The sequence below is a fragment of the Colossoma macropomum genome, unplaced genomic scaffold (assembly GCF_904425465.1).
Source record: "Colossoma macropomum unplaced genomic scaffold, Colossoma_macropomum, whole genome shotgun sequence".
In the NCBI taxonomy this organism is placed as follows: domain Eukaryota; kingdom Metazoa; phylum Chordata; class Actinopteri; order Characiformes; family Serrasalmidae; genus Colossoma; species Colossoma macropomum.
Genome location: NW_023494786.1, coordinates 35,613,752 through 35,685,840, shown reverse-complemented (window position 1 = coordinate 35,685,840; position 72,089 = coordinate 35,613,752). Strand labels below are relative to the sequence as shown.

General features: G+C 37.9%; 4 protein-coding genes across 4 annotated transcripts; 3 read left to right on the top strand and 1 right to left on the bottom strand.

The window, feature by feature from the left end:
* Nucleotides 1-1,301: 1,301 nt before the first annotated feature.
* On the bottom strand, nucleotides 1,302-10,156 carry LOC118826882. The gene is made up of 11 exons (XM_036597927.1): nucleotides 10,150-10,156; nucleotides 9,740-10,072; nucleotides 6,345-6,554; nucleotides 5,972-6,141; nucleotides 5,825-5,869; nucleotides 5,661-5,738; nucleotides 5,501-5,578; nucleotides 5,335-5,412; nucleotides 2,787-2,864; nucleotides 2,569-2,682; nucleotides 1,302-1,373 (listed from the first exon to the last, which is right to left on the bottom strand). The coding sequence occupies exons 2-11, from the start codon at nucleotides 9,843-9,845 to the stop codon at nucleotides 1,302-1,304; spliced, it is 1,029 nt and encodes a 342-aa protein (XP_036453820.1). The 5' UTR covers nucleotides 9,846-10,072; nucleotides 10,150-10,156.
* A 16,727-nt stretch (nucleotides 10,157-26,883) lies between these two features.
* On the top strand, nucleotides 26,884-30,125 carry LOC118826868. The gene is made up of 4 exons (XM_036597903.1): nucleotides 26,884-26,974; nucleotides 27,376-27,440; nucleotides 29,393-29,755; nucleotides 29,854-30,125. Exons 2-4 carry the CDS (start codon nucleotides 27,389-27,391, stop codon nucleotides 30,123-30,125), a joined length of 687 nt encoding a protein of 228 aa, XP_036453796.1. The 5' UTR covers nucleotides 26,884-26,974; nucleotides 27,376-27,388.
* LOC118804797 lies at nucleotides 29,977-35,771 on the top strand. Its single transcript, XM_036565448.1, has 7 exons — nucleotides 29,977-30,081; nucleotides 30,160-30,492; nucleotides 30,596-30,805; nucleotides 31,118-31,208; nucleotides 31,297-31,351; nucleotides 34,247-34,482; nucleotides 35,478-35,771. The coding sequence occupies exons 2-7, from the start codon at nucleotides 30,384-30,386 to the stop codon at nucleotides 35,560-35,562; spliced, it is 786 nt and encodes a 261-aa protein (XP_036421341.1). The 5' UTR covers nucleotides 29,977-30,081; nucleotides 30,160-30,383; the 3' UTR covers nucleotides 35,563-35,771.
* A 2,126-nt stretch (nucleotides 35,772-37,897) lies between these two features.
* On the top strand, nucleotides 37,898-64,575 carry LOC118826860. Its single transcript, XM_036597892.1, has 9 exons — nucleotides 37,898-38,003; nucleotides 40,024-40,088; nucleotides 60,433-60,795; nucleotides 60,906-61,133; nucleotides 61,213-61,557; nucleotides 61,658-61,867; nucleotides 62,155-62,245; nucleotides 62,342-62,396; nucleotides 64,336-64,575. Coding segments are annotated over exons 1-9 (1,599 nt in total). The 5' UTR covers nucleotides 37,898-38,001.
* The last annotated feature ends 7,514 nt before the right edge of the window (nucleotides 64,576-72,089 follow it).

Sequence of the window (72,089 nt, the reverse complement as noted above, 5' to 3'; positions counted from 1 at the left end):
TGAAACTGACCAATGGACACTCAGGAAATCACTAAGGACTGACCATCACGCCGGAAACCCTTCATTCTTCATTCAGTCCACATCAGAGACTCATGTGAAATGGCCTGCAGAGAGTTTACAGCTGCTGAAGCTGCTGCAGCGGTTTTGAAAAATAGTGATGAAGATAACGGAGCATTTAGATATGAAACATATGAGGATCATGATATATGAAGAGCCTTTAAAGGAGAGTGTATCTCAGCCCCTCTTCATAGGCTCATAACTCCGGATGTGAGTCTTGTACGATCTCGTGATGAGATGTAATCTTAAGAAATCGTATTTCTGTGCTGGATCATCACAAAGACACACACACAGATATACAGACATCAAATTAGACACAGGGAAAGGGTTCTTTGAGTGTTCATAGTTCTATATAGGACCTTTTTTATTAAGGGACCTTTTTTATACCTCTTTATTAAAGAACCCTTGAATGACCACCTTTTAAAGAGTGATGATGGACATTGAATTTTTTTATTCTTTAAAAAACCTTTTAAATTGGGTTCCACTTTTGTTACAAGTCAAAAAACTGTTTTTGGGTGCTAAATAGAAAGATTTTTGTTGACTGTACCCTTAGTGCAGGCTGGTTGTAATTACTCTCCAGCCTTTCTCCACATCAAAGATCTATCATCAATTTGATGTTGAAATGTCTCAGAAAATAAATATTATCATGTTACACATTTTACAAAGTAATCTAAAGATCTTTATTAAAGTTTACCAGTGGTAAAAAAGTTAACAGGTCCCACTTTTTAAGGCCACGGTATCCCTCACCACAGTTACATTCCTAAATAAAGTAAACATATCCACAGAAATGGTTTTTTTTTCCACAATGCTCTCTGGAATGAATACTTGGCCTGGGCTGATTAACTGGAAACAATTCTCTATAAAATTGCTCGATCCATGAACAAAACAAGAATACACTGGAAGAAGCGAGTGACTCCAGCTCAGCCAAAATCTGCTCCTAATGTGTTGAGCGTGAGCCCAGAATCCTGAAGGCAGTTTGAAGTCCTCTTTATTTCCATTCTGTGTCTCCACTACATCACATTATGGGATTTTGCTAGCGGCTTCACGGCCGATAAGATTAGACATGCATTTTTCTCTTCGTTTTTCTCCAGCCAAACGGGATTATCTGAATTTACACTGTCTAAAAACTTTAAACGGGACGTTTTGATCTCTTCTGACTTCAAATCCTAAATCTTCGATTTCATATTTGAGCTCATAAAACATGAAAGGATGTAAACGCATGCCGTCCATCAGACAGAGAGGTGTCAGATGTGATTGTTCAGCCGACGACGGATGCCTTTGATTTGAGGTGAAGACGTCACTGTGGTGTCTCTGCGCTGGTGGAGAACACCAAAAGGTCCCAAAGGAGAAACCACAGAAACACTGTGAAGAGAGCTTGGAGAGAACAAGTAGCACATTCATATGGTCTCCTATTGGAACATTGTGTTTAAGACTGAATTCTGACATTTTCACAAAAGAAGAAAAAAGATACCCCATGAAAATAACATCATGGTTAAATGATCACACATGATGTTCACCTGTCCACTCTCCATATGTAAGCAATAGAACATGAGAGGGAGTGTGTTATTGCGAAATAGCTGTAGATCATCACAGCTGTGATATTATTTGTGATAACACACAACCTATTGCTGTTTTATTGCTTTTATACAACAGTTTAATAAATAAAGTAATAAATTAATAAACTGGGCCGTGAACGTTGTTGTTTTAATGTTCGCAGTTCCTTCACCAAATTATAGTTCCTTAATGAGCAGCTTGTTGCTACGTCAGAGTAACGAGCTCCGCCCACTCGCCGCACAGCCGGCAGTTCGTTCTCCAGCTCCTCACACTAAACTCCCAAACTGTCATCACCACTGAGACAGAAGATCAGCTAAACATCCTGGAATCAGCCAGAAATGAACCCAATACCCTTCGCCAAACATGTAGTCTGATCTTCAGAGTCTGACCAAATCGGACTGAGCCATAAAACTGCCGCAATATCAAGTTTAGCTCAGTTTTGTCAGTTTTTGCCAGATCAGTATTAATGTTGTTTTGTTCCAGCCAGTCTGTAAAGCATCTTACAGCCCATTTAGTTTGGCGAATGGTGTTGGGTTCATTTCTGGCTGATTCCAGGTTGTTCAGCTGTTCTTCTGTCTCAGCTGCCGACTGAAAAGCTGCTCAGTGGTGATGACAGTTTGGGAATTTAGTGTCGTCTCATCTTCAGAGTCTGACCAAATCGGCTGTCGGTCAAATGTGATCTTAAAAGTGTCCATTTTCTGTTTGTGGCAAAGTAAGAAGTAAAAACATTAAAATGGCTTGAGCGTCTCCTACAGCTGTCAGAGTCGCTGCTTAGCAACGCCGTCTCAGTGGAGTGATACAGTGTTTGTGAAAAACCTGTGATGTTACGGCAAAATAACAGCACAACCAACCAGCTTGCGTGGCCAGAACTGACTGTTGTATAAAATATGATATATATTTGTATGTGTAATGTAATATATTATAATTTCTATATTAGATTTGACGCTGCATCTGCACCAACAGCCAGAAGAAGTTGGTGCAGCCCAGAAAGTGTTGGATAGCAGGCAGACAGAACTGTGGCACGGCCTGTCCATAATAGCCGTGACCTTGGCTGAGTCCACACTCAGCTGTCTGTTGGAAACCACAGCAAAGTGACCAACTGGGTGTGGAAAACTCAAAGAGCCAAATACACTCACCAGGAGAACTCTTAAAAAAAACTCAGAGTGCAGACTTACTGTCAGAGTGTCGTAATCAGACATCATGGTTGCAGAGTTCAGGGATGAGTACATCTCACTGGAAGAGCTTCTAACATGCTGGAGATAAAAACCCAGGAGAATCTTACACAACTAAACCCAAAACTCAAAACTTAAAAGCTATGTCCACTAGGGGGCAACTGAGTGCTGAAAGGTGCCTGGCTGGCACAGGAAAACCCTCCTTGATTCCAGATTCAGATCTTGCGAAACACTGTCGATAATAAACAATAAACAGTGACAGTGGAGGGGGCACTCTTACTGCTTATCTTGAGAAAACGGCAGAAACAGAGTTTAGTTTATTGTCTGCTTCTGACATCAGAGAACAGAAAGTGTTCAGTGTTCGTCTTAAATAATCATAATAATTCTAATGAATAATAACCATATAAAAGAAAAACAAACCTTGCAACAATATTTTATAAACAATATGCTTTTTGTACCAAGGAAGTGTCTTCAGATTTGTTCATGATGCTTAGGCTCTTTATTTATCCCAAAACCAGCTGTTTTACAACATGTATGACAATGCATCACTGCAATAGAGAGGCTTTGCTTTGTTTTCATAATGAATATAAATGACTAAAAATTCAAATGTATTGATAAAAGTCCTTAGACCACCCTAAGGTAAAGATATAGAATAAAAAGTTAAGGTATAGAAAACAAACAGAATATTTTATGCTTTTATGCAGTTGAATGCATTAAAATATAATAAACATAATAAAAAGCACACTTTAATTTACTGGCTGTAAAGGAAAACAATAATGATTAAAAGGCTAAATATACAGGCAATTACACATTGTAATCAAAAAATTTCTCTGATTTAATGCTAAAATGAGAAAATCAATCAGCAAGTATGCACAATAATGTCTGGTCCCACTTTACTATTAGACTATCGTTATAACGAGTTTATGAATGGTTTAAATCAGTTTATTAATGGTTAATAATTAGGTTATTAACACTATAAAATCAGAACAGTGACAACATATTCATGCAAAGGGAAACAGTGACCTGTTGATTGCCAAATAGTGAGCTCATGTCCATCTATGAAGATCAGCTTGTAATTCTGATGAAAATACTTTTCATTTTGTGTTTGTGTCCATCATCACATTTCCTTCTCTTTTCTTCTCATTGTCTATTTCAAAGCTAATCACATCGCATCAAAGGAAACATCTGAAGTCAGGTGTCAGATCCAAACTCTGTGATGGTTGGTATAGTGTAATGGGTAACATCTCTGCTTTCTATGCTGTAGACTGGGGTTCAACCCCACCTAGGTAAGCACTCTTATACTACCCCAATAAGAGTCCTTGGGCAATATTCCTAACACTACCTTTGCCTACCTGTGTAGAATGATCAAATTGCAAGTCGCTCTGGATAAAAGCGTCTGCCAAATGTGTTTTTTTTAGTGTTAGCAACTCCTCACCTGGCCACCAGAGGTCTCCTTCCTCTCCACAAACACAGCACACTACTCCACATATCCTTTGTGTCTGTTTAATGAGCATTTCTACTATTTTTGTCTACTGTCACACATATCTACTGTTGTGAGGTTGGACAGGGTTACAGAACACTGCTAAATATCCCATTCAACCTAATGAGAAACTGTAGAACAGACTCAGTTTATATCACAATACCTACATTTAGAGTCAGTTATTCATTCAGCCTAATGAGAAACTGTAGAACAGACTCAGTTTATATCACAATACCTACATTTAGAGTCAGTTATTCATTCAGCCTAATGAGAAACTGTAGAACAGACTCAGTTTATATCACAATACCTACATTTAGAGTCGGTTATTCATTCAGCCTAATGAGAAACTGTAAAACAGACTCAGTTTATATCACAATACCTACATTTAGAGTCAGTTATTCATTCAGCCTAATGAGAAACTGTAGAACAGACTCGGTTTATATCACAATACCTACATTTAGAGTCGGTTATTCATTCAACCTAATGAGAAACCGTAGAACAGACTCAGTTTATATCACAATACCTACATTTAGAGTCGGTTATTCATTCAACCTAATGAGAAACCATAGAGCAGAAGTTATTTGTTTCACTCAAAGGGAAATTCAGTTTTTTAATGAAGTCCAGCTTGGTAGCATTTTAAACTGGAAACATAATGACTCTAAACTTTATTCTTTGCTGTCAATGTAAAGCTTGTCCAAACTCACAGCAGGAAATATAAAAACACACATTTGTTTGTGGAGCATGGGATGGTTAATTTTAGCTGCTCTGCTTATCTGCTTCTCTGTTGAGCTATTAATCATAGAGGTTAACATGGACATTTAGTAAGAAAGAGGAAAAGTTAATGAACAGAATGGATGATGGGATGATTCATATGGCCTTTTGGAATGCAGGGTGATACAGGATCTGTGGTGAGAGACCCTCAGAATCTCATAATCACAACACAGGATTCAAGGCATTGTGTTCTTAGGAGAGCCAGTATCATTCTGGAAAATAAAAGAACATTAGAAAAACTTACAGAACCAAAAACACTCACACCAGGAGAATGCTTAAAAACACAGAGTGCAGACTTACTGTCAGAGTGTCATAATCAGACATCATGGTTGCAGCGTTCAGGGATGAGTACATCTCACTGGAAGAGCTTCTAACATCCTGGAGATAAAAAAAACAGGAGAATCTTACTCAACTAAACTCACTCTGCAGGGTAACATTCACTCAGTCATAAGGATTGTAGACTTACTGTCAGAGTGTCATAATCTGAGGACATGGTGGTGGGATTTAGAGTTGTGTAGGCATCCCTGGGAGAGTCTCTGTGATGCTGGAAGAAAGAAGAGCATTAAAAACATAAAACTAAATAGACTAACCAGGAGAACACTTAAACAATCACACAGCAGACTTACTGTCAGAATGTTGTAATACGAGGACATGGTGGTGGGCTTTAGAACTGTGTAGGAGTCATTGGGAAAGTCTCTAACATGCTGGAACAAACAAGAATAATTAAAAAACATCTAAATCTAAGTACGCTAACCAGGAGAACACTCAGTCATTCACACAGTAGACTTACTGTCAGAGTATTGTAATCTGAGGACATAGTGGTGGGATTTGGAGTCTTTTAGAGAGAGATCAAGAGAACACAATTTCAGTTTTTAATTCAGTTGCAGTTTTGTAAAAATTGTTCATGAACAGAGAAAGTAGAAACACCTCTCGGTACCTGAACATCTGCTTCGTTTTCTGCTCCTCCCTTTCTTCTGATCATATTCCACCGCCACATCCATCCTGTGGTGATGATTAAAGCCAGAAAGACTGATGATCCCACCATGACAAATTTTAACACTGAGCTCTCCTCTACATCTTCAGGAGCTTCAGAACCTTTGGCAGATTCTGGATCATCAGAAATAAACAATGGACCACATGATCAGTTATGGCAGGCAACTCTGAGAAACTACTTCTATTGTGACAAATAATGCCAAAGACACTTCAGAAACAACAGGTGTTAATCTGAAAAGGCCAGAATTTCTCATATGTTATGTGGTAAAGTGCTATTTAGAAAGACAGAACTTGTCAATCCAATAAAGAACTGTTACCTCCTAAAGCACAAGAATACTGGAGAACATCCTCAGTGCTTGCTGACTCCAGATAGAGCTTGTTGTATCTGGTGGGTTTGTTAGTTACAGGCTGTCCGTTCTTGTACCAGATGTAAGTGGGGTTGTTGGGCAGAGTGCAGGTGGAGATGCAGCTCAGTGCTACTATCTGTCCTTCTGATGGAGTGGAGGGACTCATCATCACCTGAAGATCTGAACATGCAAAGAATCGGAAAATTTATCTACGTAAATCTACATGTCAGCCTTACTTAACTAACTAAAGCCTACAGTAGCTCTGATATGTTCATCAGAACACAGATGACAGGATGCTGAGTAATGTTTCTTTACTTTATGTGCTGTAAAATCAGTAAACACAGCAATGCTAATCAATTTGGGATACAGCCTCCATATTGGTTCACACATATGCAGTCTTATACAAAAGTTTGAAGATACACCATATGAGCTATATGAGCTTCTTGGAAATTCCATTTCAAAACCATGGACATTAATATGGAGTTGCCCCGCTTGACCCACTGGGGCTATAACAGCCCCCCTTTTTCTTGAGTGTATGTGCTGGAATTTGTGCCTAATTAGTCAAAAGAGCATTTGTGAGGTCAGGCACCGATGTTGGATGAGAGAGTCTGGCTCACAATATCCATTCTATTTCATCCCAAAGGTGTTCAGTGGGGTCAAGGTCAGGGCTCTGTGCAGGCCACTGGAGTTCCTCCACACCAAACTGGTTAAACCATGTCTTTATGGAGCTTACTTTGTGCACAGGGGCTCAGTCATGCTGGAACAGGAAAAGGTTTTTTTCCTAACTGCTGCCACAAAGCTGGAGGCATATAATTGTGTAAAATGTCTTTGTGCTGTAGCATCAACATCACCCTTCACTGGAACTCAAAATAGCCCCAGCTCATTATCCCTCCTCCACCAAACTTTACTGTTGACACTATGGATTCCAGTAGGTAACGTCCTCCTGGCATCCACCAAACCCAGATTCATCCATCAGACTGCCAGATAGAGAAGCGTGATTCATCACTCCAAAGAACATGTTTCCACTGCTGCATACTTTACACCACTCCAGTTGGCACTTGGCATTGGGGCTTGTGTGTTGCTTCTTGGCCATGGGAACCCATTCTTTTGGCCATATAGTGTAAAGTAATGTGTTAACATAAAATGAGTAAAAATGTGCAGGGGTGTGTGGAATGCCACCAGACTTTTGCATATGACTGTACTTGTGGTATGTCATTATGTATACAGTAAAATAAATACAGTAACACTTTACCGTAGGGCAGTGTTTATAAGGTTACATAAGATTGCCCTGAAAACTGACCTAAACCTATATAAACATTTTTAAGGTTTTTTGAATAGGTGTCATCTGCTTTTGTCAACTTTGACATCAAATTGACATAACACCTCAAATGACATCAATTTCTCTGACATTTTTGGTATGGAATTATATAGTATATTGTGACACCTGACTCTACAGTTTGAATAATGATGTCAATTTTATAAATGGTAAAATAAAACATTTTATATAACAAAGAACAAGTATTTATAAACAACTATGCATGTCTATTTAATGTCTCAAGTAGATTATGTAAGTGTTGTGTAGCCTTATGAACACTGATAAACAATACAGGTTTACCAAGTATAGAATTCACATAGAGTACATTTGTGAGTTTGGACCATGCCTTCAGCATTTGGTGGTAGTATGAGGGAAGACTGATTGAGGGAGGGGAGAGAACTCTGGGGTAAGTTGCTATTAAGGTTGTAAGATGAGAAGCAAGGTGGAGCAGATAAAATTGATTCAGTTTCATAGCTTGATGGAGACATGACTCCTATCTTAACAGACAGCCGTGTCTGAATCATTGATGAGCAAGCCAAGGGCAACAGTGGCAAGGAAAAACTCCCAGGGGCATAAGTATGGAACCTTGAGAAGAACCAGGACTCAACAGGGAAACCTATCCTCCTCTGTATTTGTGAAGATTATGGTGAAGATGACTGGTAAAGGGTCAGATTACAGTATAGCAGATTATATTACTTTCTGAAGGGAATGGACGTGGAGCAGGCATGGGTGTTAGAAGCTAGCGGCTGCATATGGGAATTGGTGATGGATGTGATGATAGATAGAGGCAGCTGGATGATGCTCTGGTCATTGCCGGAGGTAGTTCAGTATGGAGTATCTTATTGGCAACAGAATGGTTGTTCAGTTATGAAGGTAGATGAAGATCAATTGCTTGAAATTAAAACCTCCAAAAGGCTAGTTATAGTAACAGGTTCCTGTGTGAAGGAAGACATTCTGAAGGGGGTTCCTCTGTGATGAGATGCAATGGTGACTCAGGGGAGATGGAGTGGGTGTCGTTAAAAGAGAGAGGAAGTCAAGCATAGCCAAGCTGTTGCACAGGAGAAACCTGAGAAGCAATGTCATCTAGAAGTATGGTGAATCATCAGATGTGAGGGAGCGAGAGGTGGAGCCAGCAAGGAGGGTGGACAGTCCAGAGTGAGGTAGCAGAAAGGGGTGTATGGTGCCTGAGAAGGTAATGAAATAGTTCCAGATTCTTGTAGCACCAGTAGAAGTGGGCGGAGGCTGAATGGTTACTTTAGAGTAGCTCAACTCCTCTTCATCCCTAGTTGGATGTGCACTGCTGAGGGCTGAGAATGTGCAGTGATGATTGCTGTCTAGGAAGGAAGTTAGGTCAAATGATTTTACAGTAGACACATTATTGACGCACTTTAGAGAGTGAGGTTTGCTGGTGTCAAAAATGAGGAAGTGATGAAGCCAGTAGAAGGTTAGGGAATGGAGAAGATGCCTTGTGCCTTGAGGATTTGCAGGTGAACGTGAGAGGAGATGTGAAGCATCAGGACTTGGTAGGTAAGGTTCCAAGGGGTGCAGTTGTGAGGAACTGGAGGGGGCATGGGGAGTCAAGCAGTGATAAGTGGGGCATCCAGAGGAGAGGGGTACCCGAGGAGGTACAATGGATTGAGGGGAGGTTGGGGGCAGAATGAGGAATTAAAATGGGGGGTTTAAGGTCATACGAAGAGTATAGAGGAAAGAAGAAGAAGAAGAAAGGGGATGAAGGGAGGATGAATGAAGAGGAAGGGATGAGGCATGAGGGATAAAAAGAGGGATGAAAGGAGAGAGAAAGAGAGAGTGGGATGTGGAAAGAAAGGGATGAAGAAAAAACTGATTTGGAATTCTTGTAACACTACAGAACTATCCTGTTAGATCACTATAAAAACTGTTAGCAACAGGCAATAAACAAATAAGCTGCATTTTAGAACATGCTAATGAGCCACTGAATACTGAAAACTACTCAGTTTACCAGTAGGTGGCAACTTCCCCCCTCCTAACTAGGGTATTTGAATCAGACACAACATTTGATGTGTACACGTACCTGTAACGCTCAGAATAACTCCAGGTTTACCAGTGAATTCTTCAGCAGTGTTAGTGATGAACTGAAAGTGATATTTTCGAGAGTCACTCTTTCTAACATTTCTCATTCTCAGAGTGCAGCTTCTCTCTTTATCTCCAAGAACATCCACTCGACCAGCAAACCGCTCGTCCACACTCACATCATTTTTAGGCCAATAGTAATACCAGAATGTTTCAGTAACTGTCTGATCTCTGGGATATGAGTAAGTGCAGGGAAAGTCCACTGATGACCCCTCCAAAGCACAGACTCTTCTGTCTGAGTAGGTCACACTCCAGCAGTTCTCACCAAAAACACCTGTAAAAGTAAAGGATTATCACCTTCTGAAATGATTGGTTCATAAATTATTATTTATAAACAGCTTTCATACTAACACACTGCATTGGATCGGATGTGATCATGATCTTCAATGGAGCAGGAGTAGCTGCCAGGACCAGGATGTCTATATAAACTGAAAAGGTTCATTAGTCCAGCCCACTCGCTTCCCATTTTTGTACCAGCTGTAACGAGCAGGTTGAGAGGTCAAACTGCAGGAAGGGCTACAGATCAGTGTCTGTTCTGTCTGCTGTTCACCGTAAGAGGTCATCATGATCTGTAGGTCTGAGTGAAAATGAAGTTACAAATATTGTGCACACATTTGAACATCACAAAGTGGTTAAATGACTCAGATAGCTGTAGTTGAGCTGTATTACCTGAAACTGTTAGAGTAACTGCTGTTGAGGTGGAATATTTCTGTCCTGTTTCTGTAATGATCATGAGGTGATATTCTCCTGAGTCTCTCTCTCTCAGGTCTGATATTGTAAGAGTTGAGCTGAAGATTGTGGTCTCAGTGTACGTCACTCGTCCTGCGTAGTCTGAGTCTAGAGCTAAATCCTCTGGATCTTCCTCGTTCCTCCATTTAGCTTTTTGTTTGGGGCTGAACCAGAAGCTGTACTGAGGTCTGATGTTGGTGTTTGAGTGAGAGCACTGCAGGGTCACTGTTGATTCCCGCAGAGCACAGATAGTCTGAGGACTGCAGGTCACTCTCAGAGTCTCACCCAAAGAACCTGAAACTGAAACAGCGTGAATCACAGAGTGTGAAAGAATCACAGAAATCAAAAACAGGCCTGGGATGTTTCTCTCATAGCCTTATAGAATTAAACATATTCACAGTTTGCTTTGTTGATAACGTTTCACTGAAATTATAATACTGAGATTTGTGTGATGTGTAAGCTAAACTACACATAATATTGTCATTTTTACTGAGAAAACAATGTGGTTCTGAATAGGTCACATCTCAGTCCAGGTGGGTCACAGCATTGCAGATCTCAGCTTTCTGCCTCATTAACCCATCTGATTTAACTCATTAGGTAATAAGCATGCCATCAGTACAGGATTAAGGGTGGATTACTTTGTATAGTAAATTAGAAAGGTATAATTGATGGGGTACAATGCCCCCATGACTCCACCCACCCCTCACCCCCCAGTGGTGCCAGGCCTGCACTGTCCTGTAGACACTGTCCTGAGCAGGTACATTTTTGATCATTAAGATCACACTGCAAAAAATGATGGCAGTGTAAACATCTTAAATGTAGTAAATATATCTACTATTCCTCACTATGAGACTGTTGTAAGATTTTTATAACATTATTTAACTGTTTTATTTTATAAAAATGTCTTATTCCTTTGGCGGATCATTTTACTTGTTTTAAGCATCATTTCTTGATATGAGCAAAATTATCTTCATTATTTCTCAAAACAAGTACAACAATCTGCTAATGGAATGAGACACTTTCACCAGATAAAATCACTTAAAATAACTGAAGATGTACAAAAACAGGTGGAATAATGTTATAATATTCTTACAACCGTCTCATAATGAGGTGTGTCTACCTTATTCTTTCTTCCTCATGTATTTGTACCATTTCATAACTGACTGATTTAAAACAGCACAACAAAATAAAAAGGATGGAGTCAAGGCAGGATGTCTAGAGTCAATACAATTTGAAAATAACTGCAGTGGATTATGTTATAATTATGTTCCCTGACTAAAAGTACTGAAGAGGTGCGTGACCCCAGTAACAGTTTAGTATCATGTTTTTCTTCTGAAAGTGTAAACTAGTTGCAGCAGTTCAGTAGAATCAGAATAATCCTACCCGGAATATTCAGTAGGATGATCACTGACAGGATACCACATTTGAAGCTCATGGTTCCACCTGGGATGACCTTTTGAAAGAGATACAGCATAAACGTATAATTAATCAAAAACAGAAAACAATCGAAACAGAAACAAAAACAGGTAATGCTGAACAAACTTTCTTCATTCTGACCTACACATTCATCTCAGTAGTGTTCTGACTTGTGCAAAAGAGGATAAAGCTGTAAACAACTGTCTGGTCAATTATTGCACAGTTTCAACAGTTAGAAATGTATGCAAAAAATACAAGTTTAAATTGAAGAACTGAAGTCAATGCCTGACCTAGAAGACAAAAGTTACCTCTAAAAATAATTATGCTGTTGTTCTCCAATGAATATTACTTCAAATATTGCTTTGTATGTTCACTGAACGTCATACAATCTCACTTAAGTGCATGTATAGGTTCAAAATATGTGTAGCCATCAAATATTTCTCATCTATTTTGCACGGTCTGGTACACATAATGGTAGTTCCTGCAACAGTCCTAGGAAAAATAATTACCAATACCCACCTAGAACATTCCCAGTATGTTGATTCAGACCCCCGAGCACTGCAGACCAGAGCGGTCTATCCTGAGAAACCAAAGACACAGACACTACGAATGAGACTAATACAGAGAGACTTATGAGAAATGAACTGTTCTGTGTGGGAAGGTCCTCACAAAGGTTTTTTTTTTAAACGTCTTGCCTTTTTTCTGGTTGTGATTACGCAGTGGAAACTGCTGAGAGACTGTATCTTGCTGACCTCAGCTCAGAAGTTAACAGATACAGACATACAGACAAAAAAAGGTAGTAAACTGTCTCTGGGGCAGTAGCTCTCTGGTCACTGGGGTGGGACCCTCAAGGGTCCATCTCAGTACCTTTAGTCAGGGAACATAACTGAACCATAATCCACTGAATGATATTCTCTAAGCTGTACTGACTCCACACACCCCGTCTCGTCTCCAGGCTTTTATTTTACTGTTCTGTTTAAAACATTCGGTTATGAAAAGGTACAAATACGAACTTTTCACCTGGAGAAACTTATTTAAGGTTCACAATCGGACCTTAAAACCACTGTTGGAGCTTTGAGGGAACATTTACACTGTTTGTACCTTGATGAACTAAAAATGTACCTGAACAGAACCTTAATTTATAACAGTGTATATGTAAAAAACAAACTCCACAGAGCAGTTCTGCTAAAAACATTTGACTTATCTTTGGTTGAGACTTTTTACTCTTTTCTCATTCAAAATCAAAGTGAGCTGGGAAGAGTATGTAAACATGACGTGTGTGAAGGAGTGAAGTATGAGTTTGCTCTAATTTCCTTCCCTTTTCTGTGTCAGAGTTACAGTAACAAATTATTAATAACTGCCGCCAACTTACGATCTAAACTTGCAGTAAATTCCCCTCCCTGTTGTGTTAAGTATCGGATCTTGCCTTTCTGCCCTTCTGCCTTTACACTGTACAAGTCCCCTGTTGGTCAGTGTGTATAATACTTGTTTTTTTACATGCCCATTTCTATAGACACAGGAATAGAGCTAATGGGTCAGCTTGGGTTCCACAAGCTTCATCACTGTTGAGCGCCCCCTTCTGGTGCAGTAATAAGATGTGAATCTGAGCCTAAATCAGCACTCCTACTCTAAGGCTACATTCACACTGTGGATAAAAGTGGCCCAAATCTGATTTTCTCACCAAATCTGATTTTTTCTTTTAAATGTGATCTGTATGCTGCATCAGTCTGAACAGATCAGCTCCTAAACTCACCCACATGCGCAAAAGAGCAATGCTTCACGCGGCTCATCTGGAGGTAAACAATCATGACCATCAACGAACGCCAGTCACTCCCAGAGGATCAGCTTCATCTTCACCAGCATCACAGGAGCCATCATGAAGCTTCACTGACTGACAGCTGGGCTCATCACCCAGAATGTGTTTGAGCCGTACAAAGGGCGCGGTCACTTCTTTGGTTCGTGTCTGCAGCTTCTTTAAACTTTGCTTTTAGACCTTTAACTGTTCGGACATTTCTTTCAAACTCTGGTTTTGGATAAGTCTTCTAATTGTTTGGGTACAGAAACATCAGCCTAACTGTTTATGAGATCTCAGTAGCACAAAATTATGATGAATGTGGAGTTGGAGTGACATAAAAGTCACATGAATTCTGATCTGGCTGTTCAGACTGAGTCGCACTGCTGCAAATCGGATACGTATCGGATTTCAGTACCACATATGAAAGTGTCTCAAACTGGAACCGAAAATGTCAGACTCAGTGTGTTTTTGCTGTTCACACTGACACACAGACACACATCTGTGCCACATAGGAAGAAAAAGATCAGATTTGGGCCACTTTTACCTGCTGTGTGAACAAAGTCCAAGAACCTTCATGAATGTGAGCCCTGGTTTTGAAAGTCGGAGGAAAAATTAACACCATACTAGTTGCTGTGAGCTGCACAAATGTTGCTAATTTGAGTGGATTATGCAATCAGCCACATCGGTGATATCGCCACCCACTTACTGTATGATCATAACACATTTTGCTCAGCCCTCCAAAAAAAGCACACTTTGGCTTTTGTCATATGCATAAACTGCATGTTTAGGCTCACGCACTGGTCCTGTAGATAATACTTGGTCAATATTATAAGATTTGCAGCTGAAACTGGAAGAAAATGCTCAGTATGTCAAGCCCAGATAGTCTGTGAATGTACACGACATAATGACTGAACTGACAGTGAAGGATGTGAAAGTGACTGACTCTGAGGTTTGAAACTTCAGATTTAAAACATCACGTGGAGAGTGAATATCAGCTCATCTGGAATTTAATTTACAATAATCATTAACGTAAACGTAGCTCCACCTGCAGTCTCAGTGAAAACCTTCAGTACACCTGAATATTTGCAAAATTTTATTCACATGAAAAAGTATTTCAAAATATGTGGCACTAGTTCTTTTTATGCCTCTAGAATATATTTGCTTCTCACTCCAAGTAATAATCGTTTGTATGTTTCAACTGTTTCTGCAGATTTAAACCAGAACAGCTGCTGAAGTGTGACTTACATTCCTCACACTAGCTGTGCTCTGATCAGTGGACAAACTGGGCCAGTTTCCCAGACAGGGATTAAGCCTAGTCCTGGACTACACAGGATTTAGGATTAGGTTTTGGGTAAGGTTGGGTAAGGTTACGTTCGCATAATGGAAGTAACATATTAAGTCTACTTTATGTAACACATCAACAATACATCTACTTAATGTCATTGTACATTAAGTACAAGTATCTCCATTTTTTTTGTGATTTTTTAGTTGTTTGCATAATTTGAGCAACTTCTCTTTTAATTTTTGTAAATCATGACTGTTGGACCAATAAAAATGCTCTAAAATTGCTTCAAAAAAATGTTCTGGTTACACTTTCTATGAATGTCATGTTTGTAAGCATCTATAAACACATTTATAACATGTTATAATGCATTCATAAGGCATTATATACATGGTTATAAATATTTGTAAAAATGAATTACACTGAATTACACTTTATAGCCATGTTTATTATACATTATGAATTGTTAATGTAATGTATTATAAGTAGTGTTAATAACATGTTATACTGTCAGTGCCAAAGCAGTCAGTCCCAGCTTGGAGAGTTTAAAGACAAATACAGAGTTTATTTAAGATGAGATACTGAGATTTCCAGTATTTTACTCCTCAGTGCTGGTGCTGTTAGAGCTGCATCTTCAGGGCTTCAGTCCTGAATATTCAGATGCTCCAAACAGGCTGTCCAGCCTAGAATCACTGCTACAGTGAGCTTTTCTTACCCAGCGTCTCACTTTAAACACTACATTACATCACAGCAAACCAAGTACCCATCAGCCCCTCCCCTGAACCCCCTCTGACATCACACTGAGCGTGAAGTCACTGTGGAGTGAAGGCCTGGAGAGAGAGAGGGGAGATAGTAGAGCGCTGTCATTGTAATTTGTTCCCACACTGGTTCTAACAATGAGCGCTAGAACCCTTCACTCTGTAACATCCCTACACTACAGTACAGTAATGCTAATTTCTGCTAGCATTCTATTGGATATGCAGTGTTAAGTTAGTGCCTAGCTAACGGTGGTGTACATTATCTTTCCCACATTGGGTAAAACACTGATGCAGCTCTAGTTTAAACTCTGACATTTGAAGCTTTATGGTGTATGTTTTAGTGTTTCAGTAAATACTCCAGTGTTAAGAGTGAGGCTTTAGTACAGTACGCTTCACGTTACTTAGAGTGGACAAACACAACTTATGAGCTCTTATAATTTGTTATGAACAGTACTTATAATGCATTATGTTAACAATTCATAATGCATAATTAGCCTGGCTATAATGTGTAATGCACTTTTATAAATATTTATAGCCATGTTTATGATTCCTTATGAATGTATTATAACATGTTATGAATGTGTTTATAGATGCTTACAAATGTGACATTCATAGAAAGTGTTACCAAATTTCTTTATATAAACATACAGTTAAAGTGAATAATGTGTATATATATATATATATATATATATATGAGATTTGAGATGTTTTCAACTGCCACAATATAAGTTTTGCATTGTATGAATTCAAGGTTATGGTAAAAGGGTTTGGTTGAAGGAGATCTCCAAATTTCCGAGTCTAAAAACTGGACCAACCAGAAATTAGTGAAAAGTGAATTTTATCAATGCAAGGCATGGCTAGACGGCCACAAGGTTGACAAAGATTTAGCAAGAAAGAGAAATTAGGAAAACTATACATAATCACCAAAAGGTTGGAAAAGCGACGCAGCAGTCGGTCATAGCAGAGAGAAAAACAGAGGTTCTTCTCCTCATGACACCCTCGCAGGGCGGTTTTACACCCGAATCTTAAAGACTGGCCTATCATGTCTCGGCTCATCATTTACCAGGTTTTTTTTATTAGGCAATCAAATCGTATTCTTACTGGATGAGTCAGTGTGTAACTTTCTCCAGACAACTACGTAATTTTTAAGGGTACATGCTTACCACAGCAGTGATTAAGGGGTTATTTTAAAGTGTAAAAAGAGAAATGAAACCAGACAGTGATGAAGATGGAGGATCACCCAGTGTTCCTTACTGTCTTCACTCAACCTTTTCACAAAACAAACTACACCAGAGCTAAAGGCTTGTAATAGAATCATTACTCAAAGTTATTCATGTATCTAGAAATAATTAACACATTTCAGTATTTATAGACTCAATGTGCTCTTAGTTTAAGAATGAAGCTATGTGTGTGTGTGTGAGAGTGTGAGTGTGTGTGTGTGTGTGTCTGTGTAAGTGTGTGTGTGTGTGTGTGTGTGTGTGTGTGTGTGTGTGTGTGAGAGTGTGAGTGTGTGTGTGTGTGTGTGTGTGTGTGTGTGAGAGTGTGAGTGTGTGTGTGTGTGTGTGTGTGTGTGTGTGTGTCTGTGTAAGTGTGTGTGTGTGTGTGTGTGTGTGTGTGTGTGTGAGAGTGTGAGTGTGTGTGTGTGTGTGTGTGTGTGTGTCTGTGTGTGTGTGTGTGTGTGTGTGTGTCTGTGTAAGTGTGTGTGTGTGTGTGTGTGTGTGAGAGTGTGAGTGTGTGTGTGTGTGTGTGTGTGTCTGTGTAAGTGTGTGTGTGTGTGTGTGTGTGTCTGTGTAAGTGTGTGTGTGTGTGTGTGTGTCTGTGTAAGTGTGTGTGTGTGTGTGTGAGAGTGTGTGTGTGTGTGTGTCTGTGTAAGTGTGTGTGTGTGTGTGTGTGTGTGTGTGTGTGTGTGTCTGTGTAAGTGTGTGTGTGTGTGTGTGTGTGTGTGTGTGTGTGTGTGTGTGTTGTCAGCAAATCCTAAAAGAAGAACTTGCCAGTAAGACACTGAACCTTAAAAATAACTTCCAAGCAGCAAAGTAAGCAGAAAGCAGAAATACACTAAATACTCAATCAGATTAAACTATAATGTTACATCCACATATAATCAGTAAGGCCTGCTTCTCATCTTAATACCTGACTACCTGACTGGTGATTTCGCTTGCACCAGGGTTTGAGGTCAGAAGTTAGGGGTAGGCAATAGGGATTAGGGGATAAGGATTAGGGGTGAGGGGCTATCTGATATCTAATCTGATAACTGCAGAAAATCAGAAAGTCAGTAATCCGATCAACGTGTTTGCATGCCCTTGAGTAACCAGATAATGGGGAAACTCTGGGTCTACATGAATCAGACAGTAATGAGATTTCTGCTCTACAATCAGCCAATAAACTCACAGAATCAGACATGACATAACGTCACATGCTGTGGCTTTTTAAAAAAAAACTGTGCCACTTTTCCTGAAAATATGAACAAACATCATCTAAAAAATAAAGAATATTTAATTTCCTCATTTCGTCAAGCATAAAGTCGGTTTCATTGTCGCTTCAATCTCGCGGTGACGCTACTCGCTTATTTCCGATCTGTTTTCACACATGGACAGACTGAGAAATCTGAAAGAAATCAGAGTAAGAGTTTACATGCACTGAGAAATCTGATCACTGAGCTGAAATCCAGCTCTCTTTATTGGATTTCTTAATCGGATTTCTAGATCGGAGAATGGTGTTTATATGACCATTAGAATAATCAGATAACTGCAGAAATCTGAATATGATTGGATTATTGAATGTGTGTAAACACTCACTGTACCATGATGAGTACCCGTCTGAGGGGAACAGCCTCCTTGACACTCATCAGTCTGGATTCAAGTCTGGACACTCAACAGAAGCTGCCAGAGAACTGACCATCCTCTTTCGTATTCCTCCCTGACCTTTTACTGTCTTTGCTGCTAAAACATCAGATGCTTAATTCATTAATTTACTCCAATCATCTCCCAAATCTCAAAGAAGATATCTGACAGCCTGATGATACCTGGGTCATTCTCTGTTTGGAGTGTGAATTCAGGTGGATACATTTTTTAAAAAATCAATTTCTTTCATCCCAAAACTAAATAATCTTAATATGTCCATGAACATCTCCTATTATCATAAATGCAGAAAGGAGAGCTTATTTCAAACATATTTTATAGTCACTGGTGTTGTATGAATATGGTGTAACACCAGTGACGGTGACTCCAGTGACATTCTGGTTAAATATGAGGATTCTGTAAATGGGCTGACTCGTTGGTGGTCAGGTGACCTTGTGCAACTATTTAAAATCAGTAATAAAAAAGATAAAATGGCATTATTTTGACTAAATTTTAATTACCCAGCCATTTAAGCACATAACACCAGTGACATAGAAGTTATGAGCTGCCTGATAAACAAAATTATTAATAAATTAATGAAATATAGTGAGCAGGCGCTTCCTCTCTGATGAGCCTCGACCCAAAGAAGCAGTTATATAATAGAGCTGAAAATACTGTGTTAAAATGTAAAATAAGAGCCCTGATAACACCAGTGACCAAAATCTCTGTGACAAATGAATTTTTTTAAATAAAATACATATTTTTAAAATGTAGTATAACGTTAATAATATAAAATGTAAATATGAATCTCTTTTATACAAATTCCTAAGTTAAACCTCTTAAAAATATTGTTTTATATTAAAAATGGTTCCTCACATGTTGAAAATGCTTTTTGTGATGAGCAGTTTCACAGATGAAGAGCAACTATGAAACAGGATAAAAAAAAATCAGAGAATCAAAAGGGAAAAGTATTATTTAATCTCAGGTCAACTGTGTAAATGTACATACTGACTTTTGGAGCTGTGCCTGATACATACAAAAAGATTCATTCAATTTCAAAGCACCATATTTTTACAACCGTGAGGCACCTAGGAACCAATCACAATCCAATTGAAAGAGGGGTCATAGAGTTTCTGACTGTCAGTGGAAGACGGCTCCCTTCAGTCTGAGAGGAGATGAGACCCCTGAGCAGAAAGCGTTCTGCGTTCTCCACTTTAATAAGAGTGAATCAGTCATAACTGTGCAGTGTGATTTTCGTGGGCAGTGAAGCTCCAACAGCTCAGAGCGTTTGTCGTTGGTTCCACAACACTGGATGATCTCCGAAATCGCACTGAAAGAGCCGTGAGTGCAGCGACACCCGACATGCTCAATCCAGTATGGGATGAGTTTGACTATGGTGTTGATGTTGTCTGTACAGCTGGAGGAGGTTCAAACTGAGACCTTGTACAATTACATAATAAACTTTATGCTCATTTAAACCATTTACAGTTTACTGCATTGTTCTGTAATGATTTACAAGTGAAATTAATCATTTTGAAATTGGATGAATCTTTTTGAGTCACCCTGTATTTTAAGCATCTTTTTAAGCCCTGCAACCTTTGTGACATGGTTTCCCCACTCTAAACGGAGAATGACCCATCTTTGATATCTATTTCTGGATGGTCAACCATCTGAAAGTGAATCTCTACAGTATGGAACTGAGCACTCTTCAACACTTGATCACTCTGATTACTGAAATAACCCTGTATGCTGGTCTTCCCTCATTTGTCATTTTTTTCTACGTGATCCGCAGAACTTCTGCACATTTGTCCAGAACTTCTTATCCAAACTCTAACAGATCTTCAACTTCTGGGTGCTTAAAATATCCTCTCCTAAGAGCTAATCATGCTTATAAGTTAAGGTCTCGCTACTTTAGCACATTTGTCCCCCATTAGTGGAATTAAATTCCCTCTGAACTCCACATTATCACATTTCTTTCCTAGTGGAATGAAAGTATACCTCTTCAGTTAATACCTAAGTTAAGACTAATGTTCACTCATTTTCACTTTATTTGCAAGCACAGCTCTTCTGCACTTCGCATTTGTGTTTAAAGCTTGATTAGTACGGCTCTTAGACTCTTCGAGTTCTGGGTGATCTGCTGTGATGTGATCATCAGTGGGTCAATCATGGAAAGACAATGTCTGAATAAACAATTCCGCACTCATAAATGATCAAAATTGAAGCAGTAAAGCTCCAGAAGCTTTTGGTACATTTTTCTGAAACATATTTGAAATTTCTTTGGTGGGGCTCCTAAAAAATGAACATTTCTTCTGTAATTCAATGGCAAATTGTTTTGCGTAGCAACCGAACCAAAGACCTTTTGCATCAGAACTAGACACAACACTAAGGGTGTAACACATGAACCTCCAAACTTCCTGTTTCAGCAAAGCATTTTGGGTTGTGCAATCTTTGCTTACTATTACGCTGTTAAAAAGTAGGGCCGTGTTAACGTCAACTAAAAATGTTAAAGCAACTTTTTTTTAGTTAACTGAACTTAAGGGCACTGATGAATTCCTATTGACTTAAGGTAAAATTTTATGATGATCCAGCTTTGCTTAGACATTGTTTATTGCTTCATTAGACATATATCTTCCATGTAATGTTTGTACATTACATCTAGAACCTTTCTAGTCTATACCTATCTATAAATTAACAATGTTTAAGTATAAAGTATTTAGGAAAGACCTTCTACTTCTACTTTCCACTTTAAATCTGAACACACAGGAAAGTGAAGGAAGTTGGAGCTGGACTGCAGCAGCTCATATTCACACCAGACACAAATAACATCCACACACTACTCACAGCTCAGTTCAAGTCAAGTAGAAAATAGTGAAAAGTCTTCATTACAGAATGTAAGTAACATTTTCTTGACTTGACTTTACGAAAATTGTTCTGTAAACTGTAAAAACTGTGAGGAATATAATTGTCCAGATACAGTTAAGTGTAAAAGTGTGGGTGCTGTGGTTAGTGTGGTTAGTGTGTGTGTGTGGTTAGTGTGTGTGTGTGGTTAGTGTGTGTGTGTGGTTAGTGTGTGTGTGTGTGTGTCAGTTCACTTTCTGAACCTGATCTGAGCTCAGCAAGATTAAAAATATATGGTCTTATGATCTGGCAGTCTAGGGTCAGGCCATAAAAGAGTGTTGTGGTGTGAAATGTATGCTTTATGAATGTGTGTGAAGTAATGAGTAAAGAAAAATGGCTAAAAGGTTTTAACAGCAAATCTGAAGTGTGCTATAGAACTGTACAGTGCAAACACAAGTTTTCTTCAGGTTTGGCCAAAATAACAAACAGAACCCACACTAACTCAGAAATACTAACAAACCTTAACCAAAACAAAAGGATAAACAAAAGACAAACAGCTTACCTGACTGGCTGACTGGCACGAAACACAGACAAAACCCAAAACTTATACAACTACTGTGCTTGTTCCACACGGACGTGCTCAGAAAAGCATATTGTGATATGTTGTATGATGTATAATGATAATATACCATATTGCCCTCCCTAGTTGTCAATCACAATTTTATTAGCAATCAAATAATCCAACTATTATTTCACAGTTCCTCAAGATATACGCCTTTCTGAAAGCCAAAAATAGACCTTACTGAACAGTAAAAAACTATGCATCAGTTTTCAGAAAATCCAAAATACTTTACTGGAAAAGAGAGAATTAGGAAGGCTTAAAATATAATTGTGAAAATATAGCAGCTGTTCATATTATTAAACAGTATTAAATGTTTTTGGACAAAATGTCCACTTTATAAGTGGTTTTTACTCATTTACCACATGAGTCACGTTCGCAATATGAGCTAAGGACGATAACTGGCCATCCAGAATCACACCAAGACTTCTAGCATTTTTTGATGGAATGACCAAAGGGTTCTCAAATGAAATATCAAGATCATGGTAAGGACCTGTAATTACAGGGATGAATAGCAGCTCAGTCTTGCTAGGATTGTGCTTCAGGTGGTGAGCTGCCATCCATGAAGAGAAACCTGAGTGTCAGTTGGTGGAAAGGAAAGCATTACTTGGGGGTCAACAGCATAGCAGTGGTAGGACAAGCCATGAGAGGATATTACATCTTCAAGAGAAGGAGTATACAGTAAAAAGAGAAGAGGACCCAGCACTGAGCTTTGTGGGACACCAGCGGAGAGTCTGCATGGAGTGGATGTGGACCGTCTCTATGTTGCCTGATAAGAGTGACCCTCCAGAGAGGACTCAAATCACTTCCGTTTGGCTGGTCTTTTTGCCAGGAGCTTCTCAGTCATTGCTATGAGGGCAGTTTCTATCGAGTGTGCCAGTTTGAAGCCAGATTGATTGGTGTCCTGGAACTGGTTCTGAGTAAGAAAGTAGGAGACAGAGACAATTAATTATAGACTGCATGTTTGAAAATTTGGTAGCTGTTGACACCGTTGGAACCGTCAAGCACGAGCTTCATCAGGATGGGAACCACCCTGGCAGTCTTGAATGCTGATGGACCATTTCCTCATGACAAGGAGCTGTTTATAATGAATGTGATGAAGGGTCATGCAGATCGACTGGAGCAGCGTGGATGTCCAGTGGGCAAAGACAAAGATTTGCCACGACAATGGTGGGGTTCTCTAGATCTGTAGGATGTGCATATAGGTATTGAAAAACATGTTGGAAGTGCAAAAAATGCAGCAATTAGAGGTGAAGAAATAAATGAAGAATACTGAATTATACTTAGCCAAGACTGAAGGGTCCCTTCTTTGTGGTTGATAATGAATGGAAAAGCTACAGGGTTAGTGTTGCTAATTAAAAGTGTAAGTCAATAGTTTCCCAATTTTTGTTCTGTAAGTAAATACCCAAAACGTCTCTTAACTGCACCCAGGTCTTCATTAAGATTGCACAGACTTGGTGGTGTGGTTTACGACACAGTATAACGGTGTAATGCATTGCAATGCACAGTGTGACAGTGCATAGTGGAGAAGGTTGTTTTGTTGATTAAGCCATGTAATAACTCTGCATTGTTTCATTAGATGCCATAATTGTTTGTACCAAAACTCACCAATGTCCAACATCAGTCAACAACCCACTCCAGCAGGTTCATGTCAACAGTACCACCTTTGTGTCTAGTCTGCATTACCACCTGCAGCATTATGTCAATACCTGTGACCAATAGAAACCAAACAACAAACAAAACTAAAAATGCCTGCTAACAAAAGTTGTAATTAAGAATACATTTTCAGTTCAATAGGCTAACACAGCTTAGTAAACTCTCAGTGTGTGCTTTGTTTTAATGTCCAGCCCCAGTCCAGGTTCTAAGAGCTGCTGTTATAGAACTCCAAATCCAGTTAAAATCCAGGTGTAATACAGTCTATGTAGTTCAACAAAGACTGTGCTCCAATTGTAAAGACGTCATATTAGCTAAACACATAAAAGCATTTAAAATGTGACTTAAATCCAGCAATTTTTAGAGTGCATGAGACGCTCCCACCTAGTCTTATCCATTATCTCTGGGGGGGGTCGATCAGCCAATCAGCTGGCCAGTATATTGGGCTAATATTCATATTTTTGGAGGGTACTGGAATTAGCTAGTAAGACAATCACATCGCACTTTTCAGATACAACAGGGTCTTACAGTACAGAAATTATGTGTATGATGTAGAGTGTCTCTAAACTAAATTACACCCAGCAGCCAAATACAGAAAAAAGAAAGTTTTTCTGTGGTTCTGTTTAACAAATATGCCTACAGCTCCTGCTAACTTGGCACTTAGATCACAAATCTGTTACTGGTGTGAGGGTAACTGGATAAATAAAAGCTGCAACCACCATAAAAGTGATAGAGGGCATAGTTTCTGCATTAACACTTAGAACCCAAAGCCTGCGTTTTGCAGGAAACATGCATAGCTGCTTCTAGCCTTCACAACCTCATAACATTTTAAGCAACAGACATGGCTCACATATCAGATCACTCAGCAGACCCGGTCCTCACTAGCCAGTATGAGATCACTGAGCAGTGACATCAGCATCAGCGAGTAATCCGCCTCAAAAAACATCTAAAATCCTCATATTAGCAGTCTGCATTTAGCCTTTATACTGCAACAGATGATTAAAACAGTGGCATGATTTACACATCACAGCACCCAGCAGACCATGCAGTCACTAACTAGTATGCCAGCCTTCAGATATCCAGCTTCAAAATCACCCAGAATCCACTCACTACCATCATTTTAGCTTTCTGCTTTGGGCCATTTACATTATAACAGTCTTTGTACCCTGTGAAGTATCCAAACCCACCACCAACCAGGGAACAGCTGGACTGATGTCATGCATAGGCTGGGTCTAATCTTGGCAAGTGATAGGTGTGACAGACATGACCAGGTAGGGATAGACAAAACATAGGGGGATTTCTCTGCTGTTAAACATAGCGGTGGGTCATTTTTGACAGTTAAGACAACACAAGGTGTGTGTGTGTGTGTGTGTGTGTGTGTGTGTGTGTGTGTTCGTGTGTGCGTGTGCACACATTCTGCTGTAGGTCCGCTGGTGCAATATGGCTGCTACTTTACATCGTTTTTCCTTAGTTTTGTATTGTTTGTGTGTTTGTTTTGATGTTTGGCTGAGAAGTTTGCCATCATATCTACTGAGATAGTGGCCAAGAGTGACTTTCCCACTGTGGCTCAGAGGCTTATTGGACTGGCTGTTTGGGTGACACTACATCTCAGCTATGATGCAGCCTGGACCGGGCACCTGAGTATCACGGCTACAGGGCTTTTTTGGACTGGGGACCTGATCGACGTGACATTGCTCCCTGGGCCGGCCGCTTGGTTGATGCTGCACTGCAGCTGTGGGGCTGCCTGGACTGGTAGTGTTCGGCTGCATGAGCAGCGCTACACCGCAGCTACGAGGCCTGAGTGATGATGATGACGAGGGTTAACTGCACTGTTCCTTGGGCTCTCATTCTCTGAAATCAGGTCTTACTCTTCCTGCACACCTCATCTTGGTTATACACGACACTACTCACAGCAGTTCAGTAAAACCAGAATAATCCTACCTGGAGTATTAAGCAGGATGATCAGTGATAGGATTCCACATTTGATATCCCTGGTTTCCACTAGAAACCTTCCCAGTTTTCCCAGTCAATGCAGACCAGAGTGGTCTGTCCTGAGAAGACAAAGACACAGAGACTAAAACTAATACAGTGACTATGACTAACAGAGAGTAAGACTAAGACTAATACAGAGAGATACAGTTCTATGTGTAAATCCTGTGGATAGCGACTGGTGGAGCTACCATCAGCGTTGCCGTTTTGGGTACCAGACTAAAGCCTTACCTGGAAACAGACATCCTGGTGGGAGAGAAACCAGTGAGTAACACAAGTATCAGATTTTTTTGCTTTCAGCATCCATTGTAGCAGAACAGGGTCAGTCATTACAGAAAAAGTTCTACTTAAGCGATGACATCTCATTTCATCTGCGGCCGATTTTACGGCCAAGACCTCCTGCTTGACTTTCTGGGTAATGAACAGGATTATGTGTTTCTCCTTTTTGAAATCCTGGCTGGGGACTTCCACTACTCTCACATTGGAGGAATCAGTCTGGATGATGAAAAGGCTGAAGTCAGGGTTTCTGAGGATCTATGAGGAAGTGAGAATGCCCTGCAGTCACTGGCAAGTCTCTTCGGTGACAGCAGTTCATGGCACTTTCTCCCGCTGACCTTGTCAAGTCAATTCTGATAGAGGATAGGCTATTGAGGAGAAGTTAGGAACAAAGAACCTGCAATGTCGCACCAACCCCCCCAAAAAAAGCACTTACTTGGGTCTTTGTGTTGGTTCTGGGACAGCATTGCATGGCAGCGACCAGTTTCTCCTGTGAGCCATGAACTCCATGGCTGATTTACATTTACACAGATATTGAGCTTCTGAGAGTCCAAGGAGGCATGTTTTGAGTTAGTGATGACAGGTTTCAGAATGGATGATCTCATACAGAACTCTGAAGGATATTTCTAACATGGTCCATCAGCCACTGGAAAGGGGCCGGTGCTCTATAGAGGCTGCACAGCAGAACCCAGTAATCCCACCAACTTAAGCATTTCCCACTATAATATAGTTTATTTTCCTGTGTTAGCAAAGTATTATGGATTGTGGTTTTGTTTATTGTTGATTAAGTATAAAACAACAGTAAATGAGGGGAAAGATTTTCTGTTTTCACTTTAACTCTGAGCACAGAAAAAGGAAGGAAGTTAGAGTGGAACTGCAGTAGCTCATATTCACGCATGACAAAAACACACTCACACACTCCTCACAGCTCAGTTCAAGTCAACTTGAGAGGAGTGAAAGAGTGAAAAGTCTTCGAAATAGATTGTAAGTAACATTAACATTTTCTTTACTGGAACCGTTCTATGTGCAAGTTATTATATAACCATAAGTAATATATTTTTTTAAATACTGTTAAGTGTGAAGGTTTGGGCACTGTGGTTAGTGTTAGCGTCAGTTTACTTCTGAACCTGATCTGAGCTCAGCCAGATAGAACAATTATTGTGGGCTATTTCTGCAATTTCTAATTTTTAATCGGAATCACCATGACTAAGTGACAAGATGCTTGACAGAACAACACTTTGAGAAGGGAGTCTAACACAGACCTGTCTTTTTCTTTCTATTTGCATTTACCTGTGTTTGATGTAGGTATAAAATATTAAGAATTACTCAAAACTGCAGATAGTCTTGTTCAAAGTGCACTCATTTCCTCTTTCTGCTGACATCAGATGAGGTGAAACCATGAGTTTCAAATGTGGAATCCTATCACTGATCATCCTGATGAATATTACAGGTAGGGTTATTCTGATTTTGCTGTTGTGTTTAGTCTAGTTTGTACAGTTTATAACCAAGATTAGAGCCCAAAAGAAAATGTAAAAAAGGCTCTTTAAAGAAAAGGATTATATCTTAAGTAGACATGTGCCTCTATTCAATAATTCTTTATGCTTTAAAGTAGATTGTTACACATATCAGCTCTGGTTTCACAATCTCCCACCATGTTTTCACACTCTGATCATGTGTTATGCTCCTTACTCTGAGTGGATCAGAGAGCTGCTAAACAAGCACAGTGATCACAGTGTAAACAAGTGCTCTGAAAATATGATAAAAATTGGTTGTTTATTATTATAAATATTGTTTGTATTTGTATATAAATTTTGTATAGAAATTTTGCAGGATATCTGCTGCTAATAGTTTCATACAATACTAACAAGCTAATACAATCAAAGACAGGCTTTCAAACCTGAACTAAAGCACTCTGTGTAAACCTCAAAGAAAAACATGCCACTTGAATGCTACTAGCTTCAAATGACTATTTTTAAATTAGAACAGCCACAAAACATGAACATATACAAAAGTCAGCTTTGTGCTAAGATTACATTCAGAACCTCATAGGTATTCCAGCAAGAATTAGCATTATGTTAGCAGTGGAAATCTCATAATAACTGCTACTTAAAAAAATAAATCACTATATTTGACTCTCAGGAAAAACAAAATTAAAAAGTCAGTCAGGTGAGTGCAGTAATGTATTTTACTGCATCTTCCTAATAGTGGTTAGCTCTAGTGTTAGCTCTATTGTTAGCTTTAGCCTGAGCTAAGCTGAATGTGCAGTCTTTGTCACTCAAATCTCCCCCTTGTCAGATGATGACCTGTGTTTGCATATTGGAAAACAATAACCTCTTAGATTTTAGGACACCTTGCCTCACACTTGCTTTTCATGTCTTCAAAACAAATTCATATTTTCCAAAAAGGGTTTCAGCTCCTCCTTATCTCTTAAACAGATGCAGGAAATCCACTAAAGTGACAAATTTTCCAACTTTGACCAATTTGTGCATAAATATGGAACTGAAATCCACTATGCTGACAATTTTTACACTGACCGAAAAATGAAAAATGCCTAGAACATACACTGATGAAGAAACCATGGAATACACCCTGAAAAATGCAAAGATCAGTGGTTCATAGTCCTGGTCCCGTAGATCCCAGAGTTCCCTGCTTTAACTCACACAGTTCACCTCAGAAAGAGCTTGTTAATTATTTCACTAGTTGCTTCAGGTGAAACTCTAAAATGTGCAGGGCAGTGGTACTCCATGAGCAGGAATGAGATCCATTGGAACAGATAATAGACAAATAAGACATTGCAAAGCTACAAAGAGTATAGGAACTATATAGACAGAGGCATTGTGACACCAAGGCACAGGTAAACATGATAGTACAGGATGGAAAAGGTTACATACATAAGTAAAAATCTCAAAAAGAGAAGAACATAGATGTACAAACATCAGCTCCTATGCTGATACATGCTTCATGTACTACAATGTCTCACTGCAGTTTTGTAGGATACTCAGTACTCAAGTTGATAAAATTACTAGTGGTGAAATACAATGTTACTAATGTTGCATACAATATCTTGTAAACTGTCAATGACCAGAGTGCATCTAAAAACTGACAGGCCACAGGGAAACTTCCCAGGCCTGTTCACATGCAATCGAGAGGGAAGCATTCTAATTTAATACACCTGATCCAGGTGATGAAGGTCTTCAGGGGCCTCTGAATATTAGAGTCAGATGTGTTGGAACCAGGATGGTAGATCTCCAGGACCAGGACTGAGGAAACCTGTACTAAGGGGTTTTGCTGCAAGTGGTAGAAATAAACTGATAAAAATCAAAATGCTATTCAGTAAAATTCTGTAAGGCTGTGAGATGTTTTGTCCTGCAGACTCAGTGATTCACACTGTTTCAGTTTCAGGTTCTTTGGGTGAGACTCTGAGAGTGACCTGCAGTCCTCAGACTAATTGTGCTCTGCGGGAATCAACAGTGACCCTGCAGTGCTCTCACTCAAACACCAACATCAGACCTCAGGACAGCTTCTGGTTCAGCCCCAAACAAAAAGCTAAATGGAGGAACGAGGAAGATCCAGAGGATTTAGCTTTAGACTCAGACTACGCAGGACGAGTGAGATACAAGACCAATAGATACAGATACAGCTCAACTCAATACATTACAATATCAGACCTGAGAGCGAGAGACTCAGGAGAATATCACCTCATGGTCATTACAGAAACAGGAGAGAATTATTCCAGCTCAACAGCAGTTACTCTAACAGTTTCAGGTAATACAGCTCTGCTCAGTCAGTTCAACTGACTTTGTGATGCAGACATATATGTACATGATATTTGCTGGAATGTTTTTACATTTATTTCCACTCAGATCTGCAGATGAAGATGACTTCTAAAACTGAACAGCAGATGGAGCTGACCTGTAGCTCTTCATGCAGTCTGACCTCTAAACCTTCTTATTACTACTGGTACAAAAATGGACAATATCAGCTCTCAACAAATGAACATCAGAAGGTTTTGAGTTCATATAGTGGTGCTAATCCTGGCAGCTACACCTGCTCTGTTAGCAGCCATGCTGAAATCCGATCCAATCCAGTGTGTGAGTATGAAAGCTGTTCGTATCTAATTGTTCAGTACCATTAAAAACAAAAACAGTGACAATCTTTTACTTTTACAGGTGTTTTTGATAAGAACTGCTGGAGTGTGACCTACTCAGACAGAAGAGTCTGTGCTTTGGAGGGTTCATCAGTGGACTTTCCCTGCACTTACTCATATCCCAGAGATCAGACAGTTACTAAAACATTCTGGCATAACTTTGGGTTAACAGATCTGAGTGTGGATGAGCAGTTTGCTGGTCGAGTGGAGTTTCTTGGAGATAAAGAGAGAAACTGTGCTCTGAGAATGAACAATCTGACTAAGAGTGACTCTGGAGAATATCACTTTAGATTCATCACTGATACTGCAGGAGGGAGTTTCTCTGGTTATCCTGGAGTCATTCTGAGTGTTACAGGTATCTGTCCACACCCAACTGTAACTAAGGTTCTTCCTACTTACTGTGCTGTATGTTTCAGAATATAAAAAATGCTACACTTCCTGTTTATTTGCATGTTCAGATCTTCAGGTGAAAGTGAGTCCCACCACTCCTTTAGAAGGACAGACAGTAACACTGACCTGTATCTCCACCTGCACTCTGCCCAACAACACCACTTACATCTGGTACAAGAATGGACAGCCTGTAACTAACAAACCCACCAGATACAACAAGCTCTACCTGGAGTCAGCAAGCACTGAGGATGTTCTCCAGTACTCCTGTGCTTTAGGAGGTAACAGTTCTATGTAGGCCTGATATGATTTGTGAACTTTCTGTAAAACTCTTCCAATTTCACAACTGTAGCTACATAAGAATGCATCTGTAAGCAAAGCATGGATAGTTTTATTATAGCATTGAATTATAATCCAAGTACAATCCATTTTAAAGGAACACTTTATCTATCATCCTTTATAATTCAATAATTTCAATGTATCATGTGCTGGTTTATCATAACTATAAAGTCAAGCCTCAGAAGTAACATTTCTCCGATTCTGCTACTGTGACTGATCATGTAGCTGATGGTTTATTTGTGATGGTTTTGAAGGTCCAGAGGACAGCGCAGTGTTGATGCTCATCACAGTGGGCGTGGCACTCTTTCTGATTCTATTGCTCATCGTAGGATGGATGTGGATACGGTTTGTGAACTGTCAACATAATTTTGAACATCACTGACAATTTAATGCAGGTTTAATCTTATTTGAGTGCTCATTGTTTATTTCTCAGGAGAAGGAACTCTAGCCCAGGTAAAGGACTTAGGAGTGCTGAAGAGAGTGGACAGGTGAGAACATAATAGGACAAAACAGTGCTATGTCGCTACAACAATGAACTTACTTCTGGATTGATAACACTGGTAGCGCTGCAATAGGACAACAGAATTTTATACCAATACTGATATTTATTTGGCAGTTATTAAAACAGAGCTTTTCTCTACATATTTGTTATTAAATACTGGTAAAATCTATGCTCCTCATGTAGCCACTTTTGAGACTGATAAACCTGTGTGCTACTAAAGCTGTTCTATTACAGTTAAGTTCTATTTTAAACTGATCTTCTCACTCCAAGAATGTCACCATTTGACTGGACTGCAGGGTTTAATGCAAAAAAACAACAACAATAATTATAAGTAGCCTTTTATTTTATCTGCTATGATAATGCTAATAGTTGTTAAGTTAGCCCCAAGCTAATCATGCATCCACTAGGTTTTAAACCTGAACCAGTATGTTGTTGGGCATCTGCATTAGCTGGTTCTCTGATCCTGTTTCCTGGCCAGAAATGGGGATGAGGGGAACTTTTACTCTAAGAAATCTCAGAGGCAGGGCTAGCTGCTCTGAGGTGATACTCAGTCATGTCAGCATGCTTTCACTGCAGTAAAATCATACTGAGAAAAATCATAAGCAAGGTGGAACAAAAATGGCAGCATTTATTATTTATTAGGTTTCAAATTAAACTTAACATTAAATAATGAGATTTGGTAAGCAAATTGTAGTTTTACCAACAGATTTTTTGTTGCACCTTTTCACTTCTTAAAGGCATATGGACCCTATTTCACCCCAAAACATCTGCAATTCCTGCCTTAAATACAAAAATAATTTAAATGATCGACCATATTTTGGTTCAGTCTGTTCCATTTGTATTTATCACCACTTAAAATGAGCTGCTTCTACTGCTGACTGGATGAGTCATCAGTATAGAAGTACAGTTTACAAATATACTGATTTGGTCTATAGAGGAGGGACTGTATTCCAGCGATATGACCAGTCAGTGAGTTGGTCTGTAGTTGCTCAAGTTGCATGTTCAAAGATTCTTAACTTGACTCAAATTTGTTGTGAGCTGACTTGCAATTATATTTGGACTCTAGATAAAAAAAATCCAGCTTGAGAAAAAAATTAATGGAGATTAAATTATGATTAACTTTGATGTAATAAATTAATAAAACTTTTCCTTTCCAATCTTTGTAAATTTGTGCAACATGATATTGCTTCAAAAATGATCCCATTTAATAAAAACCATTTAATATTTTAGTAAGTAACGGATCACATTCCCCAAAACGTACACTTTTTACAATGTAATTCCTATGGCTAATAACAATATGATACTTAACTACAGTTCACTACTAAGCATGTGATACTCACATGCATTACGTTAACTGAGAAAATAAGAATCTCTTCTGCATATACTGTAAAAATGATCTTTTGGAAAGTGAAGTAATCTTAAATGTAGGCAATACATATGCAGTTTGATGCAAAGCTTTTGCACCTCACTAAGTTACTACTTAATAACACCCTATTTGGCAGATATTACAGCTTGCAAACATCCAGCTATGAGACGTTCTATTCTTGATGTAGGAATTTTTACCAACTCCTCCTTGCAGAAAGCTTTTAATTCTGTAATATTCTATGGCTGTCTTGCATGTCCAGCATGTATCTATCCACAGATTTTCAATGATGTTCAAGTCAGAGAACTGTGAGACCCACTCCAAAAGTCCATGGTGTGTTTTGGATCACTATCCAGCCTCATTTCAGCTTCAGTTTCTTGTCACGTTTGCTTCCAGAATTTGTAGATACTTAGCAGAATCCAGTTTTCTATCTAAATTTGCAGGTTTCCAGGGCCCTCAAGCACAACCCCAAAGCATAACAAATCCACCTCCAGCTCCAGTTGGCAAGATGTTCTTTTCATCCAATGCTGCTCTTTTTTCACATCTGGTGAATGTAGCCAAAGAGTTCACTTATTACTTAATCAGTCCACAGCACTTGTTTCCAAAATGCCACTGGCTGATCTACATGTTGTTTTCCATGCTTTAGATTTTGACTTGTGTGATGAGGTTGCAGGTCAGGTTCCTTCCGATGACTCTTCCAAGCTGATCATGTTTGTGCTGCACAGTAGAACAGTTCACCACCACTCCTGTGTCAACCGTCCTGCAGGTTCTTTGCTGTCATATGGGACTTCATTTGCCTGTCTGGCCAGCAAACCAGCAGTTCTATCTATGTGTTGCCCTGGTCTTGCAAATCTCACCTTGATTTCCAAAGTTCCCCTTAAAAGTCATTTCTCAATGATGTACAGTAGAATTGAGCTAGAAGTGTTTTGATATATTTTAAAACTTTATTATACTTTGTAGGCATCAGTTAGCTTTATTTTCAGATCCTCTGCCACCTGCTTAGTGGAACCAGTTGTTGAGTATTAGCACAATGTTTGAAGAGACTTTATTACTCTCTGGAGTTGTCATTTCATAATGACAATCTTGACCTGCCTAACCAGTACTAACATGTCAATTAAGGTGTAACTGGAATGGTGTCCAAACATTTACACAATCTACAATTACTATTTTATTTTTGCTATTTTTTAAGTTTATCAAATACAAAGTAACTGTGCATCAAAATTTCCATAAAAATGACATAAAATTAGTTAAGAACTGTTAACTTCTTTTTATTTCAAAGATCAGTAAAATATATAATTTAGCAAGTGGTGCCCAATATTTGCTTGAAACTGTATATCTCATTGTTATAACCATAAAATTATTCAACCTATTTCAATAGATTGTGCAATGCATTAAGATAATTACACTTAATAAAATAATAATGTGTATAAGTACAGTCAGGTCAATAAACATTCTTATGCTGTGCTCTCTCTCTCTCTCTCTCTCTCTCTCTCTCTCTCTCTCTCTCTCTCTCCCCAGTGTGAATCTGCTGCTGTGTACAGTAACATATCAGACCTGGCCATGACCTCTGACCCGACACAGAGAAAAGGATCAGATAATCAGGATGGCGTTCACTACTCCAGCATTCAGTTCAAGCGCTCTCAGACAAAGAAAGAGGCTCCGCCCCCCGCTTCCACACTTCCTCTTTACATCATAGACGACCAGGATGTTCAGTATGCAGCTGTGAACTTCAGCAGAGACAGTGCTGCCCCCCAGTGAGGAAACCCCTTCATTACATCTACACTGATGCTCAACAATAACAATAATACTAACACAGGAATCAACCATTACCAACTCATTTCCTCAATCAAAATCAAGCTCATAGCAACATGAGAGCTCAATTAATCCTTTTCAGTCCATCAACAGCTGTACAAAAGAAAGAATAAACAAACAAAAGTTGTATTTATCTCAACAAGATGAATGTTTTTCACAGCATTATGCACACATGAACAACTGCACTTTAGTGTCAAAGATATATCCTGTTCTCTTGCAGTGTGAGTTTAAATATTCTTTAGAAATCCTTTCCATGTAGTGAATCATTGTAATAAACTTTGACGAAGAGAAGTTAGCATTGAAGAGAAATAAAATAATACAAAAAATTAAAGCCTTCTGAAATGAAACCACAACAGAGTAAAATGACAACAACAAAGTTTTGGTGCAAAATACAACATAACTGTCTGGTTGAACTCATGGTCCTCAAACAAAGTGAGAAGTGGATGTAAACAATTCCACTTGTTCTCTTATATTACCTCATTGTTTTCTTTAAGTGCGAACTCTGCTGCAGTGCAAAAAATAATATCAACAAGTGAACACTTCTTAAATGTAGTGAATAAATCTAATATTTCTCATGAGAATGTTGTAACAATATTATAAGATTATTCCACTTGTTTCTGTACATTTTTACTTGTTTTAAGAAATAATGAAGATAATTTTGCTTATTTCAAGAAATAATGCTTAAAACAAATATTTAACACACTGGAGAAAATATTATATATAAATATATATAAATATATTTTTAACTTTAAAACACAGCATATTCTCATGTGGTGCAGCTGTCTTATAGCTCGTCTGAATGTACATAACAGGTCTTCTAAGGCAGCATTATTACTGATTCCCTTCCACACATTTTATACATTACTTTAACCCAATTACTTTTTTTGAATGCCACAAACACTCGAGCACAGGGTTTAAAAAGACTTTCTGTCCACAGGCGTCTGGATACAGAAGCAGATGAAGATCCATCTCAGACCTACAGCCAGATCCAAAAACACAAATCTTCATCAAAAGCAGCATAACACACTCACTGTGGAGAGGATCTGGATTCTGGATGGAGATTTAGATATTTCATCAAAATCAGTCAGAAGAAAGACATGGAGGACTTTAAGTACTGTCTCTGAATTTAGGGGAGTGTTTTGCTTATTTATCTTTTAAATATATAACTATTATTTAAGGTTATTAGTGTGGTTCTGTATTAATTATTTGGTAACACTTTCTATGAATGTCACCTTTGTAAGCATCTATAAACACATTTATAACATGTTACAAATGCATTACAAACGTGGTTATAAATATTTATAAAAATGAATTACACTTAATTACACTTTATAGCCATGTTTATTATACATTATGAATCGTTAATATAATGCATTATAAATAGTGTTAATAACATGTTATAATGTCAGTGCCAAAGAAGTCAGTCCCAGCTTGGAGAGCGTAAAGTGAAGACAAATACCAAGCTAACGGTGGTGTACATTACCTTTCCCACATTGGGTAAAACACTGATGGCAGCTCTAGTTTAAACTCTGACATTTGAAGCCTGTAATGAGCTTTACTGTGAATGTTTTAGTGTTTCAGTAAATCCTTCAGTAAATACTTCAACTTGAAGCCTCACTCTGAACACTGGAGGAGGCTTTAGTACAGTACGCTTCACTTTACTTAGAGCGGACAAATACGACTTATGAGCTCTTATAATTTGTTATGAACAGTACTTATAATGTATTATGTTAACAATTCATAATGCATAATAAGCATGGCTATAACGTGTAATGCATTTTTATAAATATTTATAGCCATGTTTATAATGCCTTATGAATGCATTATAACATGTTATGAATGTGTTTATAGATGCTTACAAAGGTGACATTCATAGAAAGTGTTACCTTATTTTATACAGATGGGCAGACAGACAGACAGGTAGACAGACGGTGGTCATTGTATGGGCATTGTTTTGATGATGGACAGGATGAAAATGACCACACCAGGAAAAACAGCCTGCAAGTCCAGGTGGTTCCACTTATAGTGCCTGTAGTCCAGGTAGAAGTGAGGAAAATCTGATTGGGCTGGTACAGTTATTCTGCCTCAAATGTCATTTCAGATCAGACTTGATCCAATAAATATCATGTAAATAGCTGAATTGTCATAGTTATGCAGAGAGCCCAATAAATGTGCCATCATTTTCACTCTTTAATGAAGAATAAATTCTGAAAAATAATAGTCATTATTTTTGAATTTGTGGTGACACTTTATTTTAAGTGGCCCTGTTTAGATCAAACACACTCAACAGACTCTCAGAAACATGTCAAAAACATGTGAGGTTTAGGATTAGGTTTTGGGTTGAGGTTAGGATTAGAGCCTGGATGAGGGTTAGGATTAGAGCCAGGGTGAGAGTTAAGAATAAGTTTTGGGTTGAAATTAAGGTTGGGGTTAGGATTAGGGCCAGGGTGAGGGTTAGGATTAGGTTTTGGGTTAAGGTTGAGGCTGGATTAGGATTAGAGCCAGGGTAAAGGTTAGGATTAGGTTTTTGGGTGAGGTTAAGGTTAGGATTAGAGCCAAGGTGAGGGTTAGGATTAAGTTTTGGAATGAGGTTAAGGTTAGGGCTAGCTAGATAGCTTGATAAGATAAGATAGCTACAGTCATTAAGTGGAATGCAAAACATTAGCAAATTAGGTAAAATTACCTAATGACAATATGAGAGCAGATTTAAGCCACACCGACCTCAAGGCACATAAACAAAAACTGGCACCCAAAATATTTTTCAGAGATAAGCTGAGAAGGCAGCACTCTCAGCTACACTCAAAAATCATCAAATTTACAAGTGAACTTCCAAAAGCTTACTATTTTTTCTGATATTTTACAGTTGACTGACATGTTGACTGGCAGGGTGACAGAACCAAAGGCTGTTGCATCAAACCCAGACTTTACTGGTAGATGACGTAACACAATCTCCTCCCACGTCTGAGTGCCTAGTTTTGCCGTATCAGCAAAGTGTTACGGATTGTGTCGTTTTTGTAGTTTTTAATGAGTCAGATATGCAAGCTTTGCATCTTTCATGTGATGTTTTTAACTCCTCAAGTAGCCCAGACATGCTGGTGGGCCTGAACCTTTATTAAACGCTTCTGTAACTTAAAAATAACTTGAATAGGCAGTTTGATTCGCAAGCCATACTGAATAATAAGCCTTAGCATGTAATAAGCCTGGGATTTTAAGTGTATGAGGTTTATAAGTGTACAATTACTTGTACAAATAAACAGAAACTTGATTGTGTTTAAAAACATAACAGTAAATGAATGGTAAATGAAAGAAAGACCTTCTGTTTTCCCTTTAAATCTCAACACAGAAAAGGGAAGGAAGTTAAAGCTGGACTGCAGCAGCACATATTGACACAAACCGCACTCACGCTCTCCTCACAGCTCACAGCAGTGAGCTAGAAAAGAGTGAAAAGTCTTCATTAGAGAATGTAAGTAACGTTTTCTTTACTAGAGCTGTTCTATCTGTTCTAATTGTTTAAAACTGTGAGTAATCTAATTATCCAATTAAAGTTAAATGTAAAAGTTTGGGTGCTATGGTTAGTGTGGTTGGTGTGTGTATCAGTTCTGTTTCTGAACTTGAGCTCAGCAAGATTACAACATTTACTGAGGTATTCTTGTAATCATCAATGCATAATAACAACAACCAATGGCAAAATAACATGTTGAAGGAACAAAACTCTGAACAGAACTGTCCATTTCTCTCTCTGTATTAAACTCTGCTTAGTACACATTAAAGAACTTTTTTGTATTTGTAACTTTTGAAAATGGTTATGTAGAGCACCAGTTGTTACTACTGTCGCAATGTAAAGCTTGGAACAATAGGAGCTTTTTGGTGCTACATAGAACCATACACAACACATTCTCCATCAATCTGAAGGACCATTTTATCATTCAAAGAACAATTTAAGCATGGAAATTGTTATATACAGAACACATGGTTATAAACAGAACCATTGTCTTACCTACAAGGTCAGAAATAAAGGTTCTGTTCAGGTACATCTTTCGTTCATCAAGGTACAAACAGTGTAAATGTTCCCTCAAAGCTCCAACAGTGGTTTTAAGGTCTGATTGTGAACCTTAAATAAGTTTTCTCCAGGTGAAAAGTTCGTATTTGTACCTTTTCATAACCGAATGTTTTAAACAGAACAGTAAAATAAAAGCCTGGAGACGAGACGGGGTGTGTGGAGTCAGTACAGCTTAGAACATATCATTTCAGTGGATTATGGTTCAGTTATGTTCCCTGACTAAAGGTACTGAGATGGAGCCTTGAGGGTTCCACCCCAGTGACAAGAGGGGTCCTGCCCCAGTGACAGTTTAGTACCTTTACTTCTGAGAATGTAAAGAACCCTTGAAGAGCCATCTTTTTGTAAGTGTGTAGATCACTCTGGTCTGTGTCTCCCACAGTTCTATGGTGAATATTGTAGTTCTGTGAATAACTACTGAAAGACTGAATCTTGGTACTAAAATGAACAGAAAGCAGCTTTTTCTCCTTATGGAAAAATCACCGAAGTTCAGCCTTTTCTCTCTCAGAGCGACGCAGAGAAACTCGTAGCTGCATTTGTTCAGCAGAGTTGATCACTGTAATGCTCTTCTTACTGGAGAGAACAGTCCATCCTCTAGAACCCGTACAGAACGCAGCGTTCCTCACAGCACCAACACAGAGAGCTCATATTCCCCTGTTTACACGCTGCACTGACTGCCTGGATCTCTTAGAGAGAGTTTAAAGCTCTGCTGCTGGTTTTTAAAGCTCTAAATGACCTTAAAGCTCCTGAATGTTTGTCTGTTTATGATCTCAGATCTGCAGATACTCTGAAAACACTTTCCATAAAATACAGAAAACATGGAGAGACTCTGCTTCTAAACTGTGTATGCATACACACACCCTAGGGCAGCTCTTAGCCCCGCCCTCTCCAATCAGAGACCATAGCAAAATGAACCAAGTGCAATAAATGCAGGAAAACACAAAACCTAAAACTAACAAGACAAAACATTTCTGCCATCAGGCAGGATGTCCCATTTAGATGATGTTTTAGGTTTTATGACCTACACTGTAAAAAGCGGCTCGTCAGATCTTCCCTAAAAATTTATTTCATGTGGAAACAAGCAGTTGAACTAGTTTTATTCAACCTAAAATACTACATTGATTTAAAACATTTGCTCATTCAAAGTATTTATTTAGGTTGAATAAAACTAGTTAATTTATTTGTTACCACATGAAGTTATTTTTTAGGTAGATCTGATGAGCCGCGGTTTTACAGTGTAATTAAAAACTATTTAAACACTTACTTTAAATCATTTGTAAATAAATAAATGTATTTTTTTTTCTTGATCTTGTTGTAAAGTGGTATATTCTTGTAGTATATTGCAAATTAACAATTATCATACAAAATAAATGTGCAGAAAGGGCTCATTCTTAACAACTCAATTTTCTGTTTCTGCTGATATCAGGTCAGATGGAAGAATGAGCTTCAAATGTGGAATCATATCACTGATCATCCTGCTGAACATTACAGGTAGGATTATTCTGATTTTACTGAACTGCTGAGTTTATCAGAGCTTATCAGAGAGAGAGAGAGAGAGAGAGAGAGAGACAGACAGAGAGAGAGGGAGAGAGAGAGAGAGAGAAAGAGAGAGAATGGGTGGGCGAATATAAAGAGGGTGAAGTGTACAGATTGAGAGAGACGGAAAGAGAGAAAGACCGATAGAGAGAGAGAGAGAGAGAGAGAGAGAGAGAGAGAGAGAGACACTGGGTGGGTGAATACAAAAAGAGAGTAAGAATAAAAAAGCGTCTATAAAGCAGAAAGGTTATAAATCACCCAAATGAAGATTAGGTGATGGGCAGGTATTCAACACACAGACACAGTAATCTCAATATCAACACAAGAAATCAAAGAACAGCATCGGTGAATCTTTTGGTCATTCAGTTTTCCTTCCAAAACCAGTGTTGAAAATAGGAAGCAATTTTTGGTTCCCATTTTTGTTTCTGTTATTGTCAGAGTAAAAATCAAGAAGTAGCTTATAATATAGTATAGATTTACAGTCTAATCATAAAATCAAATAACAAACAAATAGAAATAGAATAAATGGTCATATTTTACTGATCAAAATTTATACCTTTCTATCACTTCAACCAGAAATAAACGTGCAGAGCGCTCGTATGGCTACATGAGCTCAGAAATCACAGAAATCAGGCCTGTTGTTTTTCCATATTAATAAAATATAGTATAACATGATAATGTAAAGAAAACAGACTCTAGTCATTTAATGGGAGGCTTTGTGCTGCTGATGCGCTCAAGTTCATGTTAAGAAGTATTTTCTCGGTGTTGTGCTGAGCTCTGACTTCTCTTTTGTATGTGCATCACACAGGTAAATGAGCACTAGATTACACTCACGATTTTGGTGGTTTCTGTGTGTAAATTATGGTTAATTCTCACTTTTCATTCACAGCAAACAGTTTAACAGCACCTAAAGCCCAACACAGTCTTACAGTGATAGTTTAATATAACGAAGATGTTGGTTGGTGCAGCACTTGGAGGATGGAATGTCGTTCAATCAAAATGATCAGTGCTGTAGTGTCTTGGGGAAAAAGAAGACAGAAAGAGGCCAAGATTCTGATATGAGGAGTGCTCGTTATTTACACCAGCAGAAAAGACACATCAGAGCAGCTCGTTAAGAGGGAAGGTCACTTTTAACCTGCATCTCTGCTTCATGGTAAAACTTAACCCAAAAAACTAAACCCACAGTTTGACACAGAATAACACAAATAATACATACGCACATTATAGACTAACAGAACAACAAAATTAACAGCATTAAACCACAACAATGTCCCTTTTTACAAGGGGTGGAGGAGCCCATGCTGCAGTTTTGCATTATCCACCCCTAAAGCTCCTTTTCCAAAACTGGAGCAGCTGCCACATTATTATAAGACCGCCATGAACACAGGATAGAGCACAGCTCACTGTTTTTCCACCTCTGACGACATGACATTACAGTATTCCTTTTTCTCCTCGTTATTGGGCAATGTGACTTTCAGTTCTCTTTTATTTCACTGTAAAATTGCAGGACTCCTCTAGGAGTGTCTCTTACCCATATCGCTTCAGTTTGTTGCTGATAGAACAGGCTGTGTCAAATAAACAAACACCTAAAAATGTCACATAGCCTCTCAAAATGTCAGAATTAGGCCTATCGTCTCAATACTCATACCACGTCTTTCTGTGTTTATAATTTTCAAACTGTAATCTGCCAGTTTTCTGAGCTTCTGTGGCTATATATGCACTCTGCATGTATATTTATGGTTGAAGTGATTGAAATGTTTAAATTTGGTTAAGTAAAATATGACCCTTTATTCTACTTCTGTTTGTTTGTTATATGCGTTTATGATTAGTTGTGAAACTGTAAAACAGAGCTATTTCTTGATTTTTCCACTGACAATAACAGAAGCAAAAATAAGAACCATCTCATTTTTCTGTTTGTCAATACTGGTTTTGAAATGAAAATCGAATGACCAAAAGATACATGAACTGAACAGGAACTAAAAAAGGAACTAGACAAGACTAGAAAACATACTAATGAATAGACCAATGAGTGCTTGCTCAGAACTGTAGAGATTACAGCCAAACAACCTTTACAAACCTGAAAACAAAGCCAGAAAAAGGGATAATATTTATTTTTGGAGGCAGTTTAACAACAGGACACAGGTCAATATTATAATGAGGAGGTGGAGAAAGGGTGGAGCCAATTTGACATACATAGAGGAGGGATTTTGTGACATATTTATTCCTTTTAGTAGAGCTAAATACAACCCCATTTCCAGAAAAGTTGGAACGCTGTGCAAAATGTAAATAAAAACAGATTGCAATGATTTGCAAATCATTTAAACCCTATACTTTAATGCAAAATAGTACAAAGACAACATATCAAATGTTGAAAATGAAAAATTATATTGCTTTTTCATATATATGCCCATTTTGAATTTGATGCCAACAGCACGTTCCAAAACAGTTGGGATGGTGGCTACAAAAGGCTGGTAAAGTGATGTTATGATAAAAAAAAAAACACCCGGTGGTTGATTGGCAACAGGTCAGTAACATGATTGGGTATAAAAGAGCATCTCAGAGAGGCTGAGTCTTTCAGAATTAAAGATGAGGAGGGGTTCACCACTCTGTGGAAGACTGCATGATCAAGTAGTGCAACAATTCAAGAATAACGTTTCTCAACATAAAACAGCAAAGAACTTTTGCTTTTCATCATCTACAGTACATAATATCATTAAAAGATTTAGAGAATCTGGAGAAATCTCTGTATGTAAGGGACGAGGCTGAAAACCAGTATTAGCTGGCCGTGATCTTTGGGCCCTCAGGCAGCACTGCATTAAAAACAGACATGATTCTGTAGTGGAAATCACTGCATGGGCTCAGAAACACTTCTGAAAAACACTGTCTGTGAGAAACAGTTCATCACTGCATCCACAAATGCAAGTTAAAACTCTAAAACACAAAGAAGAAACCAAATATAAACAGGATCCAGAAACGCTGCCACCTTCTCTGGGCCTGATCTCATTTAAAATGGACTGAGTGGGAAGTGGAAAAGTGTCCTGTGGTCCAACGAATCAACATTTGAAATTCTTTTTGGAAATCATGGACACTGTGTGCTCCGGGCTAAAGACCACTCAGCTTGTTATCAGTGCACAGTTCAAAAGCCAGTATTCGTGATGGTCTAGGGGGCATTAGTGCACATGGCATGGGTGACGTGCACATCTGTGAAGGCACCATTAATGCTGAATGATATATACATGTTTTGGCAACATATGCTGCCATCCAGACGACGTCTTTTTCAGAGAGGGCCTTGATTATTTCAGCAAGACGATGTGAAACCACATTCTGCATGTATTACAACAGCATTGCTCCATATTAAAAGAGACCGGGTGCTAAACTGACCTGCCTGCAGTCCAGACCTGTCACTACTGAAAACATTTGGCACATTATAAAATGAAAAATATGACAAACTTTCAAAACTACAGCAGTGTCTCCTCAGTTCCCAAACGCTTACAGAGTGCTGTTAAAAGAAGAGGTGATAAACTCAGCGGTAAACATGCCCCCAAATTTTTTGGAACATGTTGTTGGCATCAAATTAAAAATGGTATATTTTTAAAAAAACAAAATTTCTCAGTTTCAACATTTGATATGTTGTCTTTGTAGTATTTTCCTTTAAAAATATGGTGTATATGATTTGCACATCCTATTTATATTTACATTCTGCACAACTTCCCAACTTTTTTGGAAACGGGATTAAATAGTAATTAAATAGCTTTCTTTCTAATGCTAGTCGACAATTCTGAAAGGTTGCACTGCAGTTCTACATGAAACTTGTTACTTGAGTTGCCATAATTTATGTGATATATGGCTTAACACACAACAAACTATTGATGACCAGTGTGCTTCCCAAAAACCAACAGACAGAGGAGTTTAATCCACGTGAAGGCCTGCAGTTACTAAGTGGGTTTTGCTGTCAATGTTAAAAATAACCTACTCAAAATTAGAATTGGCATTAGTTCTATTTTATGCAAGGTTATGTTACTTTGATTTCTGGGATTCCTATATTTTCAGGTTCTTTGGCTGAGACTCTGAGAGTGACCTGCAGTCCTCAGACTATCTGTGCTCTACGGGAATCAACAGTGACCCTGCAGTGCTCTCACTCAAACACCACCATCAAACCTCAGTACAGCTTCTGGTTCAGCCCCAAACAGAGAGGTAAATGGAGGAACGAGGAAGATCCAGAGGATTTAGCTTTAGACTCAGACTACGCAGGACGAGTGAGATACACAACCAGCCGATACAGATACAGCTCCAGCACAAATCTTACAGTATCAGACCTGAGAGAGAGAGACTCAGGAGAATATCACCTCATGATCATTACAGAAACAGGACAGAAATATTCCAGCTCAACAGCAGTTACTCTAACAGTTTCAGGTAATACAGCTCAACTACAGTAATCTGATAATTTGTACATGTTTGTGTGAAATATTTGTCTAAAGTATTTGCTGTAACTTTATTTTCACTCAGATCTGCTGTTGTTAGCTGCTGACACTGACATACACACAAAACGGACACTCAACTGTAGCACTTCCTGCAGACTGACCTCTAAACCTAGTTATTACGGCTTGTACAGAAATGGAAAATATGTGGACTGGACATCTACATCTCAGAGGGCATTGAGTGTAAATAACAGGACTGCTCCTGGCAGCTACATGTGCTCTGCTAGTAGCCATACTGAAATCCATTCCAACACAGTGTGTGAGTAAGAAAGCTGATCAGAACTAATTATTTGTGAGCCAATCAAATCAGAGGGTGATAATCTTTCTCTTTTACAGGTATTAATGATGAGAACTGCTGGAGTGTGACCTACTCAGACAGAAGAGTCTGTGCTTTGGAGGGTTCATCAGTGGACTTTCTCTGCACTTACTCATATCCCAGAGATCAGACAGTTAATAAAACTTTCTGGCATTACTTTCGGACTAAAGTGGAGCCGACAGATCTGAGTGTGGAAGAGCAGTTTTCTGGTCGAGTGGAGTTTCTTGGGGATAAAGAGAGAAACTGCACTCTGAGAATGAGAAATGTGAGAAAAAGTGACTCTGGGGAATATTATTTTAGATTCATCACTGATACTGCAGGAGGGAGTTTCTCTGGTTATCCTGGAGTTATTCTGAGTGTTACAGGTACATGTCCACACCTAACTGTCTAAGTTCCTTTGTATTGTCTCTGCCATATATTTCAGAATATAAAAAATCGGTATAACATTCTATGAATACCATGTCTATACGAACGTCAGAACACAATAATAACACATTACAATGCATTCATAAGGCATCATAAACATGGCTATAAATATCTAAAAAGAGAGCACAATGTACTAATAACTCTGGGCCGGACAACTTGTTGGGGGCATCTGAATATTCAAGTTTGAAGCCCCAAAGTTGCAGCCCTAACAGCATCAGCAGTGAAAAATAAAATATTGGAAACGCCATAGAGTGAATAAACTTATTTGTCTCATTTTACTTTACATTCTGCAAGCTGGGACTGACTTTTCTGGCACTGTTAATATGTTATTAGTACTACTTATAAAGCATTATGTTAACAAATCATAATACATAGTAAGCATGGCTAAAAAGTGTAATTAATTTTAGAAAAACTTATAGCCATGTTTATGATACCTTATGAATCGATTATAACGTGTTATGAGTGCGTTTAATGATGGTAATTGACACGATATTCATAGAAAGTGTTACTGAAAAATCTACTGTAGCCTGTATTTAGTTGAGTATGACTGACATGTATATTTAAACCACAGAAATCACAGAATTCAACTAGACGTTTGCTGGGAAAAAAAAAAAAGATTTCCAGAACTGGACAAATTACAAAAGAAGCACTTTGGATACTAAACATGTCTTGTCAGACATTTTGTTTCATAGAGAAGTTGTATAAAATATTTATTTTGCTGATCGATTTCTTTAAAGATGTTAATGGAATGATTACATAACTGCAATGCCTGATGAAAAAAATAACATCTAAAGTCAAAACAGAATTATTCCTTCATTCTATAAACAAACAACAGGATAATTTGTGTTATTTGTGTTGTTCAGATCTTCAGGTCAAAGCGAGTCCCCCCACTAAATCAGACAGACAGACAGTAACACTGACCTGTATCTCCACCTGCACTCTGCCCTACAATCACACTTACATCTGGTACAAGGACGGAAACCCTGTAACTAACAAACCCACCAGATACAACAAGCTCTACCTGGAGTCAGCAAGGACTGAGGATGTTCTCCAGTATTCATGTGCTTTAGGAGGTAAGGTTAGGTTATGCATAGGTCTGACATGTTCTCCCTGAAATAACACTTTACCTACACCATTGTAATAGAAATGAAAAATGCTGACTATTTCAGAATTAACTGAATCTTAGTGATGTACAGTGTCATGAAAAAAAGTATTTTTGAATATTTGTCACATTTATTTCAGATTCTCAAGCAAAACTTAAAATGGCCTTATATTTTATTGAAAGAAAAACATTATTCAACACCAACTGGCCCTGTGTAAAAAAGTATTTGTGCCCTTAGTTACTCAACATGTTAACAGGAATTTAGTTGATAACTGTGACCAAAAAAACTGGACACAACCAGGCTTGATTTGCTCTTTAATGTAAACATCACTTAAATAGAATCTTTCTAGCAATGTGAAGTTTTCACATGGGTGATTTACATGTTGCATAACTTAAATTCTTCCAAAAAATGACATGTTAATGTAAATACTGGCATTTGTGTTTCTTTGTGTTCTCTTTTTCATATTTTGTATGAGGATATGAAACAAATCAGTGTGATTATGAAAATATGAAAAAATAAATGAAATCAGGAGAGGAGGCAAATACATTTTCTTTACATTGTACATCATGACTAAACTGGGCATTCTTCTAAACGATAAAATAAACTTTCTCATTGTTAATCTGCCATAATTGATCATATGATTCATTGTTTGTTTGTAAAGCTCTTGAAGCTCCTGGAATTCCTGTAAAGAACACAGGGTTAATGTTCATCATAGTGGGAGTATCAGTCTTCCTGGCTTTAATCCTCATCACAGGATTGATGTGGAGGTGCTTTGTGATCAAGAGGAAGGGAAGGAGCAGAGAGAAGTGCAGATGTTCAGGTACTGAGAGATGTTTCTACTTTTTTGTTCATAAACATTTTCCTATTATTTTTAAATTAATTTAGTTTTTGGAGTAATGATTATTTTCTTTTAAAATCTATCGTTTTAATTGGGTTTGAATCACGTTTTCTTTATTCTTTGACTTTGTCATAATTTGGATTAACTTTGCTATTTGTAAAGCACTTTGAATGACCATAATATATGAAAGGTGCTGTATAAATGAACTTGACTTACCATTTAAGCTGCTAAAGTTCTCCTGATGTCTCTCTAATAGACGCCAAACCCTGGAAATGACACATACACAGCCCTAAATCCCACCACCATGTCCTCAGATTATGACACTCTGACGGTAAGTCTACAGTCTCTATGACTGAGTGAATGTTACCCTGCAGAGTGAGTTTAGTTGTGTAAGATTCTTTGGTTTTTTATCTCCAGCATGTTAGAAGCTCTTCCAGTGAGATGTACTCATCCCTGAACGCTGCAACCATGATGCCTGATTATGACACTCTGACAGTAAGCCTGCTCTCTGTGTTTTTAAGGGTTCTCCTGGTTGTTGTATTTGGTTCTGTAAGTTTTTCTAATGTTCTTTTATTTTTCAGAATGTTACTAGCTCTCCTAAGAACCCAATGCTGTGAATCCTGTATTGTGGTTATGAGACTCTGAGGGTCTCTCACCACAGATCCTGCATCACCCTGCATCCCAAAAACATCAGCTTCCATCATCTTTTTCTTTCATCTTTTCTTTAGAACCTGTAAATACTTACATTTTTGCTTAAATCTCCATGTTACATGTTCCTTCATGTGGTAGAATCAGTTTAACTAATTTTATTAACCTCACATAAATATTTTAAACGAAACATTTGTCCATTCAAAGCTTTTATTTCAGTTGAATAAAACCAGTACAATTTGTTATTAACATAAGAATTTATGTTTCTTTAGGTTGAATGGAAAAAAAACATTTTTGACAGTGTATTGTGGTGAAATATTACAAGCTTTACAGAATGCTGGGAACAAAATCCCATTTAACCTAATGAGAAACTGTAGAACAGACTCAGTTTATATCACAATACCTACATTTAGAGTCAGTTATTCATTCAGCCTAATGAGAAACTGTAGAACAGACTCAGTTTATATCACAATACCTACATTTAGAGTCAGTTATTCATTCAGCCTAATGAGAAACTGTAGAACAGACTCAGTTTATATCACAATACCTACATTTAGAGTCGGTTATTCATTCAGCCTAATGAGAAACTGTAGAACAGACCCAGTTTATATCACAATACCTACATTTAGAGCCATTTAACAGTAATTTCATTTTATTTTATTCAATATTTTTTATGATTATGTCTTTATTCCATTGACACATTATTAGTGTCTTTTTTCTCTATTTTTTAAACACTTTGTTAATAAATACAATAAAAGATTCTTTTAAATCTCTTAAATTGTGCCCGGCTGCCTCCTGATTAAACAGAACCATTAGAAAATACAATTATATCTTCAAATGTGATTTTAGCAGTTTTGGATTTTCTGGTTGGATCAACTTGCAATTGCCAAAAAAACTGAATTTGATTGAGATGTCTTAGAAAGTCAGAAAGTCAAAAAGTAATATGTTCATCAGAGTTTACATTTGAGAAAAACTTAAAAAGTTAAAAATGCTCAGTATATCAAAGATTTAAATCACGTTTAATTTAAATTGTAAAGATTCATAATCTTTTTTTTGCTTTTGTTCACATTTGAGAAATTCAAGGAACATAATTTAATGAAAGTTTTTGTTGTGATTCCAGATTAATCTATTATTTGTATAAAACAGTCAGTACTATTGCAAGTTTTTGATGGGTTGCCATACATGTTGTAAAGTTCCCTGAAGAGCCTGGGAATAAATAAGGGGGCCTGAGATTCATGAACTAATCCAAATCTGAATGTTTTAATAGTTATAAACTATTGAATGGGTAAATTCTCAAACATATGAATAAGATGGTTGCCTAGTATATCCTGTGCTTATTACAAACAATATACAGCCTCTCGTTCATTCTTGTAATGTGTCCACAAAATGCCAAAGGAAACAATGTGAACAAAACCACTTCTCATTCTCTCAGCCACTTCTGCCTGTTTCTGACGTTTTCTCAGAAGAAACATTAAGGTAGCTTCCTCAATTTTAACCAGGTTTATTGATTTTATTGTGGTGCAAAAACTGAGCTGCCCCCTAGTGGAGAAATCCTTTAATCTTCCAGACTCACAAAAGATGTACAGAGTAAACAATGCTGCTTGCACTGCAGATGTGTGTGAACTCAAGTGGTGTTTAAAATTAAGCATATTGCAGCTTTTAAATACAGTTGGTAGAAAGCAGTGCTGAGGAGAGGAGGACCTGGCTTACCAACACCTTCAACCTAATTAATTAGTAATCTAGTAAATTAAAAGACCTAAGTGTAAGTTAAGAATAAATGGGGGAAAAGGAACCACTTAAATAAATCCTCAGTAGTCCTTTTCACAAAATGTGCATGTGAGCCAGTGCAATTTCCTGTATATATTCATAAGAAATCCTGGAGTCATTTTCTTTTTTACAGGTGTTGCTCTGCAATTCTATTCTGTCTTCTCCTTTTTGTCTGAGAAAATTACAGCTGAAATTATCTAAAGAGGCTTGCTTCATGTATGCTATGTAAACCATTTGCAATCGCCACACAGTCACACCTGACACCCCAGTGAATTTTAGAGTTAATACACTGGCTGTACCAAGTGAACATGTCTTTATTTTGCCAAAAGAGGAATTATACAGTTTAGGCAGTGGGAGCCAGGATTATTTTATGTACAGGTCTGCATGGGACCCCAAAGGGCAATTTCTGCTGATGAACTTTGCAAATTATGTGACTAAATACGAGTATAAATTAGGGCCAGGTGGAATAGGCAGAGACGGGAATCAGTACAACAGCAACGCTGAGCACTGGAGAGAAGAAAAACAGGAGGTGGAAAACAGGGTGTTGACGATGGCAAGTCACCAATCCATGTGAAACTGTGGCAAAAAGCAAGTTTTTATTTGTTGGGTAACTAAACTAGCATTAGCATGATTGAAAAACCCACCTACAATAACAGAGTCCAACACAGTTAGTAGCATAGCATTTTAAATGGGCATCTCAACATTATGTTTCATTCAAGTCCTACCTCAATGAATAAACTGAAATTTTGCAGGAACATGTGATGCTTGTCAGGCCTCACAATGTTAACTACGTTAACACATTTGTGGCAGAAGAATGGAAGGAACAATTTTAGGTTCCTCTACTTGTGCCCATGACTGTTAATCAAAGAACTTTACTTAGAGATTCTGCAAGTATGTATAGGTTGTGAGGAAAAAACAATAATAAAAAGAATGGATGAAAAGATGATGGAAATGGCCTTTTAGGATATAGGGTGATGCAGGATCTGTAGTGAGATACCCTTAATCACAATACAAGAACAATACTGTGTTCTTAGGAAAGCCACACAACAGGAAAAAAAAATATATATATGGAACCAAATACATTAACACAGAGTGCAGACTTACTATCAGAGTCATAATCAGGCATCGTGGTTTCAGGGTTCAGGGATGAGTACATCTCACTGGAAGAACTTCTGACATGCTGGAGATAAAAACCCAGGAGAATCTTACACAACTAAACTCACTCTGCAGGGTAACATTCACTTGGTTACACAATGGTACATTGCTACTTTTTTCTGACTTTCTGGTAATGTTTACACAGCTGCATGTTGCCACTGATTGTGTAGCCTACTCTCACTGTTTAACACCAACTCTGCAATGAGGCAATATGTCAACACAGCATTACTTTGCTCAATGAGCTAGCTTAACAGTAATGTTAGCTGTGTTAAAAAAAAAATCACTACTTTGGGAAAAAAAACTCTAACCATTTGCCAAGACATATCTTTACTTAGTGCTGTATAAGGTAGCCAATTATTCGGCCAATATATGCTGTGCTCTAATGTCAGTTGTTACAATAATAAGGCAAGTTAATATAAGGTCAGCAATTGTGTGTTGTGTTAATATTTCTCCTCTCTTGTTACAAAAGCTACAATGAAGTAAGCATGTTGGCTTGTTGGTGGTTGTTATTCTCAATATAGAAATTTCTCTGGGATATTAGGCTTCCTTCTAAGCTGTAATCAGCCCCCGCTAAAGTCAAATTCAAACTGTATCACTGTTATACACAGTCACAATGACTATAGACTTACTGTCAGCGGGTCATAATCTAAGGACATGGTGGAGGGATTTAGAGCTGAGAAGGTGTCGTCTCCAGGGTTTGGAGTCTATCAGAAAGTGATCAGGAGAACAATTAATTTTTATTAGTAGTTTTACAGGAACAAAAGACTGATACTCCCACTGTGATGAAGATGAACCTGCACTCTCCTCTGGACCTTCAGAAACAACAAACTTGATTAATTTCTGTAAGTAAGCCTTATTTCTATTATGATTATAAACAAGAATTTGGAAGTCTACACAATTGTTTTTGTCTTTGTAATATTCTAGGTTATTCCTCACCCCCTGTACTGCTCACTGTCGTCTCACCCTGTCACCACACTGCTAAACTTCTAATCATGTATTATCACCTACACCTGTCCATGAGCACTAATACCTTGTGCATAACCTATCCCATATCACTAATGATAACATTTTTCCCATGAATTAAGGTGTAGGGAAAATGTTATTTCTAAAAACAAATATATCAGGCTTTCATAGAACTGTTACATCCTAAAGCACAAGAGTACTGGAGAACATCCTCAGTGCTTGCCGACTCCAGGTAGAGCTTGTTGTATCTGGTGGGTTTGTTAGTTACAGGCTGTCTGTTCTTGTACCAGATGTAAGTGGGGTTGTTGGGCAGAGTGCAGGTGGAGATGCAGGTCAGTGTCACTGTCTGTCCTTCTGATGGAGTGGTGGAAAATGTCCATTCAATGAAACTGGACAACAGAGCAAGGAATCTGAGATCGCTCCTGAACACAGAATTTCTCCAGGTCCATCAGGTTCATAGGGCCTCTCTTCTGGGTTCTCCTCTTCATTTCAGAAACTCTCCAATGGCAGCCATGTCAAAAGCTTGGTTATGTGGCCACTGATCTATTTTAGTTTAGATTTTCATTTACACAAAAAAACGTGTTTTACATTTGTCTCATCTGAGCATAGAACCTGGTACCAGTTAAAACGTCCATTTGGGAAGCTCTAGGCACTTATGTTTGACAGCAGTTAAATGAAAATGTGCTCTTCTGGTACATCTTCCACATAGTTTGTTGTCATGGAGGTAGTAATCTTATTGCAGCCTTGGAGATTTGGTGACATCAAAACCCTGCTATCCTCTACAAATTTTCATCTGTGATCCTTGGAGAAGCTTCTGCCTCACTAACCATACTCCTCATGGTGTATGAGGGTAACATAAACATTAATCCTCTTTCAGGCAGGTTCCCTTCCTGATCTGATTGTTTTAACCTCTTCAATTTTGCCCTAACAGTGGATGTATTTTAAACCCAGTGGACAACATACTTTCATTCATATTTTTTAGTCATTTTTAGTGCACCATATTTAGCTAAATAAAGCCTCATTCTTTATACTCAGAAATGTATAGTAGTGAACAGGAGCAGATTTAGACAGTTGGGTCTGAACACATACCTGTCACTCCAGGTTTATCAGAGAAACTTCCTCCTGCAGTATCAGTGAAATGAAAGTGAGTCACTCTTTGTTCATTCTCAGAGTGCAGCTTCTCTCTTTATCTCCAAGAAACTCCACTCGACCAGCAAATTTCTCTTTTGCTCCACTTCAGACTGAAAGTAATACCAGAATGTTTTAGTAACTGTCTGATCTCTGGGATATGAGTAAGTGCAGGAAAAGTCCACTGATGAACCCTCCAAAGCACAGACTCTTCTGTCTGAGTAGGTCACATTCCAGCAGTTCTTATCAAAAAAAAACCTGTAAAAGTGAAAGATTATCACCCTCTGATTTGATGTAACTTTTTTTTTATACACAGTTTTTTGGTTCATACACAGTTACTAACAGCTTACTCACCCACACACTGTATTGGGACATATTTCATCATGGTCTCTAACAGAGCAGGAGTAGTTGGACAGGACTGTTATAAACATTAGAGATCATGTTCATCTGCAGGTCTGAGTGAAAATAAAGTTAAAATAATTCCAGCAAATATGTTGTGCTCACGATTCATTACAGATTTGTTAAAACCTGTTGTAGAAATTATAAGAGTTGTAGTTGAGCTGTTTACCTGAAACTGTTAGAGTAACTGCTGCTGAGCTGGAATATTTCTGTCCTGTTTCTGTAATGGTCATAAGTTGATATTCCTTATGTCTCTTTCTCTCATTTCTCTAATTGTAAGAGTTGAGCTGGAGGTGTATTTATTGGTCTTGTTGCTCACTCGTCCTGCGTCATCTGTGTCTTAAGCTAAATCCTCTGGATCTTCCTTGTTCCTCCATTTAGCTTTTTGTTTGTACCATGAATGTAAAACATAATTAAAAAACAAACAAAAAGAAATGTTTTGTAGTGGAAAGACATATGCAGGAGGAGTGGTGCGGTAAGGTGCTTTCAACATTTATTGGCTGCTTTCTTTTTTCAGAACTCAAGTCAGTTTTTGTTACTTTATTATGTTATTTATGTGTGCCACTTCGTGTGCCATCATAAGTTATTCTTTCAGTAAGGTTAATATAAATTAAATTAAAGCAGGTGATACCTCAGAAACTCAGATTTACACTTTAGATTTACACTAGCTTATAGAGTTTTTTGTTACTGTGGTCAAAACAACAATAACCGAAAAGCAGCAAACAAAACAAAATGCCTGTTAAGAAAGATTGTAATTAATGCAACTTTTTTAGTCTGCTAAGCTAACACATCTAGGCAAACTCTCGTTGTGTGTTCTGTTTCTATATTTTGTATACATAGTATATACATTACATACATAAAGTTGGGTTGCTGTGAAAATTGTAAACAAAAACTAAATAAATAAAAGAAATTGTTTTTTGAAAAATATTTGCTCATTTTGAATTTGATGCCAGCAACACATTCCAAAATTTGGGATGGGGGCAACAAAAGGCTGGTAAAGTTGTATAATGTTTAAAAAACACCTGGTGGTTAATTGGCAACAGGTCAGTAACATGATTGGGTATAAAAGAGCATCTCAGAGAGGCGGAGTCTTTCAGAAGTAAAGATGAGGAGGGGGTTCACCACTCTGTGAAAGACTGCACGATCAAATAGTGCAACAATTCAAGAAGAACGTTTCTCAAGATAAAATAGCAAAGAACTTTTGCTTTTCATCATCTACAGTACATAATATCATTAAAAGATTCAGAGAATCTGGAGAAATCTCTGTATGTAAGGGACAAGGCCAAAAACCAGTATTTGCTGGCCGTGATCTTTGGGCCCTCAGATGGCACTGCATTAAAAACAGACATGATCCTGCAGTGGAAATCACTGCATGGGCTCAGAAACACTTCTGAAAAACACTGTCTGTGAAAACAGTTCATCACTGCATTCACAAATGCTAATTAAAACATATATACACAGGATCCAGGAATCTAGGAAAACAACAGTATAATTATAATATAATACTGTATAATCTAAGTTGTAATAAACACTGTCTTTTCTAGTTTACCTAAAATAAATTTGGACTCATCAGTAATTTCTAAATACAGCACTAAGTAGATGATTTTAATGTCATCTTAAAGGAGCTTTTATAAGAGGAGTTTTAGTCTAGTTAGGATGTTTGTGTGATGCTGTTTTCTTATCTGGAGTTAATGATGAGATTATAAAGTCAGGAACTGTTATTCTGTAATAGCTACTATCCTAAATTCAGTCTGTACTGAAGTCATCATGGAGACTCAGATCAGAATATGGCTATGAAAATACATGTTAAGATATTTATAGCCAGAGAAAATAATCCTTGAAATGTATTTTCTCTCCGCTTATTCCACAAGATATATAATCGGAGTATCTGATTGTGGGAATCCACATTAGGGTCACCAGAATGACCTTAGAGATGAATCAGAGCTCATCCGAATTATAACATTCAACACTTTTAACACCTCCAAGTTTGTAATGTTTTAAGTAATCATTAAAAAAAATCTTAAATCTAACTCTTAAAAAACATCTGCTAATTAAAAATATAAATCAACTGAAGTATGTTGGTATATGGTAAATAAATGGTATAGTATTGCCATGTTGAATTGTACTTTTCCTTTACATGCAAGTTTAAATTTTTCTACTCTCTCTTTTGGAAGAGACATCAAAATTGAAGCATGAACCAAAAAGTTCAATAAAAAGAACTCAGTCCTGAAGACTGTGTCTATCATTAAAGTCTGATGTCAGAAAATAACTAATGTGCGCTGTCTCCAAGCAGCAGACCATTAAACTACTTTACAGTATGACAGATATAAGAAGAACCATCTTTTTCAAAATGCAGAGCCATGTACAGCAGTGTAGTCAACACTTATACCAAGCGAGAGAGAAAACTAGTCAACTCTGCTCTGTTGCTACTCACCCAAGTGAATGAGTGTTTGTATACTCGATTTAGCTGGCATCCAGCAAGGCTGGTGTTTATTTTTCAGCACCTTTGACAGTGACCAGTGGAGCTGTCATCAACGATGCCATTTTGGGTGGCGGTTCAAAGCCTTACATGAAAACAAAGGTCCTGTTGGGAGAGAAACCAGTGAGTGACCCCAGTATCTGAAGTTTTTGCTTATGACATTCATTGTAGCAGGACATGGTCAGTCATCAAAGTGAAAGTTCTACTTAAGCGATAATATGTCAGTTCATGTAGGGCCCATTTTAGGGCTGAGGTCTCCTGCTTGACTGCTGCATCCTACTGTTAAGTTTGGTTACAGGATTATGTGTTCGTCCTTCTCGAAATCGTGGCTGAGGACTTCCCCTACTCCCACACTGGAGGCATCAGTCTGGAAAATGAAAAGTCTTTGAAGTCAGGGTTTCTGCAGATGGATGAGGAACTTCAGAAAAGCCTCTCTGGTTATGTCACTTCCTGTCACTTTATAGGCTATTGAGGAGATGTTAGGAAGAAAGAACCTGTAATGTCCCACCAACCCCAAAAATCACTTACATGGATGGTGTTGTACTCTGGCCACCATTTTTGCCTGTGGTTGGAGAACTCTATGTCCAATAGTATAACACAGGTGCTGAGCTTCTCATAGTCCAAGAATTTTCTGGAGCTGGTGGAGAGTTCAGCCCCATGAATGTCCTGAAACACCACATCATCCAGAACCCTGAAACATATTTCTGACACAGTCTTAGCACGATGTCCATCAGCCACTGGAAAGTGGTGGAAAATGGCTGGTGTTCTGCACTGTTAGAAATAAAGGTTTTGTGCAGGTACATTTTTCGTTCATCAAGGTACAAACAATGTAAATGTACCTTTAAAGGTACAACAGTGGTTTTACGGTCCAAATGTGTACCCTTAAGAAGTTTTCCCAAGTGAAAAGTAAGTACCTTTTCATAACCTAATAAAATAAAAAGCCTGGAGATGAGATGGGGTGCTTGGAGTCAATACAACTTAGAAAATCCAATTTCAGTGGATTATGGTACAGTTATGCTCCCTGGCTAAAGGTACTAAGATGTAACCTTGAAGGTCCCACCCCAGTGACAGTTTAGACCCTTTATTTCTTAAAGTATACAGAGGCTGAACAGCAAAACCTGGTAATCTCAGTAGCCATTCTTTTTTTTGTGTGATATCTGGTGTGAGGGAGACCTTCCAGTAAACTTTTGTGAGGTCCGGGCTTTTCCTAGTCTGTTGACGATGGTTGATTCTGGGCAGGGGATATGAGTCGAAAGCTAAGTCTTGGCTTAGCTTTGTAAAGTCATTGCAGATATGCCAGCTGCCATCCCATTTTATAAGAATGATTAAACTGGACCAGATGCTGTCTGATGGTTTGATGATGCCCATGCTCAGCATCTTCATCATCACCTTCTCAGTACACTATTAGAAATAAAGGTTCTGTTCAGGTACATTTTTTGTTCATCAAGGTACAAACAGTGTAAATGTTCCCTCAAAGGTTCGACAGTGGTTTTAAGGTCTGATTGTGAACCTTAAATAAGTTTTTCCAGGTGAAAAGTTCGTATTTGTACTTTTTAAAACAGAACAGTAAAATAAAAGCCTGGAGACGAGACGGGGTGTGTGGAGTCAGTACAGCTTAGAACATATCATTTCAGTGGATTATGGTTCAGTTATGTTCCCTGACTAAAGGTACTTTGAGGGTCCCTAGAGGGGTACTGACCCAGTCACAGTTTAGTACCTTTTTTCTGTGAATGTACCATGGCGAAGGGTCACTGTTCCTCATACATCATGGGTATGTTTTAGAGATTGGCTTATTGGTTGGCATGGCAACAGATCGAACAATCTTTTTTCATGAAACTTAGACTGGTAGAAGATGAAACATAAGCACCTCCCAGTACTGTGTACCTCATTTTCCTGGGCCAGCAAAGCATTACGTATTGTGTAGTTTTTGCTTATTATTAGATTTTGAAGCTTTGCAACTTTCATGTAATGTTTTACATTAACATCTAGGTTCAGTTTCCTAGACAGGGATTAAGCCTAGTTATAGATTCCATTGTTTTTTTCAGTGGAGAATCTCCATTCATACTTTTGTGTAGCCCAGCGTGTGGCTCATTCCCTATCTGGAATCCAACCTAGAGTCTCAAATTACTTGAACAAAAATTGTAATGAAGTATAAAACAAGAGAAAAGAGAAAATGGCTGCTAAATGAGGGAAAAAGCCTTCTGTTTTCACTGACCACACAGAAAAGGGAAGGAAATTAGACTGCAGTGGCTCATATTCACTCAAGACACAAACCGCACCCACACACAACTAGAGAACAGTGTCTTCCTTAGAGAACGTAAGTAATATTTTATTTACTAGAGTTGTCCTGTTTGTAATTTATTGTACAGAATATATTTTTCCAAATACAGTTAAGTGTAAATGTTTGGACATGCTGACAACAGATGAGGAGAAACCATGGGCTTCAAAAGTAGAATCCTATCACTGATCATCCTGCTGAGTATTCCAGGTAGGATTATTCTGATTTTACTATGGTGTTTAGTCTGGTGTGTACAGTTTTTAACCAAGGATAGAGTCCAAAGTAGAATGTAAAAAGCATCTATTAAACCCAGGATTACCTCTTAAGTAGACATGTGCCTCTATTCAATAATTCCTACTTTAAAGTAAAAATTTTTACACATTTCAACTCTGGTTTCACAATTTTCCACCATGTTTCCACACTCTGATCACACGTCATGCTCCTTCCTTTGAGTGAATCAGAGAGCTGCTGAACAATCACAGTGAACACAGATATAACAAAGAGAATACATGTATGTTTGCCATCATAAATAGCATATAAATAAAATAAAAGGCCCAAAACTGACCTATGCCTGCCCTACATAAGAACATGGTTTTGTCTAACAACCAGCTCAGCAGACTGCAAACAAGCCAATAGGCCAGTAATATTCAAAGTTAGGCTTTAAGTAGGAATGTTTTCTGAATAATTAACCTGAAAGTCTGTTTGCAGCTTCAAATGTCTGTGTTGGCAAGAGATGAATAGTAGCTTGAAGCTAATTCAACATAGAAAAAGCCATTACAGTGCTAGATAGATAGATAGATAGAACTTTATTGATCCTGGAGGAAAATTGCAGTTTGCTAGCAGAAAATAACATTAAAATTGCAGATATGATAATACCGTCATGTCATTATAAATGTGGCTGACATATATTAATGATTATGTGATTTAAAAATTTATTTATATAATTTAAATAAATTATATACTTTATGTTGGAGCACTTTCACAGCTCTCAGTAAAAGTTAGTGCTCTGTGGGAAGGGTTCTCAATGATAGTACTACCTGCCAATAAGCCTACATGTTAACTTTACACCCAGCATCAATAAGTGGACAGTATTTTACTTTTATTTTGAATTAATAATTTATTTTACAAGTTGTATATATTTAATCACAGACACAGTTCTTGCAATGTTTAATAACAGTTGTATTGCCCTCAAAAAAAACAATGAAGTAATTTTTGCTGAAATTATGTAGTATGCAGTTTGTTTATTATATAATTTGGTTATCACCTCTTTCTTCAAATTATGCTAAATATCACTAGAAAATAACACTAACACACTAATGGAAACAAAGGCAGGCCTTCACATTTTTACTAAAAGAGTTTCAAATTACCATGTTTATATTAGAACTGCCATAAAATGTAAATGTGATTATGCTAATCTCATAAGGACATCAGCAAGAATTAGCATTATGCCAACAGTGGAAATCTTTATCTGGCTCTCAGGGAAAACAAACTAGATAGTTAATCAAATGAGTGCAATAATGTATCCTAAGCACCTTCTTAACAATGATTAGTTCTAGTGTTAGCTCTAATGTTAGCTTTAGCCTTAGTTCAGCTGAACGAGTGTCTGTTACTCAAACCTTCCCTTTGTCAGATGATGACCTGTGTTTGGAAAATGAAATGCTTTTAGATTTTATGATACTTAACATTTGCCTGTCTCATCTTCAAGCCAACACAAAATTTTTAAAATGGCTCCTGCTTGCTTCTTAAAAAAACATATAAAACTCAGAGGTAACATTTTCACACTTTGACCACTTTGGCATAAAAATAGAACAATCCTAGAACACATACTAATGGAGAAACCATGTTCCACTGCCCTGCATGTTTTAGTGTTGAATGTATCTGCTTAAACTCACTCAGTTCACTTCAGGAAGGCCTTGATAATTATTTATTTAGTCGCATCAGGGGAAACTCTAAGACGTGGTGCTCAAGGACCAGGAATGGGAACCACTGGCATAGATTACAGTCAAACAATACTTTGAAGATGAAGACGGGCATTAAATAGCCAGAGGCAGTCTAACAACAAGACCCAGGAGAACATGATAAGAGATGGAACATAAGGTTAAATTAATAATTAACTAAAAATTTAAAATAGAGAAGAATAGAGCCTTACAAACCATAGTGTTCCCATGCTGATGTTGGATGTACTAAAATATCCAGCTTGAAGTTCTTTTGGAAATGCCATAGCATTCAAGTCACCAAAATTAAGAGTGATGAAATATGATGTTACGTACAATGTGCAGGGAATCCTGCAGACTCAGTGCTGCACACTGTTTCAGTTTCAGGTTCTTTGGGTGAGACTCTGAGAGTGACCTGCAGTCCTCAGACTATCTGTGCTCTGCGGGAATCAACAGAGACCCTGCAGTGCTCTCACTCAAACACCAACATCAAACCTCAGCACAGCTTCTGGTTCAGCCCCAAACAAAAAGCTAAATGGAGGAACGAGGAAGATCCAGAGGATTTAGCTTTAGACTCAGACTACGCAGGACGAGTGAGATATGATAAGACTACAAGATACAGTTACAGCTATGATACTCTTACAATATCAGACCTGAGAGAGAGAGACTCAGGAGAATATCACCTCATGGTCATTACAGAAACAGGACAGAAATATTCCAGCTCAACAGCAGTTACTCTGACAGTTTCAGGTAATACAGCTCAACTACAGTGATCTGATCAGTCAGTTTAATGACTTTGTAATGTTGAAATATGTGTACAAGATATTTTCTGGAATGTTTTTAAATTCAATTCCACTCAGATCTGAAGATGAGGATGACCACTGACACAAAAAATCAGATGGAGCTGACCTGTAGCTCTTCATGCAGTCTGACCTCTAAACCTTCTTATTACTACTGGTACAAAAATGGACGATATCAGCACAAAACAAATGAACATCAGAAGGTTTTGAGTTCATATAGTAGTGATGATCCTGGCAGCTACTCCTGCTCTGTTAGCAGCCATCCTGAAATCCGATCCAATACAGTGTGTGAGTATGAAAGCTGTTCATGTCTAATTGTTCAGTACCAATAAAAACAAACAAAGGTCATAATCTTTTATATTTACAGGTATTAATGATGAGAACTGCTGGAGTGTGACCTACTCAGACAGAAGAGTCTGTGCTTTGGAGGGTTCATCAGTGGACTTTCCCTGCACTTACTCATATCCCAGAGATCAGAGAGTTACTAAAACATTCTGGTATTACTTTCGGCCTCAAGTGGAGCCGACAGATCTGAGTGTGGAAGAGCAGTTTGCTGGTCGAGTGGAGTTTCTTGGAGATAAAGTGAGAAACTGTGCTCTGAGAATGAACAATCTGACAAAGAGTGACTCTGGACAATATTGCTTTAGATTCATCACTGATACTGCAGGAGGGAGTTTCTCTGGTTATCCTGGAGTTATTCTGAGTGTTACAGGTATGTGTCCACATCCAACTGTAACTAAGGTTCTTCTTACTCACAATGATGTATATGTTGAAATACTAAAAATGCTACACTTTCTTTTTTTCATGTTCAGATCTTCAGGTGAAAGTGAGTCCCACCACTCCATCAGAAGGACAGACAGTGACACTGACCTGTATCTCCACCTGCACTCTGCCCAACAACCCCACTTACATCTGGTACAAGAACGGACAGCCTGTAACTAACAAACCCACCAGATACAACAAGCTCTACCTGGAGTCGGCAAGCACTGAGGATGTTCTCCAGTATTCTTGTGCTTTAGGAGGTAACAGTTCTATACAGCCCTGATATGTTTTTTTAATATTGTGTAAAGCTTGACCAGCCTTACAACACTAGGTACGTATGAATGTGGGCAGAGCATGGATAGACTCATTATAGCATTGGAGCATAATCCATCTACAATTAATTTTAGAGGAACACCTAATCTTTCATTCTTTATAACTCCTGTGTATTATAAACTGGTGCATTATAATAACAATGTGAATTCACATCTCAGATTCTGCTACTCTAATTGATTGTGTAGCTCATGGTTTATTTGTGATGGTCCTCAAGGTCCAGAGGAGAGCACAGTGTTAAAGTTTGTCACAGTGGGTGTGGCAGCCTTTCTGGCTCTATTACTCATCATAGGATGGATCTGGATGAGGTTTGTGAAATGTTAACCTAATTTATACATTTTTCAAGTGACTATCAAATGAATGCAGGTTTATTCTTATTTTAGTGCTCATTATTTTCTTCTTAGGAGAAGGAAGTCCAGCCCAGCTAAAGGTCACAATAACACTGGGGAGAATGTGCAGGTGAGGAGGAGCTGCATGTCAGAGATGGGACTTGAGTCAGCAGTTCTGTCTAAAGTAGTTCAAATTACATGTTCAAAGATTCATAACTTGGCTCAAACCTGACCTGAACTGATTCACAATTTGACTTGAACTCTAGACTACAAAATTTAAGCCTGAGGAAAAAAAAAATATATTAAATTATTATATTATGATTGCCAACCTTACTTTATCAAATTCAGTTGTGCAAAACATAACTCTGATATGGCTTCAAACAACAATCATTTTTTATAGAAAACCAGTTTATCTAATGGACGTAACTGAAATGCTACATAAATGTGATGATTCATGAATGTGATGTTCACAGGAATCTTGCAAAAATTTAAAATTGAGAAAGGATTGGTTTGTCTGTAATATGGATAGAGAACATGTTTGCCCATTAACCTGTTAAATTAGTTAACACGTAGTAAATAAAATTGTGATTCATTTGTTTGTTTCATTAAGTAACAGATCACAACTAAACATGTTCCAGTGGGTGTTTACCTTTGTATAATGTACACCTGATACTTTTCTTGCATGAAGTAAGAAGCAAAAATCTCTTCTGCATACAACGTAAACGTGCTCTTCAAGAAATAATAATCTTTAAATAATCTTTAAATGTAGGTAATACATGTACAGTTATCTGCAAAAGTTTTAATACCATGGCCAATTACATATTTCATTGATTTTCAAGTGAAAACATAAACAATCTCAACAACAAAGTAAACTATATATACATACTTTTGATGACTCCTCCAAGTGGATGCTTTTGCAGGTCCTTTGCTGTCATATAGAGGTTTTGCTTTGCTGTTCCGGTCAGCATATGCACAGTTACATTTAAGAATTTTTTTGTTCTTTCCAGTTCATGCCTGGAATTCACCACTAATTCTTAATGACACTTCAGAAAGGAGAAAGTGTGAACTGGAAGTGCTTTGATATCTAGCCTTGTCCTGCTTTGTAGGCATCAATTAGCTTCATTTCCAGTTCTTCAGCCAGTTATTCAGTGGAGCCAGTGGTTATTGAGTGTTAGCACAAGGTTTGAAAAGTCACAGAATTAATTTAACTCTCTACTGTCAGCAGATGATTCTTGACCTGCCAAACAAGGCAAATTAAGAAGTGTGCCCAAACATTAGTGCAATCCATATTTACTATTTTATTTTTTTAAGTTAATTAGATATAAAGTAACCTTGCATTAACTGTGCATTAATATTTGCTAATGTTTTCCTAATTTGGCCAGGAGTGTCTAAACTTTTGCATGCAACTGTATTTCATTATGATGTTACTGTTAGACTATTATTTGATTATTCAGTCTTTTTCTATACTTCATGGTATATATGAAGTGATTTTTTGTGTCCTGAAAAAGAATTTAGCTTTCTTCTAGCATTATTTCTTAAAACAAGCAGAAGTATTTGCCAGCAGAGTAAACAATTAAACTTAAAAAGTTCAGCTAATTGAATTAAGTTGAATTTTAACTTTTTTTGTTAAAATTGAAGTTATGTCAATTTATATATTTACGTCTCACACACAGAGACTCAAAAAGAAGCTCCAGCTTAATGTTTACCTCTCAGATGATCTAAAAATCAACATTATACTGATGAAGATATGATGACAACAGTAGGTAATCCTCTCAGATGACGCGTGCTTCAGTTTTCTTTGAATTCAGGGAAGGGCAGCAAAGCACAACCCATGCTATAAAATGTTCTTCCACAGGTTCCGTGCAGTTACACATTTCCACCAGAGAGGTCTCCATATTCCCAAAACGTAGTATAACTTTAAATAAATAATAATATCTAGAAATATATTTTTACATCTTTATCTGCCAAGATTACTGCAATGTGCTCATGTGACATCCAAACGTGATGAAATTCTTATGTGCTTTCTCTCTCTCTCTCTCTCTCTCTCTCTCTCTCTCTCTCTCTCTCAGTGTGACTCTACTGCTGTGTACAGTAACCTATCAGACCTGGCCATGACCTCTGACCCCACACAGAGAGACGAATCAGATAATCAGGATGGCGTTCACTACTCCAGTGTTGAATTTAAGCGCTCTTACATACAGAAAGAGGCTCCGCCCCCCGCTTCCTCACTTCCTCTTTACTTCATAGAGGACCAGGATGTTCAGTATGCAGCTGTGAACTTCAGCAGTGACAGTGCTGCCCCCCAGTGAGGGATGAAGGAAACAATGAAGAGAAACAAAGAAACAAGAAAACTCTCTGAAATACGGAGCCCCGGAGGGGATGGAGCTAAAAAAATAATAATAATTCGAGCGAACGTTTTGCAGTTCGTACGCACGTTTTCCTTTATTCGTGGTCACGATTTCTTAAATCATTCCCTCGTTTTCTTTTAAATGTGCGCACATTTTCTTTACTTTGTGGACATGTTTTTGTTTATTCGTGGCCATGATTTTCTAATTCGTTCTCTCGTTTTCTTTTAATCGTTGTCATGCTTTATTTTTAACTGAACGCACGTTGTTTATTTTTCTTATTCGTGCGCAAAATCAGTGTTGCAGATACAGGTCGTGCTATTTGTCCGGTGCAGAAGTAAAACACAGCTCCCTGAGACCGTCTGATGGGTTTTGATGAGTTAGATTGATGATCATAATGGACAGAGATGCTCATCAGGTCTGATTTTGATTTGGGACGTTATGAGGAAACTGCAGCTCCTCTTTACAGCGAACGACCCTCAGATTCATCAGTGCGGCTGCAGTTTGGTGGTGAAATGAAGAAAGACAACAAACTACAACCACAATCTTCACTAAACTGCACTGAAATGATCATATTTAACAGAGATATAGACACTTAGCACTGTTTCTGCTCCCGCGACAAGCTGCGGTGTTAGAGACCATCACACAATTACAGGAAGAAATGGTCAGCATCAACTTTTCAACAAACTCAAATTAAACACACACAGACACACTCAGGTGCGATGAGGTCAAAAGGTGAGAGAGTTTAATAGATCTATGGATTAGATGTAGATATATTAATGAGGATGTTGAAATGCTGATCATTTCGTCCTGTGATTGTGTGATGGTCCCTAACACCGCAGCTTGACCGGGAGCAGAAACACCGTGGGCCGTTTGCTGTGAAGAGGAGCTGCAGTTTCCTCATAACCCCCCAAATCAGAATCAGACCTGATGAGCATCTCTGTTCATTATCTCATCAGTTTAACACATCAAAACCCGTCAGACAGTCTCAGGGAGCTGTTATCAAAACACAAACAACGTGCGTTCAGTTAAAAACAGAACATGACCACGGTTAAAAGAAAACGAGGGAACAAATTAGAAAATCGTGATTACGAATAAACAAAAACGTGCCCACGAAGTAAAGAAAACGTGCGCACGATTAAAAGAAAACGAGGGAACGATTTAAGAAATCGTGACCACGAATAAAGGAAAACGTGCGTACGAACTACAAAACGTTCGCTCGAATTATTATTATTTTTTTACCTCCGTCCCCTCCGGGGCTCCGTACTGAAATGAAACACAGCACAAAACAAGAGCTGAGTAAAAGAGGTTTGGCTGCAATATACAAAATACAACATAAGTCTCTCATGTAGACCTTTGCCCTTGTAAAAGAGAAGGACACTTAAACCCATCAATAAACGTAAAGCTGAACAATAAGTTGAAGAATATAAAGAAAGCACAAGTGTATAGAGAATACAATTTTTTCATAATTTATTTTACTTATGTATTTTATGGAAATTCACCCACATCACCACCTGACAATCCACCTAAGATATATTTTTCTTTATTTTTCAAAGTACAGTTGTAAAGTAACACATTTTAAATTATACCTTGTTATGCTGTGAGAAAATATACTTGATTTTTTTTTTTACTGAAGCATACATGAACAAAAATATGTTTGTCATCAATGTAAGTATTATTTAGAATTATGTTTCAAATAATGCTACAATTTAGAGAATAAATTGAAAATGTTGTCTGAACAAAACCTTTGATCCAAATTCATCCAAATCAATCGGGAGAAGGATGTGGTTACTTTAAAACAGCGTATTAGGGTGTTTTGGTTATTTATCATAGTATGTTACTAATGTGTTGGTTCTGTGTTGATATTATAATGGACAGATGGAAGGTTTAGCATTTACAGAACCAAATCATTGTGTAAGCATAGTTCTGATGACGGGGACAGGATGAAGATCACCACACCAGGAAAAACAGCTTAAAGCTTGAAATCTCAGGATTCAATTCCCGCAAACCATTTTATGACCTGTTACTCACGGCAGTTACGATCAACTCATTTGCATCGTAAGCACCGAATGAGCAAACGCTAACGAATCTGTGTGTCCTCACCTTCAAAGCCTCTCCACCTCCACAGAGACACCATAATCCACAACATGTGGTCTGATAACACGGCAAGAGTCAGAGATCAGTTTAGAGATCTGAGTCAGGAGGAAAGAAACTCCTCCGTTCTAGACTCTGTTACTCTGTGTCACTAATTCATACTGTTCTTCTAATTGGGAATTGGGAACTGATTACAATTATTCTATTTTGTTTCCTTTCAGATGAGACCAAGATCATAACTGTAGCCCAAAGTATGTGGGATCAGCACTCCTTTTACTTTGGGTATGTTGTTTAGGTAAAAATGGGGTGACAGTTAGTTACAAAGAAAGCCCAGACTTGTATACTTTGATCACTTTGATCTACACTTTGATCAAGATACAAATGAATTCTGAATGATAAACATCACTTATTGACAGGAAATGGTTCAGGACATAAAGGAATCTCAAACAAAAAGAAAGGCACTTAACGATTTTACAATATTGGTAACATACTGTAATGTTCAAAAGCATTTTTTTTGAATGCTTAAGGTTCAGTTTGTCTGCTGAAACTGGGCTGTTTTGTGTGGTCTGTTATTTGTTTCAATAGACATAAAATGAGGGATGTTCAAAGAGATATCACATTTATTTTCTTACAACTGCAAAGCCAGTCAGGAGTGATAAATAAGTCTATAGAAATATAGGATAATGCTGTTATTATAACAAAGGAAATAGACTTATATGGATGTGTTTGTTGGATAATAAGCCTTCTGTAATACTGATATATTTTGGAAATGCAGTTAGATGTTAGTAAATGCAGATGGACAAAGCATGCTGAAATGAACACATTTGGGTTGAGTCAAAATTATTTGTGTGATACAAGGCATAATTTTTCTGGTAGTATCTTCTCTGAAGGATGGCGACAATTTTAGTTTCATCTTCATTCAATTAAAAATAGGAGGAGCCATACACTTGGTACTTTGCAACTCCGGAAAGACTAGGCTATGATTGGGCAAAGTGAAGTGTATACAGCTTAAAATATAAAAATCACAATTTTAAAGATAGCATTTTATAGCTTTAACCACACTTTGGCTAGGGACCCAATTAAAACTGAGAGACAGCCATCAATAATAGAATGGATTATATCTGATAGATTACTAATTTGTCAGCATTCATGAAGTGTTCAGAGCGTAAAAGAGTGCATTATGGTGTCCCACAAAGTTCTATTCTAAGCCCCCTATTGTTCTCGCTTTATTTACAGCCACTGGAGCATGAAATCTGAAAACAGAATGCTGCTGTTTCTGTTTATGCTGACGCTACACAGATTTCCTAGAAAGGGATTAAGCCTAGTCTTGTATTTTATTTCCCTTTTCTTAGAAATGAAAAATCCTATATATTCCAGGACTAGGCCCAATCCCTATCAGGGAAACCAGCTACATTTGTCTACTAATCAGAGTACAGCTGGTGTGATGGGTGTAGGTCACACTTCAGCAGAGGTTCTAGTTTGAATTAGCAGAAACACCTAAAATACAGATATCTGAAGTAAAAAAATATTCTGGAGGCATAAAAAAGCTAGTGGCACATGACAGTTCCAATATACTGAACGTTTTCATTGAGACTACAAGGTGAAGCTATAAACCACAATTACGTTCATTCTTATTTATTTATATTGGTAAGTAGATTGATTCCGGATTAGTGGATACCCAGTCATTGCATCATGTTTTGAATTTATTAACTCTCTATCACTCTCACATCTTTTACTGGCAGTTTAATCATTTTGCCATGTACATATAAACATATAATCTGGGCTCGAAGTACTGAGCCTTTTGCTCCAGTTTCAAGGGCAAATCAAATGCGTTCTGACCACATATTACGTAAACTGCTGCCCAAAAGTGCAGTTTATGGGCTATGTACACAGTAAAACCCATAGCGTGCTTTTTGAGAGGACCACACAAAACATGGGGGGGTCATGCAGTAAGGTGGCGGAGATTCTCTATATGGCCAATAGTATGTGGTCACCCGCCCATCATTCCTATTTGAGCTTGTTGGAAGTCTCATTCCAAATCCATAGGCATTAATTTGTAGTTGCCCCCCTTTGCAGCTCTAACAGCTTCCACTCTTCTGGGAAGCTTCTACAAGATGTTGGAGAGAGTCTGTGGGAATTTGTGTCCATTCATCCAGAAGAGCATTTGTGAGGTCAGGCACTGATGTTGGACAAGAGGGTCTGGCTCACAATCGCCATTCTAGTTCATCCCAAAGGTGTTCAGTGGGGTTGAGGTCAGGGTTCTGTGCAGGCCAGTGGAGTTCCTCCACACCAAACTCCTCAAACCAATTTAGTAACATTTGAGAAACAGCAGCGGCCAGTTTTCATCAATTTCCCTTCGCTTTTCAAAATCAAAGTTTTTATTAGAGAAAGTTAGTAACATTTTCTTAACTAGAAGTGTTGTGTATGCAGGTGTATTAACTGTGAGGAATATAATTGTCCAAATACAGTTAAATGTAAAAGCTTGAGCACTGTAGTGTGTGTGTGTGTGTGTGTGTGTGTGTGTGTGTGTGTGTGTGTGTCAGTTCACTTCATAAACCTGATTTGAACTCAATAAATTAGAGCATTTTAGATTAAATTAGAGCTACATAGAACTGTCCATTTCTCTCTCTGTATTAGTCTTAGTCTTAGCTTAGTCTTATCTCTGTATATTTGGCAGAGTACACAGTTGGACCTTATCCCCTTAAATGGCCAGGGCCCACCGTCTTGCCCAAAGTTTTATTACACACTTCTGTAACCTAAGAATAGCTCAAACAGTTTGAAGTCCCTGTAGTTACTAAATAATAAGCCTTTGTATGTAATAATCCTGGGATTTAAAGGGGTTAATGCTTGATTAGTATGGCTCTTAAAATCTAGGTCTTTGCAGGTTCTCTGGATAATACGTGTTGGATATCTTGTAAGTCTCCCTGAGTATTTGTATTATTTTACACCCTAAGCTGACGCCAGTGCACACAGTGAAATGAGCATTAAAAATGTGACATAATGACCACATTCAAACTCCTCCCTTCTCTGTTCTCGGTGATCTGCTGCTGGTTCCTGTGATGTAATCATCAGTGGGTCAACCATGGAAAGACAATGTCTGAGTATACATATATCCACTCATAAAAGATCAAAATTAAAGTAGTAAAGTTTGTTACATTTTTCTAAAACATACCTGAAATTTCTTTGGAGTTCTTAAAGATGAAAAAAATGAACTTTTCTCTCTGATTCAACGACTGGCAAATTGTTCCACCTGGAAACAGAATCAAAGAGACTTTTGCATCAGAATTAGACGCTACACTAGGGGTTGATTATGTAACATAAAAATGCCCCACCTTCCTGTTTCAGCAAAGCATTCTGGGTTGTGTAATCTTATTATTATACCGTTAAAAAGTTGGGTCAAGTTAAAACTTAACTTAAAATGTTAAGGCAAATTACTATTTTTGTAACTGAACTTGAGGGCATTGATGAATTTCAATTGAGTTATTGACAATTAGTATTTTAAGTTCACCCAGCTTTTTAAGACATTGCTTATTGCCTCATTATCATTAAACAAACATGTTCAATGTAATATATTTACACACATATATAGATCAATTATAATTTAGAATTACATTCAGGTTAACAATGTTTGATTAAGTATAAAACAGCAGTAAATGAAGCAAAGACCTTCTGTTTCCATTTTAACATGGAACGCATAGAAAAGGGAAGGAAATTAGCTCACGTTCACATAACTTGCACATACACACTCCTCACAGCTCAGTTCAAGTCAATTAGGAAAGAATGAAAAGTCTTCATTAGAAAAGGTAAGTAAGATTTTCTTTATGTATACAAACAGTTTAAAATTGTGAGGAATATAATAGTCCATATATAGTTTAATGTAAACATTTAGTTGTTTGTGTGTATTTCAATTTACTTCTGAAGCTGATCTGAGCTCAGCAATAATAACACTTGTTATGAGCTTTTTGTAATTATTAATGTGTAATTACAACACAATAGCAAGTTCTCTGAAAGAACAACACTTAGAGAAATGGTTCCTACATATTTACCCCCACTACTCTCTCTGTTTTAGTCTTAGTCTTCATCTTTGTATCTCCGGCTTCTCTGTGTAGATCACTCTGTTCTGTATCTTGTACAGCTGGAAAAAACTGAATAAATACTGTTTCAACTGAACGTTTTTCAGAACCTGCAGTGGTTTGTTGGTTTTGTCCTGATGATCAGTTTGAATTATGTTCTACAGAGTTTTGAATTTCTGCCTGTTGTTGAATTTGACTTTTAACTCAATTTAGCTTCCATTTCTTATGAGTGATGACCCTAAACTAGAAGTGTTTAGGCAGTTTTTTGTAATTTTCGTTTACTGAAAAACTAAAAGATTTTAGTTCACTCACCAGTGTCTCACCAATCTCTCACATATGCATACCACAACCTCTAGTGTGTTGCTGTGATTATACCACCAATTATACCAATTATTTGTTGTTATTAGATCTGAGACAACTATCACACAAATTAATTAAAATGAAGCTTTATTTATATTTTGTGAAGAAGACATGGTCTAATCTATCACTACTGCCTATACAAACTGATATATGAAGTAGTTTTGTACACATAATCTTAAAGATGTCAACATTGGAACATCATGTATTCTCATCCAGAAGAAACAAACAAACTGTAACAACTTGAGAGAACTAGCTGTACACTTTATATGTGTATAGCATGTTTAAAAGCGATATGAGAATCTCACAGCAGATTAAAAACGTGGTACAACTACAGCTCACTTTTCTCCATCTCATGGATTAGTTTCTCCCAATCAATTTTTAGTTAGTTTAACTTTAGCAGCTGGCTCTACCATAGTATTTAAGGTGGAACAGCACAATGCAAAGCAAAAAAATTAGAAACAGGGCATCTGTCAAAAATGTAGCTCTGCCATTCTGGTTTGCTGGAAACAGCTTTGTTGGTTGTTGGTAGCATTTTGGTTTTGTCGTTGCTGCTCACTTGCTGTCACTCTAGTTCTTTAACCTAACCAAAACCTAATCCCTAACCTTCACCCTGGCCTTAATCCTAATCCTAACCTTAACCAAAACCTAATCCAGTTAATCTGCAGACACAGAATGATCTCAGCAGTGTGTCTATAACAACTTGTTGAGGGTGCTGATGGTCTGTAGTAAACCTGATGCATGTTCAGTGGCCACTCAGATTAACATCTACCCCAAATAAAGTGAAAAAAATGAATTCAACAGATTAAGTATAAATTTTATTTACACACTTAATTAAAAGTCTTTTGATAATCTATTGAATGTGTTCACTGCTGCTATATATCACTGTTATGTTGTTGATATGTTATTGAGAGACTCTTGAGGGTTTGCTTCACCTAAAAAGGACCAGTCAAA

Coding starts and splice junctions, on each gene's coding strand:
- LOC118826882 (XM_036597927.1), bottom strand. CDS start 9,845: ATGAGAAATGTTAGAAAGAGTGACTCTCGAAAATATCACTTTCAGTTC. Junction 2,865..5,334: donor CTGATTATGACACTCTGACA/GTAAGTCTGCAC, acceptor TTTTATCTCCAG/CATGTTAGAAGCTCTTCCAG. Junction 2,683..2,786: donor CTGATTACGACACTCTGACA/GTAAGTCTGCAC, acceptor GGTTTCCAACAG/ACAGCTGAGTGTGGACTCAG.
- LOC118826868 (XM_036597903.1), top strand. CDS start 27,389: ATGAGTTTCAAATGTGGAATCCTATCACTGATCATCCTGATGAATATT. Junction 27,441..29,392: donor CATCCTGATGAATATTACAG/GTAGGGTTATTC, acceptor TTTCAGTTTCAG/GTTCTTTGGGTGAGACTCTG. Junction 29,756..29,853: donor AGTTACTCTAACAGTTTCAG/GTAATACAGCTC, acceptor ATTTCCACTCAG/ATCTGCAGATGAAGATGACT.
- LOC118804797 (XM_036565448.1), top strand. CDS start 30,384: ATGAACAATCTGACTAAGAGTGACTCTGGAGAATATCACTTTAGATTC. Junction 31,209..31,296: donor GTAGGATGGATGTGGATACG/GTTTGTGAACTG, acceptor TTTATTTCTCAG/GAGAAGGAACTCTAGCCCAG. Junction 34,483..35,477: donor AGAGACAGTGCTGCCCCCCA/GTGAGGAAACCC, acceptor TTCTGTCCACAG/GCGTCTGGATACAGAAGCAG.
- LOC118826860 (XM_036597892.1), top strand. Junction 61,558..61,657: donor AGTTATTCTGAGTGTTACAG/GTATGTGTCCAC, acceptor TTTCATGTTCAG/ATCTTCAGGTGAAAGTGAGT. Junction 62,246..62,341: donor ATAGGATGGATCTGGATGAG/GTTTGTGAAATG, acceptor TTTTCTTCTTAG/GAGAAGGAAGTCCAGCCCAG.